Source organism: Apium graveolens, chromosome 1 (assembly GCF_009905375.1).
Source record: "Apium graveolens cultivar Ventura chromosome 1, ASM990537v1, whole genome shotgun sequence".
Lineage (NCBI taxonomy): Eukaryota > Viridiplantae > Streptophyta > Magnoliopsida > Apiales > Apiaceae > Apium > Apium graveolens.
The window spans coordinates 89,328,288-89,400,376 of NC_133647.1; the positions used below are offsets into that span (position 1 = coordinate 89,328,288).

At 35.9% G+C, this 72,089-nt stretch overlaps 2 protein-coding genes across 2 annotated transcripts; both read right to left on the reverse strand.

Annotated features, from left to right (window-relative positions):
- Positions 1-13,982: 13,982 nt before the first annotated feature.
- On the reverse strand, positions 13,983-17,117 carry LOC141685324 (uncharacterized). The gene is made up of 4 exons (XM_074490453.1): positions 16,249-17,117; positions 14,939-16,099; positions 14,748-14,853; positions 13,983-14,621 (listed from the first exon to the last, which is right to left on the reverse strand). Exons 1-4 carry the CDS (start codon positions 17,115-17,117, stop codon positions 13,983-13,985), a joined length of 2,775 nt encoding a protein of 924 aa, XP_074346554.1.
- A 52,152-nt stretch (positions 17,118-69,269) lies between these two features.
- Positions 69,270-69,605, reverse strand: LOC141685392 (uncharacterized). Its single transcript, XM_074490515.1, has one exon. It carries the CDS (start codon positions 69,603-69,605, stop codon positions 69,270-69,272), a length of 336 nt encoding a protein of 111 aa, XP_074346616.1.
- Between the last annotated feature and the right edge of the window lie 2,484 nt (positions 69,606-72,089).

Here is a 72,089-nt window from a genome sequence, read left to right on the forward strand (position 1 = left end):
GGAAGAGCATGGGTCCATAGAATGATGGACGGAATAGAAATATTTAGGCATGGGAAATGCGATGCTATAATACTTGATGTTGATATAAATACATATATGTTTTGTTCTTCTATGACAAACCTCTATAGTTCAGAGGTAGATTCCAAGTCAGATATTTTATGGCAATAAAATTTTTTATGAATATACAATTCTCTTCAGTTCGTTCTTTTCTCTTCTTTTCATTTCATGTAAGCTGAGAAGAACAACCCTTCCAGAAGGGGAGGTATTACCGAATGACTATCTATCTGTGTGATAGAAGCCGAGTAGGATACCAGCTATTGTTTAATTGCTTGTCAAGTACTAAAGGCTGGCCACCTTCTGTACTAACTATGCGATATAACAAGTGTTCATGATCATAGTGATCTCTCAACAAATTCCTTTACACTTATTTGATTGATCAAATTTTGGAAAATAGAAACAACTGAAAAAGGAGTAATAAAGTGGTGGTAGTATGCGGAATGGGAACACATTCGTGATACTAAGGTTGACGTGGTTATTAAAAGGTTATAGAACGCTAACGAGCAAAAGTATAACCAGTATAATATTAGGAACGGAAGGTAGTAGCGATTTCGAACTCGAAAAGAATGGGTATTGAGAAGCAAAAGCTCTAATGCTAAAAGCTATAATGAGAGTCTGTGCAATAGACTTGAAAGAAATTGGAATGATCACTTAACACGGATTGAGTTTTCTTACGACAATAGATCATATGTCAGTATTGAGATATCGCCTTATGAGATCCTTGAGGGAAGACAATATCGATCTCCCTTATGTTAGGATGAAGTTGTAGAGCGCAAGATGCTCGGACCAGCAGTGGTCTAAAGGACCAAGGATATGATAGATCTAATCAGAGGACGGCTGGTAGTAGCCCAAGATGGACATGATAAGTATGTTGACATGACACGAAAGGACAAAGAGTATGAAATAGGGGACCTAGTAATGTTATAGGTATCCCTTGGAAAGGATTGATGAAGTTCGGAAAGAAAGGAAAGCTAAGACTACAATTTGTTGGACCCTTGGATATATTAAGACGTTTGGGAAGTTAGCATATGAGCTAGCCCTAACCCCGAACATGTAGCAGGTCGTAACGTGTTTCACGTATCAATGTTAAGGAAGTGTAATTCAGATGCCAGATAAATAGAGGCATATGAGCGCATAGATATGCAACCCGACGTAACCAATATGGAGCAACCAGGAAGGGTTATAGAGTGAAAAGGAGCAAGTGCTTAGGAGAAGGATTATCAAACTAGGCAGAGTTGGTGGTAGGACCACAATGTCGAAAATTGACTAGAGAGTTAGAAGGCACAATGCTAGAAAAGCATCCCCAACTATTTTCTATCTGATTCCGGGACGGAATCCTTTTAAGGAGGGGAGACTGTAATGACCCCAATTTTTGGAAATTTTTGAAACCCTTATGAATAGTGTTTTTGCTGAATGAGAAAAATTTTCATGCCACGCTATGTAGGGGTTCTGTTATTGATCTTATGGAATATTATTAGTACTCTATGTGGTATATAAGTGTATGTAAAGATCGTCAGAATCCAATTCCGAACACTTTGATTTTTCCTGGAAATCCAATAGATACGGAAAGAATTGAGTATAAGGTAACAGGATAAAAAGGATTTAAATTAAAGGATTATAAGAGAGGATCATAAAAGGAATAAAATATATTGAGAAAGGTTAAGGGAACCTAAGTAATAAGATCCCGGGTATGATCCCTCAAACGATAAACGAAAACGAAAGGTAAGCGAACCGTATAACAGATCAGCGGTCATTAGGCAAACGATTAGGAAGTTAATCAAGGGGATTAGTGGGGATGATGTCATCCAACCAATAGAAAGAGGACAAGAAGGGGAGGATGACATCATGAGGATGACACAAGCATGACATGGGAAGGAAGGAGGTGTGGTTGAATGAGAACCACACAAATTCAAGGGCAACAAGGTAATTGACTAAATCAAACACAAAAAAACAAAGCAACCAAGCCATGTAAAATCATTTTCATCAAAATCAAAAAGAACCAAGGCTTGTTCTTGAAGAAGCTCTCGGCTTTTTACTATTCAAAAGAGCAAGAAATTCAAAATCAAAGATCCAAGCTTCCTAAATTGGTGAGTAAATTCCCTAATCATCTTCATGCTTAGTTAGGGCTATATCATGAGTTTAAGCCATTAATTCCTTCTCAATCTTCTTCATTTAATCAAAGAAGAAGACTATGAATAGTGTTTTCAAGTTTTTAACTTGAAGTTTTTCTTGTTTTCCTTGAAGATCCAAGCTTTCCTAAGACTTCTCAAAGCTTCTTAAGGCTTCCTAGCTCCTCCCACCACTTCAAGGAAGGTATACCATCTCCAAACCCTAGATTCCTATATATTATAAGATGATTTTGATTAGTAGGATGATATTGTAGCTTGATGTTGTGATTTAGAGTTTGGGATTTGAAATGGTAGTGAAATGGAATGGTAAATGTTGAGGTTTTGATGAAAAGAACTTAAGTATGATTAAAGTTAAGCTTAGGCATAAGTATGAATGATTAAATTGAATTGGTTGGGGTTGTTATGATGTGATAAGGATGGATGTTGGTTGTATGTTGGATTTGAGGTTGAATCGGGTTGTGATTATGGGTTGATTGTGAGATGATTTGGAGTTGTTTAAAATTGGGTAATCGCGTAAACATAGCCGTCGTAACGTCCGATTTTCTTTGGACTGTTTTTGTGCATAGCATTAGGACCCGAGAACCCCCTGCTAGATTATAATCACTGCCATGTTTAGATAGCTCATGTTACGAGCTTCATTTTGATATGTAGTTCGTTCGATTCCGATGCACGGTTTAGGAGAAACGACCGTTTCAAGTAACGGCGTTTCGCGAACGAAACTTTTCCCCTCGCCTTACTTTGAAACATAGGTTAAAGACCAAAAAGGGTTAATTAATGTATGAAACATTTACGGTAAGTGTGTTAGGCAGTTGATAAGACACTCGCGAAGGAATCGCCTTAAAACTCGTAAAGGTTAAATTATTAAAAATGGTGGAGCCGAGGGTACCCGGGTGACTTAAGCAAATCAGTAAGCGCAAAACGAGCGTTAGAGTCTGAGTTGGTTAGAGTATAGATTTATAAGTGACTTTGGTTTAATTCCAACTTACTTGTTGCTTATAGGTTACCAGACTCGTCCCGAGCCATTCGTAAACCCCAGTCGCTCAGACAAGTTTTCTACCCATTATACTGTTGTTGTGATGAATATGTGTATATGCATGATCTTGCGATAAATGCATATTGGTTATTAGCAAATTCTTGCGTTATATTGTAGCATGTGATATGGTATATATGCATGCCTGTTTCATATTCTTGATTTATATATCTGTTGGTTCAAATGCTTATAGTTGCATAATACCTATGCTAGAGGATAGTGGTAACTTGCATATACCCTTAGTATAGGGACCCAAAGGTGAAAATATTTTCTAAAACCAGGAGTCGAGGATCCCGAGTAGATTTTGTATATATGGATATGGATATATATATATATTTATATATATATATGGTTATAGTTTTCCAAACTATTAATCGAATAAGGGTTATTCGATAACTTTATATTAATTATTGAATATTATTTCGAATATTATTCGAGGGCTTATGACTCCTTTATATTATTATTGAATATTACTTGGATATTCAATCGAGGATGTATGACTCCTTTATTTTTTGAATATTATTTATAATATTCATTCGAGGTATTATGACTCCGCTTATTACTAAAATATATTCTTTATTTTATTAAAGAATAAGGTGTCAATAATCAAACTTATTTTCGATTATTCAAATAAAGATAATACTTTCATATAAGTGTATCTTTGGTTATTTAATACTCGTTTCAAGTATAAGTTTTAATACTTCTACTTCAATTATTTTCATAAAGATAATTCTTTATGAGAATATTATTTAAATAATAATATTCAGATATTTTCTAATATATCGGGACTGATTTATTTTGTTAAATCAGCATCACTCCAAACATTCTTAAAAATGTTTTGCGAGTCTTCAAAATGATTTTTAAAAGTTAGAGCGGATCCCAAAACTCATTTTTATATTTAAGATCCTCCTTTCGAAGGGGATTTAAATACTCGCTCAAAACCTGAGGGATCCGGCTCTATGGTGTATTATATATTCGCAACAAGGTTGCTGTTTTGATAAATGAATTGATTACTTGCCCAATGTTCGGGAAGTAAGCCCATCTAATTGAGTCAGCATAAGCGACAGGCCGGGGTACGGTCTATCAAAGTGTAAGTGGCTGGGTGGCAGTCCATCAACGCGTAAGAGGCTGGGTGGCGGTCCAGCACAAGGTCCTTATGTGGCCAGGGTGATGACCGGTGGGGGATTCATCCATCTACTAGTAGAAAAGGTTACTTATTGGTATCTTTGCCTGATCAGCAAGATATCTGGTTTATGCCAAAATTCTTTTCCTTTCCAAAATTCATTGGATGTTTCAAACTCTGTTCATGCTTTACATAACAGAGGTTCCAGGAAATGTTTAAGAGATATATATGTGGATATATATATATCGGGACTAAATAAAGTATCTCGTAACTTTATTTCATTCAATAATATTTCAAAGATTGAATCTATTCAAGTCTTAACTTGTGGTCTCATCTATGGGATGTTTTTTTTAAAGCTTATAATACTTTGAACGGTGGTAGTTCAAGTAGCTTTATAAATGATATAAGTGTAGTGAAGTATTGGTAACTTCATTCCTTGTTTTTACTTATATCTAGTAAGTAATTATCTTACGCATGATGAAGATTCTAGTAAGTATCCATTTCGATACTTATATTATTGTTATCACTAGGTATTATCTTGCGAGCTGTAAGGCTCACTCTTGCTTTATTTCTTCATCACACAACAACAGTTAGGAGAGATGGCCAGACTCCAGCAGACCCAGCGCAAGCGCGTGGGAAGCGTCCCGCGTCTTCCCGATGATGTTGTAGCTGCTATAGCTGCAGAGGTAGATCTATTGTAGTTCAGACCATCTACTTTTGAGAATCAAATTATGTATAATTATAACTTGTGGCAGATAATGGCAATTAACTATAAATTTATCAAGTAATCATTTTGGGTTGTAATAACTGTTAAATGGTGGATTCAAAGACTTGTACTTATTTCAATTTCATCTCTGAGACTATAACGGGTTGTGGTGTGTGTTAGTGTGGGGTCACAGCATAAGGTTATTTATTATTAATTAAGTGAAGTGATATTATGGAAAGAAAGACCGTGATGACCCGGATCCCCGACCCCGGATCTGGGGGTGTTACAAGAAGGGCGGAAATTTTCAAAAGAAGGGAAATTTGGGCAAAAGGCAAGAATCAAAAGGGAACAACCAGGCAAGCCAAGGGCAAGTTGGATAAAACAGGTTCCAGAGACCGGAATGCAAGCACTTTGGAAGAAGGAACCCCGGAGTATGCAATAAGTTGAGCATGACCTGTTATAGGTGCAATCAGAAGGGACATTTGGCGAATGAGTGCAAGATGCCGAAGCCAGGAGTTACGTCCTACAAGTGTGGGAAGACTGGACACATGGCTAGGGAGTGTAAGGCAACAGGACCAGTCAAAGCTCTGATGAATGTGGCAAGTACCAGTGCAAGCGTGCCAACTGAGGTATTGGCATTACCTCCACCACCTGCACCAACCCCACAAGCAACAACAAGGACATTTGATTTGAAGATGAAGGATGCTGTACAGAATTCGGAAGTGATAGCAGGTACACTTTTACTCAATAATGTCAAAGCTAAAGTATTGATTGATTCGGGAGCAACAAGATTTTTCATATCAGAATCTTTTGTTGATAAGCTCCAATGTGATAAAATGGTTATGAGTGAGGTAGTAAATGTGGTAATTGCGAACCAAGAGAAGATTCCTGTGAATCAATTTTGTCCAAAGTGTGAGATTGATATTTAAGGGTATAAGTTCTCAGCCGACTTGATACTCTTCAAGTTGGGAGAGTTTGATATAATTTTAGGAATGGATTGGTTAGGAGAGAATAGCGCTCAGATAAATTGTAAGACCAAGAGAGTGTATTTAAAGACGAAGAGTGGAGAGAAGGTAGTATTTAAGGGGCAGAGGCAAGAGCAACTATTTCTTACAGTTGTTCAGGCTAAGAAGTTACTTAGAAAAGGTTGTGAGTCGTTCCTAGTATATGTAGTGGATTCAGAGAGAGGCAGCCTCAGAATGGAAGATATTCCTGTAGTTAACGAGTTCCCCGATGTGTTTCCCGACGAACTACCAGGCTTACCACCAGATCGACAAATTGAGTTCGAGATCAACCTTGCTCCAGGCACGGAACCAGTTTCAAAGGCCCCATATAGGATGGCACCAGCAGAAATGAAAGAGTTGGCGAGCCAGCTACAAGAATTATTGGATAAAGGAGTGATACGACCAAGTACGTCGCCATGGAGAGCGCCTGTTCTGTTTGTAAGAAAGAAAGATGGGAGTATGCGTCTATGCATAGATTACCGGGAGTTGAATAAGGTGACGATCAAGAACCGCTACCCGCTACCAAGGATAGATGACCTTTTTGATCAGTGGAAAGGAGCAAAGTGCTTTTCGAAGATTGATTTGAGATCGGGATACCATCAATTAAAGATCAAAGAAGAAGATATTCCTAAGACCGCATTCAGGACCAGATATGGGCATTATGAATTCCTAGTAATGCCGTTTGGATTGACCAAGTTAACCAGAAAGAATCAAAAGTTTGAATGGAGTGCAGAATGTGAAGATAGCTTTCAAGAGTTAAAGCAGAAGTTGGTAACAACTCCGGTGTTGGTACTTCCAGATGATCAAGGGAACTTTGTAATATTCAGCCACGCTTCGCTTAAGGGTTTGGGTTGTGTGTTGATGCAACATAGTAAAGTGATCGCATATGCGTCAAGACAGTTGAAGTCGCATGAGTTAAAGTACCCGACGCATGACTTGGAACTAGTCGCCATAGTGTTCGCACTCAAGATTTGGAGACATTACCTCTACGGAGAGAAGTGTGAAATCTACACGGATCACAAGAGTTTAAAGTACATTTTTACTCAGAAAGAGCTCAATATGAGGCAGAGGAGATGGCTGGAATTGATCAAAGACTATGACTGTTCGATAAATTACCATCCTGAAAAGGCGAACATAGTGGCCGATGCTCTGAGTAGGAAGGAGAGATTGAATATGATGATAACATCAAAAGAGTTATCTGAAGAAATTGAAAGATTGGAATTGGAACTTTGTGCTTATGGAAAAGTCGAGGAAGCTTGTCGTGCAATGACCTTTCAGCCAACACTAGTGGAAAAGATAAAGAAGTGTCGAGAGGAAGTAATGGAAAAAGAGAAGAATCAGTTATCTGGAGAGGAGATTAATACTCAAAGGGATGAGCAAGGGATACTAAGGTTTTCATCCAGAATATGGATTCCCCATGTACCTGAATTAAAGAATAAGATCCTCCATGAAGCCCATAATTCGAAATTTTCAATCCACCCGGGAAGCACCAAGATGTATCGAGACTTAAAGAAGAACTTTTGGTGGCCAAATATGAAGCGAGACGTGGCAGAATGGGTTGCGAAGTGCTATACTTGTCAGAAAGTAAAGGCAGAACATCAACGACCAAGCGGATTAATTCAGCCCCTGAAGATTCCAGAGTGGAAATGGGAAAATATCGCTATGGACTTTATAGTAGGACTACCGCGAACGAAATCCGGGCATGACGCAATATGGGTTATAATTGATCGTCTTACGAAGTCGGCGCATTTCCTTCCAATAAACGAGAAGTCGTCATTGGACAAGTTGGTTCATCTTTATGTGCGCGAAATCGTACTAAGGCATGGAGTACCCGTATCAATAGTTTCAGACAGAGATTCCCGATTTAACTCGAGATTCTGTAAGCAATTTCAGGAATGTCTTGGCACAAAGTTGAATATGAGCACGGCGTACCACCCGCAGACTGATGGCCAGAGTGAAAGGACAATTCAAACAATTGAAGACATGTTACGCAGTTGCGCAATCGATTTTGCAGGAAGTTGGGACGATCACTTGCCGTTGATTGAATTCTCTTACAACAACAACTATCATTCCAGTATCGGCATGCCACCATACGAAGCTTTGTACGGGCGAAAGTGTAGATCACCAACAAGTTGGGATGAAGTAGGAGAATGAAGAATTCTCGGCTCGGAATTGGTACAACAGTTGCATGACTCGGTCAAGTTAATTCAGAAAAGGTTGCTTGCTACTCAAGATAGACAGAGGAAGTATGTGGATCCAGCGCGTAAGGACGTTCAATTCCAAATTGGCGAAGCTGTGTTGCTGAAGGTGTCACCTAAAAAAAGGGTTGATGAGATTTGGCAAGAAAGGGAAGTTAGCACCTAGATACATAGGTCCTTTTGAGATTTTGAGTGAAGTGGGAAATGTGGCCTACGAGTTGGCCTTACCACCTCAGTATCAGCATGTGCATAATGTGTTCCATGTGTCGTTGCTTAAGAAGTACAATCCTGATGCTAGCCATGTGATATAATATGAACCTGTAGAAATTCAGGCAGACCTGTCATTTGTGGAGCAACCGGTTAAAATACTCGACTGGCAAGTGAAGAGTCTTAGAAATAAGTCGGTAAAGTTAGTAAAAGTACTTTGGAGGAACCCTAAGGTCGAAGAGTCGACTTGGGAGTTAGAGTCTGATATGCGTTCCTGGCATCCTCATCTTTTCTCTTAGATTCTGGGGACAGAATCCCTTAAGGGGGAGAGGATGTTACGACCGGCATTTTATGTAATATTATTTATGCATTTGGTATAATATTAAAGTCAAATGAAAATATATTCAATGATTGTACGCTAGTGTGAGTGAAAATTTCTGCATTATAAATTTGCTTTGTGTAGTATATGATTTTTCAAAGCAAGAGTTTATTTAATTTCTTTATTTTTGATTTATAAGGAATATTCTAAGCTTTGGAAAAATTTTCTTTTAAAAGGTATTTTGTTCACAAATTTTGAAAATGATTTTATAAAGTCTCTAAAAATCCAAGTTAATTTATGGTATAAATTTTATAATTTTTGAACTTGTATTTTCTTTTATAAAAATAAATCATTATAAATTTTAGTTGTTATATTTATCGAATTACATGAATAACCTTGCATGCAAACTCTCTTCTATTCAACTAAAGGGCTAAAAAGGATAATTACAACCCCACTAACTCTCATCTTGCTAACCAAATTACTCCTTTGTCCTTGCATGCAAAATGGTCTTAGTATGTGGGAAGGTTAATCTTGTCAATTCTCATTTCCACTAACTTATTTCAATCAATCAAAATCATAAAAACCCAAAGTACAAAGTGTTGTGATCATTCACCCCACTCCACACTCCACCCTCACTCTCTCCTCCCTCCCTCCTCCCTCACCTCTCGGTTTTTCCTCCCTCTCGGCAATCACCATAGCCGAAGCCCCCATCCCCTTTCTTTTCTCCATTCTTTCACTCAAACATCCATCTTATATTCAAGTAATCTTGCTCCCTACATGTTGTCTATATATATTTCAAAGAGTTTTGAGTAGAAAGTTTAAGTTTAAGGGTTGCATGTAAAGGTTTTAGTGAAACTCAAAATACAATCTTGATTCTTATGGATTTAAGGTTGTTTTTGAGAGGACTACAAGGAATGGATAAATGCCAAGTCTTGAGAAGGAAACTCTTGATGGTTTAATGGCCATTTCCATCCATTTCATTCGGCCATGACCATATGGGAGCCGAATGAATGATCCTTGAAATTATTCTTATTGTTTTGATCAATTCTTGCATGTTTATGTGATAATGACTTGAATTTTGTGGTGAAAATTTGATAAAACTCTTTGCATGCTAAGTGATCATCTAGGTATATCTTATGCTAGGCTTGCATGTCAATTTTATGAAAGAACATATGTAGAAAATGTGTTGTTTTGGTTTGAAAAACCCGAAGGCATGCTTGCATAAGGATTTCTCTTAGAATGTTGTAAGATTTTGATCATTTGGAAAGATTTTGTTAGTGAGCCTTAATTTCAGTAGGTATAATGTGTTAATATTGATTTATGCTTCTTGTTGCATGGTAATAATTCGTGATTATCTTTTATAAAAAATGCATACCTTGTTGTTTCAAAAGCTTGAAGATTTGTGATTTGTGAAGTGTAGATTCTCTTGTTTTGCCATAATTGTACCTTAGGTAAGGATGATCACACCAAGGTTATTTTGAGAATAAGGGAGTTAGTTCAGTAGAATACCATGTTTAGGTCTTGGTTTGAGTATTGGGTTGTTGGTAGTTGCGTTTATCAAGTCAAAACCTTGGAGAAATGAGAATTATAGTTTCTGCAGAAAATCAGTTTAGTACCCTGAGGTTTAGAGTGAGTTTTGACCATGTCATTGGTGTGTACTTTGAGGCCCAAGCTACCAGAAGTTATTATTGGGAGTATATAAAAGGTTTTAGGAGTTGGTTAGAGGTTTGCATGTCATTTGGTTAGGTGCACAAGTAGAATAACAAAATCTGTCCAGCAGGGGACAGTTTTGTTGCAACTTAGAAATAGGGAGATTTGACCATGTCATGGGTAGGCCCTCATTAGTCCCAATTGGGCCTTAGTTAGAGGGAGTGTCAGAGAAGTTTTTCCAACCATAGTTCATAGGATATGAGTTAGAACCATGTGTCACAAGTTAATTCAAGTCAGGGCATTTTCTGTCCAGAAAAACAGGGGAACCTTGGACTTTTAGCTTAGGCCCAAGAAGGCCCAAGCCAGGCCCTTGAGCCACATCAAGTTTGTGAGAAGCCCTTAGGTCAGGAGAGTCTTATGTAAAAGTTTTGAAGGAAAACTTGTAGTTTAAGAGTGTCTAATGTACTCAAGAAACCATAGTTATCATTCTGAAATTTGCACCAGTGAGCACTTTCACTTATCACATAGTTTTAGAACACTTAGAAGTGAGTATTAGGTCGACCACCATAGTTTTAAGATAGTATAAGGTCATTAGAGCAAAAGGCACAAGTGAGGGTCAATAGGTTTTGGATAATTTAGGAAAGGCACATCGAGTTAGGAAGCCAAAATTACAAGACTATGTTTAGTTTAGCGACCAAGTGACTTAAGTGGTGAGTCGAGATCATCCAAGCCTAGTGTTGCATTATGGTGTTATTTGGTATTAATATACGATATGTGATTATGTGGCTACGTGTGTACATTTGAAATATAAAGGTGAATATAAATTAAGTGCCTATAGGCCTAAGTGCCATCCGTGTTTAATTTCAAGTTATAAATAGGTTAAGTTAGTGAGAATATATTATAATGAGGATTATTATTATTTATGTAGGATCTCGAGACGAGGGAAAACTTGCCATAAAGGTCGAGTGAAGCTCCAGTTGTTGCTCCTACCAGTCAGACCAGACCAGCCTATCTCAAGGCAAGTGATTCAACTTGACCTTCATATTTACTATAAACAGTTCATATTTATCGATACAATTATCCTGAGTCATTTTGATATGTCTAAATCAAGCGTATCTCTCGCTTATCTTCGAATTATATAGAAATGCCATGAACCCTCAAGTATGTATTGCAAGTAGTTCAAAAGTCTTTTTCATGATAGTTAAATGTGATGATAAAATAAAGAGTTGTTATATTACTTGATTGATCCTCTTGATTAGCATGCTGTTGATTCCTAAGTATTGATATCTCATCCTGATACTTGAACCCCTATAGAATCTTACCTTGAACTCTGATAGTCAGAAACTTACCAACATGATTCCTCATTGATTGATACCCTTTTTCCTATCCTAAAGCTTGTCAATTCTGATACATATACATTCATCCTGAGCTAGAGATCATTACCTTAACACCCATAGTATTCGTGAAGCTTATCTTCTTAATGATCCAACACCTGTACCTTGATGAGAAACCATTGCTTTGAGCCCAGTTTGGCATTACCCTTTCATATTATCCATTAGTCTCACCATACTTTCCTGTCCAAGTTCTGACATATGAAAACCTTTTGGTTACCCTAATAGAGTAAAGTTTTGTGAATCATGGCCCTGAGATTTAGTACCATATTTCCCGTGATTTGAGTTAAACTATAATCCCTTAATAAAAATATTTACTGTTAAAAGAGATTTTGTTACAATTCGGCATCAGCTTTTGAAATACATAAAAGGTGGGTTTTTAGTCTCAAAGGGGGATAAATGTTTTCTTGAATAGTGGATCTGGACTGAGACGCGAGTCCTTTCCACACTTATATTAGGCTTAAAAGTTGCCTAAGGGATTCCCGTTAATGTTTTAGAACCCAGTGAGGTTCGGGATTACTTCGCGGCTGATCACCGGCTGTAATCCGTAGCGTCATAAAATGATTTTGATTAAGACATGATTTTAAAATTATTTTGATACAAGCAAAATGATGCCATCTCTCATAGTTTATCTCTCGTTATCATTAGTTATGTCTTTCCATTGACATTCTTAAAAGTATATATCGATTTATGCTTTGTGTCGTACTGTTAGCACTTGTTGAGCATTTGGCTCACTTCTTGCTTTACCCTGATATTACAGCTAGCAGCTATGGTTAGATTCAAGCAGACTGCCCGTAAGACCTGTGATGCTGATGCTTATGTTTGAGCTCAGGTAGAATAAGTAATAATAGATGTGTGAGGACTCGGTATTTGTAATCAGATGTAATAGTTGGTAGTGTTGGGCTGTTCCAAACCCTAAACTGTAAGATCTTGGATTTGGTTGTGTATTCTTCTTTTAAAATATTGTAATAGCTATATTTATTTTGCTGTTTAAGTTGGGGGTGTGACATGTAAGCTTACTTATCACACCCAACAAATAATTACTTATTGCAGAATTTCACTCGTCAAAGCAAGTTCACTTATGGAATTGTGATGGAAGAGATAACAACACAAGATGAAAGCAGTAATATATGTCCAGCTGGGCAAAGGGTGTTGCCAAGTGGAGGCGTAAGTGCTGATGGACCTACGACAACCCTCAGTGGCACTGGCATTGACCAAATGGCATTCTTACAGGCTAATATAACAAGAGACAACACAAAGTTTGTCAATGGAGCAATTGTGGGTGAAAGAAATGTATTCCAGGTAAGCAAATTGATAAAAGTTCATAAATAAGTAAAATATCAAGAGTATTTTTTGAAGAAACTTGATGAGTTGATGTTAGATGATTATTGAGTATTTTCTTCCTCACTGTGTCTTTCTAATACCCGTGTTCTTGACTTTTTCTGCAGCTAGACCAGGGTCTTTTCATTGGCAGTAAGTTCCCGTTTTTTAATCGTCACCAGCTGACTTGGACCAAATTCCTCCAGCTGAAGACAGTGGAAGAAGGTGCTGGTAACCCTCCACCCCCAGTAACAAGTTGTTGGCAGAGAAGAAGCAGGGTATCATTTATTGAACACCTTATGCGATCAGAATTCCAACCAAAACCTTGACAAGCGACCAACTGTTTTAATTAGGCATGTCCATAAAACCAATAATGCAATCAAACAGGCTTTTCCACGAAAATGGGCAAAAACGGGCAACAATGAAATCCGGCTCAATAATCACATTGGTCACTGAAAGAAAAATAAAAAAACTGAACATGGTTACAAATTTAAGATTAACAGGGTTTATGGCCCATCAACACTACTGTCCAATAATTAGATGACACTGAATCCAACATATAAATGCCAGGCAGTCCAAACAATCAAGAAAAAGGGAGCGATAAATTAAAAAATGACAAATTCCAGTATGATAAATCATTTATAAAAATTTAAAAACTGCTAACTTCATATATATTAAAACAGTAATCGTAATTGACACTGATTAATTAAAATTATCAAATTTTGGCAAATAATAATTCGAGAAATAAAAAAAGATTTACGAATAAATAAATTATAGAAGGAAGAGAGGTAACTCATGCTGGGGTAATTTTCTAGACAATTTAACTTAAAAGAAGGTAATTTTTACCATCATGGGAGTTGAATCCATTCATCTTCGTCCCGCATATAACTAGCTTTTTCCTCATCAAGTTCGTCAACATTGGGAAACATTGGCAAGTGCAGCTCATTCTCAAGTTCTATTTCTACTGATCCATCATTTTCATCGTCACATTGTTTATAACAGTTCTTTTCTGGTAATTTCAACACGACATACCAATGTTTTTCAAGAGGATCATCAATGTAACAAACCTGCTTAACATGTTTCCCTAGTACGAACGGATCATTTATGAAACCTAATTTGTTCAAATTAACAATTGTATATCCCAAGTCATCTACCTTAACCCCCTGGTTCATATCTACCCAATTACAATGAAATATTGGGACTCTAAATTTGTTATAGTCCAACGCCCATATACTTGTTATAACTCCATAGTAGGTCTGTGAAGTATGTTCAATATTCTTCTCCTTACCCTGTACAAGCATTGTATCTGCAAAGACACAGACACCACTACACTGAACTTGTCGAGTGTCATCACGCTCCTTGGTGCTAAACGTAACACCGTTGATTCTATATCTGCTAAATGTAGGGACATTCTTGTTGGGCCCTTCAGCAATCCACCTTATCTCCTCAGGTATGTTGTTATGGGCATCCAACAATTCTGATTCAATCTATTTAAAACAAATTGATAAATATTAATTATGAGGTTTGCTTGAATAAACAAATAACAAATACATTTACCAGAAAAATATAAACTAGGCCTATTTATGATGTTTTTATTCAAATAACAATTATACCTTTTTCCTGAACCATTTGTGAAATTCTGCATTTTGCTTGTTTTTAAGCCAGACTTCATCATTTTCATGTTGTTGGTATCTTGTCATCAAAGATGCCATATGTTCGCTGCGAGAAAAATCACTTTCTTTAGTATATTAATCAAAGTGCAGAAAATAATGAAATAACACACACTTAAATATCACTAACTTACTCAAAATATGGTCTAATGTTAGTTGTATTTTGGAGAAAACACAAATGTGCTAGATTCAAGTCCTCATCGCTCAGCTTTATCAATGTTGCACCAGATAGAGGTCTTGCATTCTGCTCATACTTTGCATTTTGAGACACTCCTACGGTAGATTTTTCAAAATTCACCAAACACTCCACCGCCTCTTCGGCAACGTATGCCTCAGCAATACACCCTTCGGGATGAGCCGGGTTCCGTACATATCCTTTAAATGCTTTTAGATATCTCTCGAAGGGATACATCCAATGAAGGAATATTGGCCCACAAAGTTTAACCTCTCTCACGAGATGAACTGAGAGATGGATCATCACATCAAAGAACGAAGGGGGAAAGTGCTTTTCAAGCTGGCACAATGTTTCCACTAACTCACTCTGCATTTTTTCCAACTTGTCTACATCGATCACTTTACTGCAAATTGCCTTGAAGAAAAGGCAAAACCTAATAATTGTGCACCTGACTTGTTTTTGTAATACTGATCGAATTGAGATTGGAAGCAAATGATGCAATATCGTGTGACAATCATGAGATTTCATTCCAACAAGCCGAAGATTTTCCATGTTTACAAGATTCTTAATATTTGAACAAAATCCATCTGCCAACTTCATTTTAAGAAATGATGAGCGAACTGTTTTTTTTTCTGCATGCGTTAAGTTCCATGATGCCAACGGTACCTTTTCTTTCTTTCCAGGAATCTTTGGTCTCAGCTCCGTTCTTATTCCCATTTCAGCCATATCAAGACGGACAGATTCCCTATCTTTTATCTTCCCCGATATATTTAGTAAAGTTCCAAGCAGGGTTTCGCATATATTTTTCTCGATGTGCATCACATCGAGAACATGCCTAACTGGCAAAAATTCCCAATACTCAAGTTGGAAGAATATTGAAACCTTTTTCCAAACAGGTCGAGGTTCACCTTTCTTCCATCGTGGTTGCTGTTGTTTCTTTCCAAATACATGGGACCTTAAATGTTGTACTCTTTGAAAAACCTCTTCTCCAGTTAATGAAACAGGGGTGACCCCCTTCTCCATAGTGTTATCAAAAGCTGATTTCTGCCTTCTATAAGGATGATTACGGGGCAACCATCTTCGATGCCTCATAATCACCGTCTTACGGTAATTAACCAACCTAGTAGCTTTTGTTTCATCAATACAAATAGTACATGCATTATACCCTTTAATAACATTTCTTGACAAGTTCCCTAAGGCAGGATTTAACTTATTATCCATAATAAAATGCCCCTAAGCATGAAAGACTCTTTCTTATAAGCGTCGTACATTTGTTTCCCACGCCACAACTCTTGCAGATCTTCTATTAGTGGTTGAAGGAATACGTCGATATCATTTCCAGGCTCAGTCGGTCCAGATATTAACAAGCAGAGCATAATATACCTTCTCTTCATACAAAGCCAATGAGGAAGGTTATAAATTGATAGCAAAACAGGCCAGCTTGAGTAATCAGTACGGTTTCCATGAAAAGGATTGAAACCATCGGAAGATAAAGCTAATCGAAGTTTCCTAGTCTCTGATACAAAATTAGGCCATTTTTGGTCGACATCCTTCCATGTTATTGAATTAGCTGGATGCCTCATTTTACCATCCTTTTGTCGATCGGTGTCATGCCACGTCATGTCCTTTGCAATGTGAGGTGTATTGAATAAATTTCGTAATCTTGGTATCAGCGGGAAATACCATAGAACTTTAGCAGGGACCCCTTCAAGTTCATCTCCTTTTTTGTTCAATTTCCATCTAGAGGCCTTACATACGCGACAAGTAGTCTGTTCTTCATCTAAATCGCCACGGTATAAGAGACAATTATTCGGACATGCGTGTATCTTTTCATACCCCATTCCTAATGCACAAAAGGGTTTTTTTGCTTTATTGAAGGAAGAAGGGATGTTGTTACCTTCCGGAAGTAAAGAGCCAAGTAATAACAGAATATCACTAAAGCATGAATCAGACATACCATGCTTCACTTTCAAGTTGTATAACTGGACCATAGCTTTCATCTTGGTGTACCTCTCACATCCAGGATAATGAGGTTGATGTTCACCTTTAACATGGTTGATCAAATCAGAAGTGTCGGTTTCGTCAGAACTTTCATCAGAAGACATATCATCGTCGTCGTCCTCGTCACGTTCACCCATTCTTGAGGTGCCTTGATTGATAGATTCTGAAGTGTCGGTTTCATTAGAACTTTCTACAGAATTATTCTCCCCGTGCCATATCCAACGTGTATAAGTTTGATCAATACCATTTTGAAAAAGATGGTTTTTAACTATCTGCGCTCTCCATGATTTACTATGTGCGCAGTTTACACATGGACAACTGATTTTTTCTGCATTATAACCATTCTCAAATGCAAATATTAACAAATCTTCCACTCCTTTTTGAACTCTTTTGTTCTTCTATGCGCTTTTAACCATGACCTATCCATCTTTTAAAAGTCTGAATAGAACCTCAAATTCAGACTAAATTATGAAATCTATATATTTCCCCAAAATCTTTATAACTGAACCCTAATTGAAGTAAAAAAAGCATCAAAATGAATTCAAAACAGAGGACTTATATAACCCAAATTCATAAATTAGAGTACTTACCTATCCTTATAGCTTCTTAAAAATGAATTGTGAAGTCTTTATATTTCCCCCAAATCAATATGAACCCTAGTTCAGAATCACAAAAAAATGAATTCATCAAAATGAATTCAAAAGAGAGTACATATAAACCCGACTTCATAAAAGACTGTACTTACCTGTTCAAGTGTGAAAAGAAATTTAAAACCCGAGTTCTTGATGTCTTGGAATCTTGATGTGACATGGATTTGATATCTAGATTTGAGGACTTGAGGGTATGAGCACGATTTTGAGCATAGATTTGAGAGTATTAGCACGAATTTGAGCATAGATTTGAGAGTATTATGGATTTGAGAGCACAGGGACATGGATGAACGACCTAACTACCAAGTAAATAAATATGTTCTTGTTCCGACAGATACATATGTCTGAACAAATATATGTCTGAAATAAAAAGTAATTAATAATATGTTTAAGTCTCAACTAAATTGTTATATAAGAATTACATGGCTCATAAATTAAAATATTTTAAATAATATTAATTCATTTATTTTCTAGGACCACAATAATTTGGATTTTATGTATTTGAATAAATTAATATAGAGGAATAAATTATATAATTTATTAAAAAATAAATGATCACAAATTATTTTAACAAAATAGTATGTCGGTAATAAGAATATCAAATTTATATTAAAAATTGTGAAGTTGTTCTTTAATAGATATTAGTGTCGTTTGAATCGTTTAGAATGTCTTTATTATCATTTTCAATTTCAATATTTTTTATATTATTAGTGTTAAACGATCGGTAAATAAATCATCTAATTATCTTTAGTTTGTTATTTGTTTTTACAACTTGATCGTATCGACAATTGGGAGTTCCGAACTATATATTATTTTACACAATGGTGTTTTTGAAAAACTATTGCCCAACACTAGATTAAATAGTTGTTTTGTAAACTGTTACATATAACTCACTAGCGATAAGTTCGACTTTTTGGAGTTGATATCCCCTGTTTATCGATATTTTGTAAATTTGTAAATATTTTCGACGATTCAATTGTACGGATGTTTAAATCACCCTTTCAATGATCTAAACATATGGATGTGCTTCGAATATGAATATGATTATCATATATAATATTGATACCTTTTCTAGAAAAGATGTTCCGATGTGTTTTTATATTAATCGAATCTTTCTTATTAAGCATATTCATCAATTATTCTAAACATTATACTTTAAACCCTACCTTAACCTCGAATAATTTTTTTTTATTGTAGGTAACCCGCAGCCGCTACCCTTCAGGTGCGTACTGGGTAAACCCTACGGGCTCACGCAATATCCTGCAAACCACTTGAACCAAGGTAAACCGCATTTAGCGACAGACTCTAACTCAGGAGGCATAATCATAAATTCTCCTCCCGTGGGATTCGAACCTGTGACCAAGAGGATAGTTATCCCCTCTTTAACCAGCTGAGCCAACCCTTGCGGGCAACCCCGAACAATTTAGAAAATTACTCTTTCAATTTAGAAAATTATAATTGGATCCTAGCAAGGATGGACGAAGATGGTAATTTTTTAAATGATAAAGTTGCAGAAAAAGCTAAGGAAATTGTAAGTTATTAATATAATTGTCCATTCTATTTGATGCACATGTTTGTGTATTTTTTAATAAAGAACTGAAGTTTCAAAAGTTAAATTTTAATAAATTATATACACATGAAGCCTTTCTATAGTTTATTTTTTTCTATTACAATGTATAATTCGAATTAGTGGTCTCTAGTTTAACTTATGATTTGTTTGTATGCCTTTACTGCTAGTAGCATGTTGATTGTATCATATTTAATATTAGTAATTAATTATATATTTTAATAATCCCCTGTTCACTAAGAGAGTCAAATACACATGTTTACATTGAAAATTAGTTCATAATATTAAATGTCTAGATTTTGTATTCTGTGTTGGTTAATATTTTATTTTAATATTTTTTTATCCTTGGATTAGTTTGTCAATGAATGTACTTACTAGGTCCCCTGTACCACCAAGTAAACTAAGTTGTCTCTTGTGCTTGCAATTGAATCTATTAAATTAAATATATTAAAGGATGAATGTGCTTATAACTAGTAAAAACAAATTGGTGTTAGTTGTGTAATATTTTAATTAAAGGATGAATGTGCTTAAAGGATGTATGTGTTTATGGTAAAAAATGTTACTGAATTTTTTGTAGAAAAAGATGAAGGAGGAGGTTAAGGAAGGAAAACTTAAGGTTGAAGGTATTAATGATGTGTTAACAATGGCGCTCGGTAAGCCTGAGCACGGAGGCATAGTACGTGGTCAGGGAATTCATGTGAAGCAGTCGGTTTATTTTGATCTTCCGAGGGAAAAAAAGCAAGGATAGTGGAAGAAAGGGTACGTGAGGCAATTCAAAAGTACATGGCAGAGGAGACTCCAAAAATTATGAAAGAGAGAGATGCATTTTGGGCTGCTGAATTTGAAAAATACAATGCACATTCATCGAAAAATGGTGTACAACATGATGGTAGTCCGAAACCAAATTCCCAGTAGGCAAGCTGTCACTCTAAGGGTGGGGTTGATATGGATGTGGATGTGGATGTAGGTGTTCATAAAAATGTGGCATTGATAGATAATTTGTTTATGGATTTAGCGGTGGAGCTTGAGGATAATAAAAAGGTGGCGGGTGAGGATGATAATGGAAGGGCTGTTGAGGAAATGAAAGTGGATTCTTCGGGTGGTTCTGTATGCTGATTGGCTGTTGGATCGTTGAGCAACATTGTTGCTTGTGCAACAATTGATGAAGTACGCGTTCCCGAAGGACATGAGAAGACTATCCATGGAGTAAGTCTTGGAGAAAAGAACGCAAGGGTGTCTATCACTAAAGTCATTCAAGGAGATGCTAAGATTTCCTTCCCTATCGGGGATGAAATTTTGACTGTTGAAGAAGCCATAGGAACTTTTATTGCATGGCCGAGAAACATGATAATTGCAGGAAATAATAGCAGTACTTCTCATGTTTTGGCCGCCAAGGTCAGAATGCCTTTTTAGTATGGTTAATATATGTACTATGTGTTTGTTTAGTCTGTTTTTTTAATTATTTTTGTTTGCAATTGTTTTAGAAAACCAAGAAAGCCCATGCTAAGAAAATGAAGAAGACGTATAAAGTAATTGAAGATGTTGAACCAGAGCTTGTTGTTCAGATTGGTCCGAATTATCCTTCTGCAATGAAACGTTTGTGGACATGGGCAAAGGAAGCCTTGAGTGGTGGCCGAACAATTTCTTTTGAGCTAAGCAAAGAAGCATTTGGCTTTACAAAGAAGCAAATCATGTTCTTATCTGATATACATGCAGTGTGCTCTGGAGGTGAAAAGACCGGCTCTATCATTTGCCTTTTTATTCAGTAAGCTTTTCATTCAAAGTTTTTTTTTCCGGAGTATATAGCCTTGGAATAAATATGACAATCTTTACTAAGGACGACTTAATTTAATTTGTAGCTTTTTGAATGAATATGTGAAGAAGCATAAGATGGTCAACATGATTAGCTTTGTAGATCCGGGCACAATCGGTGTCTTTGGATGTGGCAGTGCAGTGCAGAGGTCGCGTGAATTGTGTACAAGATTTAAAGATTCTAGGAAAGGGCAGCATTTTCTCCTGCCGTACAATGATGTGTAAGTATTTTTACTATCCCAAGCTATTAAGCTGTTAAGCCTTGCCAGCTTTTTATTAATTTTTTTCAAGAATTTAGCTTTTATTTTTAAGGAATGGGTTCAATTGTATAGTTAAACTCGATAATATTTGTTGTTGAAATTTATATTAATTGCATTGGTTCAGTATAAACGTAATCAAATGCCTTGACAGTTTTGAAGTTAATATAAAAGTAATCAAATGCCTTACAGTATTTAATTAATTTTGTTACTAGATGTTAGGTTTGTTTCTAAGATGGGGGAAATTGTATAGTTCAACCTCATAATATTTAAAGTTCAAATTTGATGATAATTGTATAGGTTCAGTTTTAAAGTTGATTTATTTACCGGAATTTAAATTTTATCAGTATGAGCCTTCAATTTTTGATGTTATACCTGATCATGTTTATTATAGTAAATTACACTCTACTAGTATCACATTTTGGATTATTTTTCACAATTAGTGAGTTTAAATAATTTTTAGGTTGATTTTAATTCAATAGAAATGTAATTTTTTTGATGATATTTAAGTTGTTTGGGTGACAAAAAAGCATCAAATTTAGGCTTTACTATTTAACAAGCACCTCTGTTTATTTTTCGTAGCAACCACTGGACCTTGACAGTTGTCAATGCAGATGCAGAGGTAGTCTACTATATGGACCCTCTTAAACGCCGAATTGCAAATGGAGAATGGGTGGATGTTGTCGACAAGTAAGAGTTCACGTTATAAAATTTGATTATTAAGTCTTGACTTATAAATCTTGTCCAACCGTATTTTGTAGTGGTTATTTTATGTTTTGATATATCTCGTTTTGGTTGCAGTTGAAAGGAATATGTCCTAAGTCCAATCGTGTATTAGGATTTAGGAATAACTTTTATGTAATCTGTTTTAATTTCATTGATATTAATAAAAGACTTGTTTTGTTTTTATTACGGGCTCTATCTATTTAAGTGTTTAAATAAGATATACCATAGTTTAGAGTAAAGCTTTTTATGGATTATGGTGAGATCATAATAGTGAGACCTAAAAAGATGATAACTCTAAACTTAAATAGTTCCTGGTCATAGGATTACTAACTGGTAATTAATAATCCGCAAAGATCGGTACATACTATGCTTGCTTCATTATGAAGGATGTCTGTTCTCATAGACATTTGTGTGGTGACACTATAGCCAGTATGTAGGTGCTTATTATAGAATAAGTTCACTGAACATGACTCGCACAGCTGAACAACTGATGGAGTTCACTCACGTGTCAGCGGTTGTTCGCAGAGTGATAGTTGTACAAGTATCCTTAGACTTGAGGTCATCATAGTCATCTTGTGTACACTGAACTATGCTTTGGTTTAGTTCTTAGTCTCCAGGGACAATTATTAGGGCTCTTCTGGGTATAGGAATTTGTACACGAAGATAGTGTATGATCAATAAAGGATCTACCCCTTCCAGTGAAGGAAGCGAATGTTCAAGGCTGATCCACTTATGCTAGTTCAGGAATCTCTGGCCAGAGTGAATGAAATTAGAAAGGAGTTTCTAATTTGCATAGAACTACGCATAGTAAATGGTAAGCAAGTGATTGAATTAGATAGGCTTGACATGAGATCCATGCCTTGTATTTAATCGGGACATTGTAGGGTAGAAGGAGTTTATTGTACGGTAACTATTCACTGACAGGTTCTTGGTATTTAAGCAGTGAATTCATATTATCCGGATAGTCGCGATATCTTGAGAAGCATCACTCACGATGTAGAATAAATGTGATTAATTAATTAATCATATTTAATAAATTAGAGAATATATATAAATAATGATAAAATAGTTTTATTATTATTTATTTCTACTACTGGCTTAATATTGAACCTACAGGGTCACACCATAAAAAGAGAATGATTTAATGGTGGAGGAATTAATTAATAATGGCTAATAATTATTTATTTGTGAAATAAATAATTAATTGGCAAATTTAATAATTGATTAAATGAGATTTAATTGATTATAAATTAATTAAGAAAAGTTCTTAATATTATTAATTAAAGGATTTAATTTTTGGAAATTAAATCAAGAGAGAATTATTTCTAAAGTGTTTAGAAAAAGGATTAATAATTTAAAGGTATTTTAATTATTAATGAGAATAATAAATGGGATAATAATAATATTATTTATGGGAAAATTTCAGCTGAAAATTTTGCCTATAAATACACTATTATAGACCCTATTTTATTCTAACCCACATCAAACCCGAAAACCCAAAAAGTTTGGAAAACCCAATTCTCTCCACCTCCTTCCTCCTCCTTAACATCGTTTTCTTGGTGGATACCGGTGGAGTGCTTCACACTTGAGGAGCAACTGCTAAGGATCTCTGATCGTTGTCTCCGAATTATTTTAAAAGGTTAGATTCGATCCCTCGAATTTTTATTCACGATTCATATGCTTTTATTCGGATTTTATATGTGTAAAAGTATTTTGCCATGCCCCCGCTGCGATTAAAATCCAACAGTAGTGCCATTAAAATGTACAAGGAGGATTTGAAAAAGGTTCCGAAGAAGAAAGTATTGTGGGAGAACATGGCGGTATTTATTTATTTTTGTGATCATATATTAATTATGTTATTAAAGGAGACTAGATATTTTAAATGAATTTTTGTTTGATATTTTAGGGAGTTCCAGTGCAGACCGGGAACAAGGATTGTGGTCTGTTTGTGATGCGATACATGATGGAAATCATTCTTGATAAGGAGCTGGACTTTGCTAATAAGGTGACGATTGACTATCTGTGGGCCTTTTCATCCACTTTGTATTTACTCTTATAAGGGCAGAACATTTTACTTATACAAAATTTTGGATGATTTTTCAGTGGCTGCGTAGATCAAACCTGGTTTACACTGAGGATGACATCAACGAGATCAGGGTTGAGTTTGCAAAATATTTTATGAAACATTGTGCAAGCTAGGTCCTCGCCTTTCTTTTCTTTTGAACTTATCGTAAACTGGATGTTTTATGTATGTAGTTGGTGACAAGTAGACTCGTTTGAACTTATCGTATGTTGACAAGTAGACTCGTTTGAACTTATCGTATGTTGACAAGTAGACTCGTTTGAACTTATCGTAAAGTGGATGTTTTATGTATGTAGTTGGTGATAAGTAGACTTGCGATAATGTATTTTGTGTTCGGTGGATTGCTGGTAGTTTGGTAGGTAGATCTGGTTGTTTTGGATTTTTGAACGGATGGATTATGGTATGGCATGGATTATGGTATGGTAGTGAATTGGTTTTGTTTTGGCGGGGCCCTAGATTATGGTATGATTTTGTTTTAGATTATGGTATGGATTATGGTATTTTTATTTTGGCAGGGGCCTATTTTTTATGGTTTTTTATGCAGCTGGTTTTAATTAAATATGAAATTGATATGCAAAATGCATATACCTAATAAGATAATGGTTTTTAAAACAAAAGTAAGCATTGTATCATTTTTGGATAACGGTTACCTCAAGTACATAATTTTGTCAAAATATAAGTCGTTGTCTAAACAACAATTCAATAACACCAGTTAGTTATTAACTGTTGTTTGAACTATGAAGACATGACTTAGAACACAATATAAAAAGAATTGGTTTAAAAGGTTTTACACAACTGTTGCTTTAAACAAACCATTGCTTGAATAATAAGGAATTGGTTTTGAACTTTTTCTTGCCATTGACTCCCTGTTGTCTATTACTTAGTAAACTGTTGTGTTACAAATGTTTCTTCAATGGTTCCCGAAAAGTAATCCGTTATCTCTTTTGCATTATAACACCACCCTAAAACTGTTGTCTAAAAGATACTTATATTACTACCTCTGAAAATAACTGTTGTTGTTCTGTTATATAAATAATAGATGGATAAAATAACTTTTGTTTGGAAAAGATATTTAAAATTGGAAAGAAAATTTAGAACTTTCTCTTGACGTAAATAAACCGTTGTTTATTACTAAGAAAACGGTCATGTTAAAAATGTTCCAACAATAGTTTTTCAAAAACAACCGTTGTGTCATCCAGATTATAACCAGAGTTAAACATTGTTGTTGAATCTCCCTTATTACAACTGTATTAACAACCGTTGTCCAACCTTCGATCACACGAGTGTTGGATAGACAACGGAAAAACTACCTTTCAGACAACAAAAAAAAACAGTTGTATGATTGCAAAAATGTTGTAGTGACATCATATTATAACCCTGCTTTAAAACATAGTTTTGTTAATTGTTTTATTATTATTTTTTAAAAAGTTGGTAGTTAAAGTTGAATAAAAAAATTTAAAATGAAATTGAAAGGATATCTTCGATATATTATTTATTTTGGTATTTGTACGATTAAACATAAAATTAAGAACACGTAGATCCTATCCATTAGGACATGAATTTAATTTATCCAAATCAAAGTCAAAAAGTCAAACTAGTAAAATCATGTCTTTTAAATAGATAAAAGAGATATTCCATTCTTACAAATTATCAAAACTATATCTTTATGAAATATATCTCTAAGGCAATATGATCAAAGAAGAAACAGCAAGATATGATATTTCTTAGATCTGTGTTGCAACAGGAATATGGGTAACAAGCTCGAATAAAGAATATATCAGAAATATTTAAACTCTTCGCTCCAAAATATATCTTGTTAGATATATTTGATAATGTCATGGCTAATATAATTTATGTTTAGTTTTTCACATCTTACTTAAACAGGATAAATCAGTACTTACCGGAATTCAGGACTTAAGGATATCAGTACTTATATTATCATGAGATAATTATCAGAAGATGGATATCAGAACTTAAGTGCTGAAGGACGTTCAGATAAGGACAGCAGCTGATTAAAGGAAAGAAGACCGAGATAAACATAAGAAGAGATATGCATGAAGAAGGAGTTCTATGAAGAACAGAATACTTGGAAGAAAAGATATCTGATTGATATATTTTAGGAAGCAGAATTATATTCCATATCAATTAGCGATTATCTTGTAACTGTGTAGTATATAAACACAAACATAGGGTTTATACTATAAGTGTTATCATATTCGAGAAGATTATTCAATATAACCCTAGCAGCTCTCGTGATATTTGTTCATCACTGAGAGGTAACAGTTCCATACTGTAACAAAGTTTATTGTTTTAATAAAGTTTGTTTTCTGTTACTTGAGATATTAAAGTTCGATTTGATTGTACTTTACACTATATTCACCTCCTCTACAGTGTGTGTGACCTAACAAGTGGTATCAGAGCCTATCTGTTAACGCACATACAGTTTAAGATCCAAACACAATCATGCCTGACACAGAAACTCCAACTAAGCCTACCAAAACTGAAGAACCTCCAAAGACACAAATTCAAAGTCGGTATGAGACCATCAGAGTTCCCATACTGAGACCATATGAATATGCCATATGGAAGGTGAGGATGACCATGTTTCTGGAAGCTACAGATCCAGAATATCTTGATAGAATCAAGGAAGGACCTCACAAACCAACCGAGCTCGCAGTTGCAGGTGAAGCAGCAAAGACTGTACCAAAGGAGAAGAGTGATTATACTGCTGAAGATATCGCATCAATTGCTAAGGATGCTAAGGTACGACACTTATTGCATAGTGCCATTGATAATATAATGTCAAACAGGGTAATTAACTGCAAGACTGCAAAGGAGATATGGGATGCTCTGGAAATAAGGTGTCAGGGAACTGATACAATTAAGAAGAACAGGAAGACAATACTCACTCAAGAGTATGAACACTTTGACTCAAAGGCTAATGAGTCATTGACTGATTTATATGATAGATTTGTCAAACTCTTGAATGATCTGTCACTGGTTAATAAGGAGTATGATCTTGAAGATTCAAACCTTAAATTCCTGTTAGCTATGTTGGGATTTGAAGGCAACAACAATAAGAGACAACTACAGTCTTGATGAAATAACTCTTGATGAAATTTATGGAATGCTCAAGACTCATGAACTTGAGATGGAACAAAGAAGCAAGGGGAAAGGAGGAAAGTTAAGGATAGTTGCTCTTAAAATTGAAGAAGAATCCCCCAAGGCAGCTACCTCAAGGAAAGACAAGGGTAAAGCTCTTTTCACAAAGTCTGATACTGAGTCATCAAGTTCTGAAAGTGATGATGACTCAGATTCTGAAAGCTTGCCTGAGAATGACGCTGATGAGGAGATGATGAAGCTGTGTGCTCTTATGGTGAAAGGGATCACAAAGATTGCATACAGGAAGTTCAGGAAGGGAAAGAAGTTTTCCAGGAAAGGCACAAGTTCTGATAAGAAGAATTTTAGAAGATCTGAGGGCAGAGAAGGAAAGTCTGATAGAGGAGATTATACCAATGTCAAATGCTATAACTGTGGTGAGAAAGGCCACATATCTCCTGATTGCAAGAAAGTGAAGGGTAACAAAGGTAAGACTCTTGTCACAAAGAAGAAAAGCTGGACAGACACCTCAGACTCTGAAAGTGAAGAGAACTATGCTTTGATGGCAAATGCTGATAAAGCATGTGCTGAGAGCAGTTTTGAAGCTGCTGAAACAAAGGTACCTCAGACTACTTATGCTTTTCATACTGATGATATTAATGAGTTGAGAAGATATCTTAAAACCGTGTTTGTTAGTTATAGAGATCAAACTTTAACATGTGAAAGATTAACTTCTGAAAATCTTGCTTTTAAGAAAAGAAATGATTTCTTAGAAAAAGAGTTAGTTATGTTCCATCAAACTCAGAAGGATAGAGATGATGCTTTTTATGTTAGGGATGAAGTGCTAAAAATGAATGAATCTCTAAAAACTGAGTTAGAAAAGGAAAGAGAGATTATCAGGACTTGGACTAACTCTGGCAGATCAACTCAAAATTTGCTAAGTAGTGAAAATTGGAAAGAGGGCTTAGGTTATGGAGAGGATAAGAATGATAAAGGAACTGAAGAAATTAAGCCTGTTGTTAAGCAAAAGCCAAAGTTAAAACCTGTTAAGTTTGTAACTGTAAAGTCTGATAATGAGAAATCAGAAGTTAAAGAGGGATTAACTTCTGACAAACTAGAACAGGAAAAGACAGCTGAAGTTAACATAGGCTTAATGACTAAGAAGCAGCTTAAGCATAAGCTGAAAGATGTTAAGAATGCAAACAAGGTAAAATCACCTAGGAAAAATAGGAATGGAAAGGAAGGTGTGAATAAAAGCAATGATTATAAGCCTGTTCCTGAACTCCTAGGAAAACGTGTCATAATTATGGAAGTTCTAACCATCTGGCTTCTTTTTGCAGGAAGAATAAGAACATAAACTCCTTACCTTCAAAGTCAGGAGTTAAGAGTCAGTCTGTTAGATATAAGCCACAAAATCCTTGTTTTCATTATGGTAGTTTATGGCATTCCATTTATACTTGTAAGGAATATCTTAGTTTGTACTATGATTATTATCAAATAAAACCTTCTTTAAAGAAAATTTCTATTGTTCATTCTAGTGTAAATTCTGATTCAAAGTCTGATAGTGTAAATTCTGATAAGAAAAATGTTAACATAAACGCCGATGCTAAATCCGCTGCAAATATTAACAAACTTGATAAGGCCAAAGGATCCAAGTAAGTCTGGGTCCTTAAAACTAATCATTAGTGGTCTTTGTAATTGCAGGGCAACAGGAAAAATATCCTAGTTCTGGACAGTGGATGTTCAGGACATATGACTGGAAATAAAGCCCTACTATCAGACTTTGTGGAGAAAGCTGGCCCAAGTGTTTCTTATGGAGATGGCAACATTGGAAAAACATTGGGATATGGTAATATCAATCTTGGGAATGTCATCATTAAAGAAGTAGCTCTAGTCTCAGGACTTAAACACAATCTGCTGAGTATAAGTCAAATCTGTGACAGAGGTTATCATGTTGATTTCTTTGAAGAACACTGTGAAGTTGTGAGTAAATCTAAAGGAAAAGTTGTTCTGAAAGGATACAGGCGTGGTAACATTTATGAAGCCAAGCTTTCAACAAGTACTGATGGTTCTGCGATCTGTCTGATGAGTAGGGCATCAATTCAAGAAAGCTGGAATTGGCACAAGAAACTCTCTCATTTAAATTTCAACAATATAAATGAATTAGTCAAGAAAGATCTTGTGAGAGGACTGCCAAAGTAAGTATTTGTTCCTGATGGCCTTTGTGATTCTTGTCAGAAGGCCAAATGAAGAAAATCTTCATTTAAGAGCAAGACTGAATCATCAATTCTTGAGCCTTATCATCGACTACATGTTGATCTATTTGGTCCAGTGAATGTCATGTCTATTGCAAAGAAGAAATATGCCTTGGTCATAGTAGATGAGTTCACTAGATACACATGGGTGTATTTCTTGCACACAAAATGTGAAACTGCATCTATCTTGATTGATCATGTCAAACAACTGGATAAATTGGTCAAAGACTCTGTGAAAACCATAAGGAGTGATAATGGCACTGAGTTCAAGAATTTGATAATGGAAGAGTTCTGCAAAAACCATGGAGTTAAGCAGGAATTCTCTGCTCTTGGAACTCCACAGCAAAATGGATTTGTTGAAAGAAAGAATAGAACTCTCATTGAAGCTGCACGTACAATGCTTGAAGAAGCAAAGCTTCCAACCTAATTCTGGGCTGAAGCTGTGCAGACTGCTTGTTTTACTCAAAATGCAACACTCATTAACAAGCAAGGAAAGACACCATATGATATGGTGAAGAAAAAGAAGCCAAATCTGAAGTATTTTCATGTATTTGGATGCAAGTGTTTTGTTCTCAAGACTCATCCTGAACAGCTATCCAAATTTGATCTAAAAGCTGATGAAGGAATCTTTGTTGGATATCCACTTTCCACAAAAGCCTTTAGAGTCTATAATCTGAGAACAAGAGTGGTCATGGAATCTATCAATATCTCTTTTGATGACAAGAAGATTACTGGACTTGAAGATTTTATTGATCATGATCAGCTGAGATTTGCAAATGAAGACTCAAATTATGATACTAAAAAATCCTGACAATCTAAGTCCTGATACTGTAAACTCTGATGGATTAAACACTTATGTTGTTGAAACTGTGGTAACTACGCCAAAGGAAGATGCATCTATGCAGGGGGAGCGTACTCAAGATCTTACCACATCTCAAGAAGCATCAGAACATACATCTGGCTCTTCAAGTTCTGATTCGTCAAGTTTTGATAAGCCAAGTTCTGATAGTTCTGAAAATCTAAATTCTGAAGAATCCAACTCAGAGAGCATAGTTTCAGGGGGAGCATCAGAAAATGAAAATGAAGACAGCATGGATCATGGGGGAGCATCCAGTTCTAGAGAAAACATTCCATCTGCAAGGAAGTGGACTAAATCACATACACCTGATTTGATAATTGGAAATCCTGATGCAGCTGTCAGAACTAGAACAGGTACTTCAAATGAATGTCTTTACAATTCTTTTCTTTCTCAGACTGAGCCAAAGAAAGTGGAAGAAGCTCTTCAAGATGCTGATTGGGTGCAAGCAATGCAGGAACACTACTAGAAAAAAGACCTTAGACATCGGTTAAAAAGCGATGTCTATGTAAAAAATGTATGATGTCTTCGCGACTGATGTTAAATATATTTTCTCATAGACATCGGTTAAAAACCGATGTCTATGTAATATTACACATCATTTCTGGAAAATTTCTGATGTCTAATTCACATTCTTGTTATATAATTGTGTAATGTCAAGTTCAGAAATGTAATATTAGGACGATTAGGCCTATTTAAAACTATAACACACAAGCAATATTTATAAATTAACATCGATTAAAAATAAAAAACCGATGTCTTTAACCTATTAGACATCGATTATTTTTAAAGAACCGATGTTAATTTGAACAATAGACATCAATTTTTTTATAAATAACCGATGTCAATTTGAACAATAGACATTGATTGTTTTTTAAATAACTTATGTTAATATCATAAATAGACATCGGGTGTTTATTTTTGAATCGATGTTATTACCTTGTTTATATGTGCTAATATCCCTATATTAACATCGAATATTAGACAATGCATTAACCACAATACTGAAAAAATTTAATTCTCAAAACTCAATTAATACATATATATTATTACTCAATTGAATTCAAGATCAACAAATTCTCAATGTGTATAACTAATCTCAAATATGTCTATAATTCTAAACAAACTATTCTATAATTCAAGATCATCTTCGATATGTGTTCAATATCTTCTATAGAAGATCGTCCAGAGACCCAGCTACCCTGCAGCAGACCTGTGTTCAGCAGCAAAGTACATGTTTCTGTTGAAATCAACATCAAGACTATACAAGAAGCTGACATAATTCTGACCACTCCTGAGGTTAATGTAGATAAATTTATGCAAAAATATTCCCAGTTTCTAACTAATAATTTGAATATTGGACATCGACTAAATCGCGGTATCTCGTTTTTCAGAAGTTTGATGCAGTAACTCGGTATCGCATAAAAGATGGTGGTCTCAGTTTCTTCAGTGATATAGCACTGGTACTCATTGATGAAGTTCATCTACTGAATGATCCTCGTGGAGCAGCTTTAGAGGCAATTGTCAGCAGATTGAAAATGATTTCTTGTAATCCTGAAATGAAATCTAGTGTGTTAGCGCATGTCCGTTTTCTTTCTGTTTCTGCCACTATTCCAAATATTGAGGATGTTGGTAAAGTACAGTTCTGTGATATTGGTATTCATTTATCCGTTTTCATTTCAACAGAAACATGTACTTAGCATGTAAGAAATTCAGATATAAACGAAAAATTAAAATTATACCAGAGTTTAGCTTGGTCTACTCACCGTTGCACGCATTTGGTTAAGACCTCCATTCTATGAAATCATCAAATAACCATTGTTCTTATACACCACTGTATTAGTGGCATCACATGGAATCAGAATGAAATCATCCAAATCGAACTCCAAAGTATATTTCATCTAAGTTAAAATTAAAAGAAAACAAATAAACCAAATCATATAAAGTAGTGGAAAAAGTTCAAGGTAAGACCAGAAAATCCTCGAGACATTCAAATTAGGTAGCAACAAACGATATTAGGAAAGATTCTACATATCACAAGCAACTGAAAAACTATAATATTATATCAACAAAGCTCATTACTCTGTAACTCTTGACTGAATTCATGCCTTATTACTCAAACTTCTGTTGCAACCCCGAGCATCTTTGAATAAACTTTAATTTAGTTGTACTGCCATCTATATTATATATAGTTGAAAACAGAAAAGATAAATAAAACAAGCACTAAAATAAAAAACTACACATCGCTAAAAAACTAGATATTGAAATTGCCATCCTCATGCAGCAGTCATAATAAATTACTACGAGCAAAATTTCAAAGATCATCATCACTTAAACAATTAGAGTCATATAAACCTAACAAGTACAAGAAAACGAAAACAACCTGCAATTTCATCCACCCGAAAAAGTCCCTCACTTGTCTCCACCGCTTCTGTTCCTTCAAAACAGTACACATTTCCCTGAAACTCAAAACACTAACAAACCCTCCCATCACAAGTAGCAACTTTATGAGCTTCTTCTTGAACAGAAATTGCAGCTTCCGAAGGGATAGGCAATGACAGGACATAACATAATAGTTTGACCTTTGGCTGTAATATAAATTTGAAGGTAAAAATTAGTTCCTCTAATCCATATTTCGATAGAGAAACAGAATAATCTGAGTCCTCTCCATCCTCCCCTTCAATCAAACTATAACCTCCATCAGGGTTTAGGGGTTGAAATCTCATCTAAGTCGTGCCACCCTGATTTTCCAAACAACAGGAAAGATCAGTAAACACATGAACCAGGATGCCTCACTTCTCCAGCAAGCATAATAACAGTGCATAATAACAGTTGATACTGTAAAATCATCTTGAAAGAACAATTTGCAGAAAAAACAACTTACTCATAGCCACTATATATATATATATCTTGAAACATTGTACCATAACAAATTCCTTTAAACTGATACTTATGTAGTTTTATATGAACACAATTAAGAAAAAGAGGTCAGCATATATAGAGAGTTGTTGTAACTGTACACTGCCTGTAAATTTAGTCTATCCCAGTCACATGAGCAACTTCTTGTGCCTGACTTGTAGTAAAAAAAACCTTATACAGTTTAGTACCAAAAGTGAACAGCGTCTACAAATAAACTCAAAATAACCATAGTTACCAAAGCCATTGAAACAATCGGATTTTATACCATAAACAGAAAACGATGAAACTCACAATTATAGTGAAACTACTATCTCATACACAAATTAAACAAATCAAATTCAACAAAAGAAGCACAGAACTCCTCACCGAAGCAACACTAACACCACTCTCTTTCTCCTTCACTTTCTCGTAAATGTCATCCACAAGCTTTGAAAGCTCCAATTTGAGATGGGTACTGATGTTTCATAACCTGTTAAAAACACCAATAAAAAGTATGAACACAGAAAACCCAATCTTGATAAAGAAAAAAAACCCAATTATACAAACTAATCCAAGCCGGGTCGAGAAATTAAGGTTTCTTATAGCAGGAGTTTGATTAATTGAAGATCTATAATTTGGTGTTTAATTCGAACCCTAATTACTTGCAATGTGAGATGGTCATATAAATTAGGGTTTTAATTATGAAAATATGGTTAGAGATAGAGAGATAAGAAAGAACGAGAAAGAGAGAGAGAGCGAGAAAGATAGAGAGAGAGAGGGATGAAAGAGAATGAAAGAGAGATAGGGGGAGGAAGAGAGCTGAGAGGAGAGAGATACTAGAGAGACGGGTTCATTTTTTGGTTAAGGGGGGGAATAATTGGGAAATAAAAGGGGGGAAACTTTTTGCATTTTTTTTAATTTTTTTTAGTTAACCATTGACAACGGTCGTAAACTCAAACTGATGTCTATAAAACAAAGACATCGGTTACATAAAAAACCGATGTCTAACTAACATTTTTCATTTTTAAAAAATAACTATAGACAACTGTTATTTTGTGGACCGATGTCTAAAATAAGCAGTAACATCGGTTTTAAAATAACCGATGTCTAAATATAACTTTAACATCGGTCGTCTCAGCAACCGATGTCTAAGGACCGATGTCTATTGACAGAATTCTAGTAGTGGAAGAGTTAAATGAATTTGAAAGAAACAAAGTCTGGACCCTAGTGCCAAGACCAAAGAATAGATCTGTTGTTGGTACAAAGTGGGTATTCAGAAACAAAACTGACAGTGATGGCATAATTACAAGAAATAAAGCAAGGCTGGTTGCAAAAGGATATTCTCAACAGGAGAGAATTAATTATGATGAAACATTTGCACCAGTTGCTAGGTTAGAAGCCATAAGGATATTTTTGGCTTATGCTGCTCACAAAAAGTTTACTGTCTTTCAAATGGATGTGAAAAGTGCTTTTCTCAATGGAGAATTGGAAGAGGAAGTATGTGTTGAACAACCTCCAGGCTTTGTAGATTCCAAATATCTAAATTATGTCTACAGACTAGATAAAGCACTTTATGGACTTAAGCAAGCTCCTAGAGCATGGTATGAGACTTTAGCTCAATTTCTTCTGGAAAGTGGATTTAACAGAGGAACAATAGACAAAACACTGTTCTACCTCAACCATGGAAAGGACTTACTTCTGGTCCAGATCTATGTTGATGATATCATTTTTGGATCTACAAATGACAGACTTTGCAAGAAGTTTGCCAAACTGATGCAGTCAAGGTATCAGATGAGTATGATGGGGGAACTAGCTACTTTCTGGGCCTTCAAGTCAAGCAGAATGAAGAAGACACTTTTATTTGTCAAACTAAGTACACCAGAAACTTGCTGAAGAAATTTGGAATGCAAGATTGTTCAAGTGCATCCACTCCCATGGCCAATGCAATAAAACTGGATAAGGATACTGGTAAATCAGTAGATATTACTGATTACAGAGGTATGATTGGCTCTCTACTCTATCTAACTGCTAGTAGACCTGATATCATGTATGCTACCTGTCTTTGTGCAAGATTTCAAGCAGATCCAAGAGAACCTCACTTAACAGCTGTGAAAAGAATTTTCAAGTATCTTAAAGGAACAACTGATTTGGGATAGTGGTATCCCAGAGAATCAGATTTTAAACTAATAGGTTACTCAGATGCAGATTTTGTAGGTTGCAAAATTGACAGGAAAAGCATAAGTGAAAGCTGCCAATTTCTTGGAGGCAGATTAGTTTCTTGGTTTAGCAAGAAACAAAAGTCAATTTCCACATCAACTGCAGAAGCAGAGTATATTGCTGCAGGAAGCTGTTGTGCACAGATTCTTTGGATGAAGAATCAGTTACTGGACTATGGGTTAACATATTTCAAAATCCCTATTTATTGTGATAATCAAAGTGCTATTGCTATGACAGGTAATCCAGTTCAACACTCTATGACAAAGCACATCAGCATCAGGTACCACTTCATCAGGGAACATGTGGATGAAGGTACAGTGGAATTGCACTTTGTTCCAACAGATCAACAACTAGCAGATATCTTCACAAAACCATTGTGTGAAGCTACTTTTACAAGATTGGTAAATGAACTTGGAATGGTTTCAGGTTCTTTCTCTAAATCTGCTTAGTTTTGTTCTGATGCATCAGACTTTATGATCAATATTTACAGAATTTACTCTCCTTGTGTATTATGTGCTTAATTGAAAAATGTGCTTAAGTACTGACTGTTGTCTGATATATGTTTCTGAACTCTAAAAATGATATGTCTGTTTGTGTAACTATTCAATCCTATGAGGATAATTGTGCTAGATGCTGACCTAGTAGTCTTCAATAAACAAGGGATCCCATGTTAGAAGTAATTATTTATATGGAAATTCATTGACACAAGCAAATTCTGTTATTGAGCTTAGTTGAGTTTACTTTGTCTATCTTATTACTAAGTCACAAACTAGAATATTGCTTCTCATCTATTGAGTTCTGATGCTAGTAAATCTGTTTGGATGTACTAAGTGCTGATAAACCTCACTTATCAAAAAAAAAAGAATCAAGGATTAAAATTCAGGTACTCCTTTGAGATCTAGAGTACAAATGTGGAAGGAACGACCCAAGTGCATTGTTGGTATAAAGTAAATATGCATCAAAAAAGCAAAATATTTTTCTTGGTGACTTTTCACACTCTATGATTACTGGAGAAATACTCTGATAATAGTATAAATTCTGATAAGCAGTCGTGACTCACTTACACTGAGAAGCCACTGTAAAATGGAATTTAAAAAGATGCACAAAATTAGCACAAAATAGTTGAGGTGGACTCCAGCATGAACTCATTCAACTGTAGGTTTCAGAATAATGACAGGTTTTTAGTAAAGTTTTATTATGCCTTATTTCTAAGATGTACTGAAGTGAATCAGACTTTACTCTTTGTCTGATATTTGGCTTAATGCACACACTAAACACTCCATATGAATGATGAAAATTACTGTGGTGATTTATGTTATTTTAGACGAACAGTTATTGTGTCACATTGCACAAATTCTGAGGACAAGTTCTGATTGCATGTTCTGATGATTAAGTTCTGAAGAATCTAAATCAGAATTTGTGTGAGGACTTATTAATATAGGCATTCATTTTTCGAGTTAAGAAATTATGTTCTGATGACTGTTAATTCTGATATAAGTCTAACTTCTGATATTAAATTCTGATTCTTTACTTGACTTATTTGTGGATATAATTTAAAAACAGTCTCAGTTTAAACCAGAATATGTTAAAGTGGAAGATTAATAGTCACTATATTTGGGGATAGTGGTACTCGTACATGCACAGTCAATTTTTACTTGCTACTTGTGCGCATTAAACCATGTTTTACATTTCCAATGACTATTTTTCTTTTTCCAAGTCTGGGGAGACGAGGTAGAATTAATTCTACCTGTCAACATTAAATTTCTTTACGTCTCCTGGCATTCTCTTGCCTATATAAACAACCACTTCACATCAGCCTTCCCATCAAATCTTTTATCACAAACTCACCTTCATAATCTTTCTATCAAAAACAACATGGTCAATTACAATATGTTTTTGAACTATGAAACATTTAACATGGAGCTAAGTTATGCCGATTAGCAGCAGGAATGGCACGTAACTGCCAATCCTGATGAGATATGGGACTCCATTCCCCAGGAGGTACTTACCCACCTACTGTTCTTCTACATGGACTACCATTGCCATCTGGAGCGATTGAAGGAGGAAAGGCTGAAAGCTCTCCGCCAGCAAGAGCGAATCATACGACTCACTATTCTGTTTGTCGAGAGTAGGAAGAAGAAATGATTTGTTTTCTTCTTCCTATTTTTCTTCATCATCAGCCTTGCCCTGCTTCTTGAGCTAGGACAAAGGCTGTTGACGTTAGGTTTAGCAGCTTAGGGCAATCTTGTAAAAGTTCTGATGTAATTTAAATTTCATGAATATATTCTCTTGATATATTAATGAAATTTGTTTTTTTCAAGATCTTGTCTCTGAGATATTTTGTAATGCATTGATAAATCCTGATAAATATTCATATTCTGTTGACCTTATAATTTTTTTTTAAATTAAGTTCTGATTTTACTTTATCAGTACTTGCTCATCTGATTTATTTTGGTCATTTTCACACGAATTTTTTTCAGAATATTGGTGTTGAAATTGATTAAGTGGGAACAGTTTCAATTTTGAATTAAAACTGATTTACCTTGATTAATAGAATAACTGGGTAAGTGGAACGGTTTTTTCTTGAAAAACTGCAAGTGGGTAAGTAATGATTACTGTTTTCTCGTGCCCATTAACTATTCGTTTTTACTGCATGTTTGACAGGTGTCCAACAGTTACATTTTTTTTCAAAAGTATAAGTAAGACAGAGAGAGGATTTTTTAATCTTTTATTCCCTTTTATACTTTTTCTCTCTATTTGATTTTACTCTCTTTCTTCTTCTAACGTTGGTTTTTCATATAGACATTCTATCAAACACCTAACAGGCACTTATAAATCTCGATTAATTTCATGGCACCTAAGGATTTAATCATTGATGGAGCTAAATTTGTTCCAAACAACTATGCTGCAATTCTTGATAATGCTGAAGCTCCGTCTGAGTTGCATTTTGTGCAAGATCTTCTTGCACACAGTGAAATCGGGTATGCATTGACCCAACCTTCAGTCTTCTCAAGCCAATAAGTTCTAACATTTTGGAGGACTGGAAACTTTGATAATGGTGGTCAAAATGGTACTGCTAGTATTGTTTTCGAAGTTGGTGATTCTCCATATGCAGTCACTCCTGGTACAATACGCAAGGCTCTACATCTACCAGAAGGATGTACTTTTTCAACTCCAGAGGAATCAGCTCTTCAGGAGTTAATGGCCAGTTTGGCGTATGAGCAGAGTTTGGCTAAGCTTGGACAGTTGAAACAGGCTCATATCAGGAGGGAATGGAGCTTCTTCTTCGACTGCATCACTAAAGCTTTTGGGAACAAGTGTTCAAATTTTGATGCCATCCCCATAATGAGTCAGCACATCGGGTATGCCATTATAAACCAAACTCATTTTGATTTTGCAACTGCTATAATAGGTTTTGTTGGGGATAGGATGACAGAGGATAGGAATGTTGTTTACTTTTCTAGATTCTGTCAACTTATATATACTTTTTATACTGATGAACCTCGACTAGCCAGTACCTTAACTCCACCTTTTAAAGTTGCAAAATGTTACTTTAATGACCTGGTAAATGCTGACACTAAGAAATAAGTGGTTAGACCTTTACAGATTCCTCAGTCTGTAAAACAGATCTTAGTAAATGCTGATCCTGATTCCTATAGATCTGTTTATCCTGATGTCCAACCAACAACCACCTCCCAACCACAACAACAACCATCAGAACATACCACCCATACTACTCAACCAACTCTCAGGCATTATCTCAAATCATATCTCACCACTTCACAGAAAGTTCAATCTTCATCCTCAGAACCTCCTGTGAAGCCTTCATCTTCCAAGCCAAAGAGGACAAAGACTGTTCCTCAAACACCTCAAAAGAGAAGGAGGATTGCTTTGAGAGATGAATCTGATAGTGAGGAACAGGTTCCTACTTCAGAACCTGATGTTAAAGAAGCTGAGAAAGTGACTTCTCAGAAGGATTCTGGAATTGGGGGATCTAAGCTTCTCAAAAGGCTTAGAAGAATGACTGTTGCTGAAACTCCCAAGGAATCCGTATCTTTAAAGAGATACAAGAAACAGAGGGCAAAAAGGCCAGTTTCAGATGATGAAGAAGCAGCAGCTAAGGAAGGAGATCAGGAATCTCTGATCTCACAAGAAAAGGATTCTGCTACAGTCACTACTTCTCCATCAACTCCAACTCAGGAAGTTGTTACTGAAAAGGCCAACACACCATCTGTGTCTCCTGTTCAAAAGTCTGTATCTCCTGTTAATACAGGCACAAATGCTGATATAGATATCCAGACCTTGGTTGTGCCTGAAGTAATTTGTTTAGAAGCTCCAACAGCAACTAATCCATCAACAACACCTGTTACTGATGCTGCTCAAACTCCAGAATTATCTATTACACCTTCTCTGCATCTAGATGCTGATGATCAGAATATAGGTGAGCATCAGGATATGGCTGTTGATCAGAACTTGGAACCAGATCAGCAATTAGAAGATGCTGCTGAAGCCTCCATTGCTACTCACACTGTTGTTTTATCAGCAGATACTGATTTTGTAAGTTCTGATGCTGCAAATGCTGGAGATACTGGTGATGCTGCTCCAAATGCAGATGCTGATGAAGCAGGTCCTTCAGGACATGCCCCTCAACAAACTGTTCTTAAAACTGAACTTGTTAAGAAGTTTGTTACAAGAGAAGCACCAGTGCCTTGGAGTGAAACTCCTGCAGGACAGAAGTGGACTAAGGAATGGAATTCAGTCACCTGTGCTCCATCTGCAAAGCATCTGGCTGAGCACTTGACAAAAGCTGATGAAATGTTACATACTGATGACTTCAAAACACAGCTTAGAGTCACTACATTGAGTACTAAACATTTACAAGGTCTCCATTCAACTACTCATGCAGAGCTACACAAGATTCAGGAAGAATTCATCAAACAAGGACAAGTTCAAAAGATTGATAAGAAAAAGTTCTTCCAACCTACCTTTGACAGGATTGCTTATATTGAGAAGACTCAAGAGACTCAACAAGCTCAGATTGATGATATTCTGACAAATCAAGCTTCTCAGCAATCATAACTTAATGAAATCCAAGCTTCAGTGGAATTGCTTGTCTCTCTTCTATTACCTGATGATGCCAAAAAGGGGGAGAAATTAATTAAGTCCAAATGTAAGACTAATAAGACACTGAAAAGGAAGGATGATGAAAAGGATGATCAAGGAAACTCGGGAATGGGTAGAGGTCATAGTCAAGGTAGAGGTTTCTCATCAAGAAAAGCTGAAATAACAAGTCGCAGGACAAGTTCTGATACTGGGAAACGAATTAGTTCTACTACTGGTAAAAGGATAAGTTCTGATGAACTTTTAGATCTTGATGAAGAAATGTCAAGACAGTTATTTCTTCAGGAAAATCCAGGAATGGACTTGGAGAGTTTAATGGAAGAAGAAGCCAGACTTAAAACAGAGAAAGTCACATCTAAATCTGAAGCTTCTGGTAAAAAGACACTTCCAAAACTCAAAGGCATTGTGATAAAAGAAAGGACAAATAGTGAAGCAACATTGGCTAAATCACAACTACAGATAGATCCAAGATCCAAGGGTAAAGAAAAGGTTGGTGAACCTATCAAGGTTTATGTGCCTCCCGAGAATAAAGAAATCACTGATGAAAAGGATGATCTTGCTCTGACTTCAAGAAAAGTTCTTAAAACAACCTCTGACATGGCTCAAGTTGTTCAGAGTCAAGAGACTATAAGTTCTGATATTTTAAAGAAGCAAGTAACCTCTGACACAGCTCAAGTTAACTTGATATCAGAAGATAGATCAAAGAAACTCCTACCAGGATTCACTAAAGCAAAACAGACTCAACCTTTGAAGACTGCTGCAAGTGGTTTTGAAGCAAGAGTAGTTACTGGAAAGGAAGCAAGAGATAAAACTGGATTGGGAAGTGTGATAAAAGAAGAATACATAACACTACCAATGATCCAACTTCCTTGAGTGAACCAGGTATTGGAGCAACTCCTGAAAGATTGAATCAACTGGAATCTGTACAAATGGTTTACCATACCTACTTGAAAGAACACATCTTGTTGTAATTCATGACAGATGGTAGGGTTTATCATATAAGGCAAAATGCCATTCCATTGAAGTATTTTGAAGAATTAGAGCATGTACTATTCTTACTTCAAGTGGATGACAGATTGACAGGAAGTGCTGCAAACTATTTGAAGGATCAGATTCAGAGACAGAAAAGGCTTTATTTTGTTAAGTCTGACAGCACATATGTTCCAAAGTACAGAGATCACAAGGGTGATATAGTTGAAATGAAGCCCAACACTGCTAAGATTAAAACTACCTTTCTGGGTTACAGGGCTGTGGAATTCAATCTTGAGTCTGATAAGGAATATTTGATCAGACTAGATCAGGATATAAGAAAAGCTAAGATTAATGATCTCAGGGCTGCAATCTTTCAAATTGGTGAAGATACTGCAGAGCTTAAAGATGCTAAAAGGAGGATGATTGATGAACTTAGATATGCTGAGAGATGTTTGTTGAAGAACTATCTCAGAACAACTCCTGACATCAGAGAGATCAGAAGATGAAGCCAAGTCAAGATCTACAACTGATTAAATTCTGATATTTGTACAAACTGAAGCTGTTATCAGAAGTTATATATTGGTAAAGCTTTAAGGACTGTAAGTTGTAGTTATCTAGTCTAATTCTCATGCATTTGTACTTAATGTTTTTGACATCATCAAATATCTATTTAACTTGTACATTATTCTAATTTACAAGTTGGGGGAGATTGTTAGATATATTTGATAATGTCATGGCTAATATGATTTATGTTTAGTTTTTTAGATCTTACTTAAACAGGATAAATCAGTACTTACTAGAAGTCAGGACTTAAGGATATCAGTACTTATATTATCAGGAGATAATCATCAGAAGATGGATATCAGAACTTAAGTGCTGAATGACGTTCAGATAAGGACAACAGCTGATTAAAGGAAAGAAGATCGAGATAAACATAAGAAGAGATATGCATGAAGAAGGAGTTCTATGAAGAATAGAATACTTGGAAGAAAAGATATCTGATTGATATATTTTAGGAAGCAGAATTATATTCCATATCAATTAGCGATTATCTTGTAACTGTGTAGTATATAAACACAGACATAGGGTTTACACTATAAGTGTTATCATATTCGAGAAGATTATTCAATATAACCCTAGCAGCTCTCATGATATTTGTTCATCACTGAGAGGTAACAGTTCCATACTGTAACAGAGTTTATTGTTTTAATAAAGTTTGTTTTCTGTTACTTGAGATATTAAAGTTCGATTTGATTGTACTTTACAATGTATTCACCCCCTCTACAGTGTGTCTGACCTAACATATCTCTACATATAATCAAAAGAGTTTTTATTCAAAGATTATTAATATTCATGATTGGAATATTAATATCCAGTTCTGTAACTCAATTATGTATACTTACAGTATTTTTCTCCCGTTTCGTAAAATCAGCATTTCTCGGAGAAAATTATTCAAAAAATACTCAAACACATTTCCTATCACCCAAATATATCACATATATTAGGAAATATATTTTAAGTATTTATACAAGTCAAAACTTTGGTCAAAAGATCAATCTCCTTTAATTCAAGACCAATGGTATTTTTACTCGGAAGAAAGGCTGACAGAACAGTTCCAATTTTAGATAAAATACTTCCACATTCTAGAATGACTTAAAATTTGGTATGGATCATTTAAATGGTATTTTCTAAGTATGGTAAAAATTTCGTAGCTTTCAGAGATTTTTTGTTCGGGCACAAAAATCGAGGCAGTTGGTCCCACAGTTGACCAAGTTTGACCTAGCTACCATTGACTAAAGTTGACCAAAACTTGCAGGACATCATTTTATATTATTTAAGTAATTATCATATTTTTTATGGTATTTATTTAAGAGTTTTTGGGGTGGTCATAATTTATGGTGCTTAATCCTTAATTAAAGTAATTAAGGGATGATTAAAAGAAAAGAAAAATATATATTTAATATATATATATATATATATATATATATATATATATATCAGCTGAGATTTGAATGAGTACTAGCTTGTGCTTCCTTCCCACTTGCAAAGAAACACAACCTACTTGCCATGTCATCAATCCATGTGATACACTTCATCCACCATCCATTCCTTCTCAACTCACCATTCATTCCACCCAACTTCTCCTATAAATAAACCCCCACCCCAACCCTTTTTCTTCAAGCTATAGAGCCAAATACTTGCTGGGATTTTTTCAATAAGTGCCTCTCTTCATCTCTTTCAAATTCTATACACACACTTCTTCTCAAAAACCCTCTCTCTCTTCTATATACTTACATATATACAAGGTTTTTGAAACCCAAGCTTAGCTTCACCCAACCAAGCTTTATCCCACCAAGTGAGCTCATCCATTATCACTTCCCGGCCACCCGAAGGGCTGCCCAAGTTCGGTCAATAGCCAAAATCCGGCCGAACCTCCGGCGAATTTTTCCGGCGAACTTTTTCGACCGTTTGTCAAAAGTGGTTAGTTTTAGCTTCTTATTTGAGTTCTTTGTATTTAAGCTTTGTACCTAACTTCTCTACTTCATCTTAAGCTCTAATACAAGCTCTCTTATAAAGGAAGTTCTCAGGGAGAACTTAGGTTCGAACTCGGAATTCGAATAAGTACTTGATCTTCGTAAAAAATCATTCCAACGAGAAGATCTAAAAAGAAAAGTACTTTGTCTCCAAGGGGAGATTATATTTGACACAAATACTAGTTAGCCAATTATTTCTTGCACTTTAATTGGATCTTGGCTAACATTCATTCGTGCTCATAAAATAATTACGAAGTAAAAGTGTAATCCCTTCTATCATCTCTAGTGTTCCGGGGGATTATTACTTGTCTCATATAAACACTTCGTAATTTGTCAAATCTTAAAATGGATCGTACGAGTTAGACAATTACTTAACGCTCTTTAACTGGATCTTGTCTAACTAATAACGTACATATAAAATATTACGAAGTAAAAGTGTAATCCCTTCTATCACCTTTAGTATTTCGGGGGATTATAGCTTGTTCCATATAAACTACTTCGTAATCATCCGTTAAAATTAAGGACGAATCAAATCCACGAGTTAGCCAATTAATTTACGCTATTTAATTGGATCTTGGCCAACACATATCGTGTATATAAACAATTACGAGTCAGATCGTATAAGCCCCTTCTAACATATTTAGTGTTCTGTGGGGTTATACTACAATATCTATAAAATACTCGTAATTACTCGTCCAAACTTCGAAAGCACAATCTTAAGCCAATTACTTGTACTTATTTAATTGGATCTTGGCTAAGACTCATAAATCTTATAAACGTGCTTGAAGTTAAAAGAGTATACTTTGACCGTATAATCGTCAATATACAAGTATATCTTAAAACCTTAAGTTAATATACTTAAAGGTAAAATTACAACTCCGAGGTTGTAATTAAAGTATTCTTCGATCCATAAATACTTAATCGAAAGAAGAAGAATACTAAAGAAGTCATAAGCCATAAGTGCTTAATATAAAAAGGGACTTCTCATATTAATCCACAACTTTATTAAATCTATAAAGGAGTAATTATAAATATACTTGACCATCTTGTTGTATTTTAAGTCAAGTATAACTAATTAGTTTTAATATTCTGATTTGGATATTATACTACTTGTGGGCTAGTACAGTATCATACTAGTTCAAAACAAATCTTTTCCTACTTGTTTTGTTTCGTGGATTGTCTTGTTAGTTTTGTAGTGAGGTGAAGTAACGTGAGGTGATTCTCGTTCTAAGACCCAAGTCCTAGACGTACTAACGGGGAGTTAGTAGTCTTCGCACCGTGAAGAAGAGGAAAGACCCAAGACCGGATCACTAAGATCCAAGACCGGCAAAAGCTAAGGAAGCCAAGTCCACACAAAGGCTCTACAACAACTTTGAAGAAATAGCGGGGAGTTATTGTCTAAGATAAGTTGTGTAGGTAATACATTTATTTTGAGGTGGTGACCCTTATGTTACGCACCAAGATAAATACTTGTAAAGGGTGTAAAGGCTTCTCCGCCTATTAAAGGAGCGAGTTTATTATAAGGGAAAATCCTGAGTCTGGGAGAGGAGCTCGGGGACTGGAGTAGGGGTGAGCGAATCTATTAGAGGTTGCGCCATCGCGAACTAGGATAAAATCACCGTGTGGTATTTTCTTTCCTTGCACTTTATCTTCCGCACATATAAACTGCATAACCACTCGGTAAAGTTTTAAAAAGGGATAAAATATTTTTAAAACGCCACAACAATTTTTAAATTAGTAATTAAGCTATTCAACCCCCTTCTAGCTTAAAATAGCCCTCAGACGGGACCTTACAGAAATTATAAAAAATATATTTTATATTCACCTTAAAATATAAATACTTGTCATTAATTTACATCCTTCCAAATTATAAAGTCACTAATTTTACATTATTTCAAATTTTGCTATCTAATTTGATAAGTATATTTTTAATAAAAAACCTACACCTAAAAAAGATGGCAAGTTTTGGTCTGTTATTCAGTTCCAGTTTCATTTTAGAATGTACCGCCTACTTGGGTAATCATTAAGAACAAGTATAATAATTCGTGCGAGTTACGAGTAATTTTTTAGCAATATTTTGTAATGCGGAAGCTATGATTTTTGAATATAAGTTTGTACGAGTTTTTTTAAATAAAATGTATATTCTTTCATAATTTGTTTTAAATATAAGAAAATTGTCACTTGAAACAATTTATACACAATAATGGTTTAGACTGTGAGTGATGAAATATTTATGCAGTGTTTAAGCTTTTTTCTTTTCAGATTTTGATGATTCTGGTCAGGATAGATATTTGGGGTATATGTGACATTTGAGTTAAAGATATATCGATACTAATTGTTATTAACTAACAATACAATAACAGAATTACAGAAAGGGGTTGAATGTAATTCTGATTACTTTTTACTTTTCTGAAAAACAATATACAACCGTGTTTGTGAATATGTAAGAGAGCAAATAAGACTTTAAAAATATTTAACTAACACAAAATAAATAAACACAATTTTAAAAACTTTCTGATAGATTTGTCTTTCCACCAGATATGTATATATTGAAGAAATCTTTGTGATGCAAAATGCACACAGCTGCTTACTAGTGTTTCTTACAACTTAGAACTTGAGAGTACTAAATATACAACTTTCTTGTTCTACTTATTGTTCTAGTTAAGTTCTAAGATACTTGCTACACTTGGTTTATATATCACCAAGTTACATGTGCAATAAGACAAGAGTAATATTTCTATCAGCTAGGTCCAAGCACATGTTCCTTCATTTCTCTATCCAATGCAATCCAAGTTAGATACAAAATCTTTGAACGAGCTTGTTTTGCATGGAAATGAAAATGCTTTATTTTCTTCTAACACTTGCAATCAGGCTGCCATATTCCTATTGTGCACTATCAACCCATGTGATTCTGTCAGCTTTTGTCAAGTCCCTATCAACTACTATCTTGTTGATTATCAGTTGAAACTTCTTAGATATTATCCGGTGACACTACACTGGTGTCATTCGTTAAAGCTTTCTTGATAGCATCCATTGACAGCTTTAACTGATATCCGTTGAAGGCTGGACTTATCTGTTGAAGACATATTTAGTTATCCGTTAAAGCTTGTAGAGTCATCCTTTGAAACTTTGTAGATTAGCAGTTGAAGTTGTTTCTTTAGCAGTTGATACTCTTTCACTTATACAAAATTTAAAGACATTTTATATTTACACTTAACCCACCTATTTTGCATATCTTGCTAATAGTCAACATGACTTAGAAACTACTAAAACTATCAAATCCCCCAGCTATTTCAGCTGTACATAATATGTTACATAATTATTAATATGTTAAACTAACTGAGGTTATCCGTTGAAGGCTACAAAAGATACTAAATAAATCTACTTAAGGTGTTTTGGTGAATTATCATCATGACTACAACATATTCTTAAAAATCTCCCTCAATTTATATCTAATGGAATTATAGGTATAAATTCATGTTGACTTGATGATAACAAAACACCCTATAAAGATAAAAACATTAAATACGTTGATAAATTGCAAAGTGCTGCTTTATAATTGAAATGTACAAAGAATGTTAAAGAAAGTTTACACGTCATTACCAAGGTACTCCTCTAGACTGAGCAAATCATTTTCCTTGATTCCCTTTTTTTCTCATTGTTTTCCTTAATCTGAAGTTGGAGTTGTCTGTAGAATTCAGCTTCATTTTCTTCATTGATGTCCAGCAGCTCCCGCATCTCTTTGAGAGTTTCATTACTAGAAATTTTAAACTGGTCTTCAAGTCTGAAAAATCTTCTAACATACTTCTCATCTCTAAACTCCATAATCCAGTAGGGTTTCATGTGCACTCTATCTCCAGTATTTGGGATAGTTAGAACCCTTGGTAGTGCACTAGGATCTCTCCAGCTTTGTCTTATTTGGCTTATCTTTTTGAGTACTCTTGATTTGGCAACCTTGGTGAATCCAAAGTCTTTTTTCATTGCAGAAAATACCTTGACTAGGACATTGTAACTTTCATTGAGAATCCTGTAAAGAGGCCATATTATCTCATTACCACCCTTGTATCCAAACACCAATCTCTCTGGAAGTCTGTAAGTAACATCAATTCCTCTCACTTTTTCCAATTCATCCGGATAGAGTTCAATGTTAGAAAATTCTTTGATGTCACGGATGTAGAGTTGATCATCCTTGTTGACAATAGGCTTTGGTTTTGAGATGTCTTTGGTTGGAGGTAGAGTTGGTTTGGTTCCCTTGTTTTTCCTTTTTGAAGTTCTCTTTTTGGTTGGTAGAGGTATGTTTAGATTAGGAATTTGTAAACTCTCCCAATCTATAGGTTCATCCTTTGGCACTATAGGTTCACCATGAAAGTTGATCTCAGGATTCACCTTGATTTCAGCTGTTTTTATAGTGGGCACAATCGGTTGACTTGTAGGCATAGACTAAGATGGTTCACTTTCCTTTTCTTCAGAAATTCTACTTTCCCATCTACCAGGTCTCATATTTATTCTTTTTCCTATTTTCCACTCAGGCTTTTTTTCTTTTTCTTCAACGTCCAGTTTCTTCTTTGTTGTAGTAGCAGGCTTACCAATTTTCTTTTGAGCCCCCTTAGCAGACTACTTTTTCTTTGGCTGTGGCCTTACCCTTAAAGCTTCTTCTTTCTTTGCTTCTTTAAAGCTTAGATGTCCACTCATTACACGGATCATTTCTCCATATCCATAAATTCTTACTATTCTATCTCTCAAAGTTGCATCCTTGGTGGTCTTGTAGCCAGAAATTGTTTTGCCCATTAGTTTCTAGTCATAAGGCCTGAGAGGTGAATAATCAAGCTGCATTGGATATTTGCTTGTGAATCTGAAAGTTGATGGCTTTGGCTTGAGCACCACAACAGGCTTAAGTTCATCTACAAGTGATGTCCCTCCCTTGTCACCTTTTCCCAGCTTCATTTCTTCTACAGTAAAAGGCTTCAACTGTGTGAAGTGCTTCACAGATTTTGATAGATTTGCAGTTGAGCTAAATACTTGAGCAATCCTTACATCTATCTTCTTTTTCTTCTCTTTGAGCTCTAACTCAGCTGCAGCTAGATTGATGAGGTCCATACCGTCCAACTTCCTCTTTTCTAGTGGCTTTGGCATGGTAATAGATGGAACTATTACTTAAAGACTTGAACATGTACATCCTTCTCCCCCTATTTGTTATCATTAAGTTGAAGTGTAGGAGTTGAAGTTTGTACAACCACCAGATGTTGGAACAATTGAGTTTGAGTTTCTTGATTTTGAAGTATCTTGGTCACTGAATTTTTAACATTAGATAGTCTTGAACCCATGACCTCAACCTTTCTAGATATATAACTCTCCTTCCTGAGGTTTTGTTGAATTTTTCTCATTGTGGCTACAAGTAGCTTTTCATCTAGCCTTGTGTACATATCCTTCTTCACTTCATCAATTGAGAGTTTGAGATCATCCAAATCTAGATCCTGTTTGAAATTTTGAATTCTGTGAAGTTGGAGGGACTATAGATGGGCTTGAAGAAGTGGCCTTGTGCCAACATTGGCAGTGGCTTTTAGAGTTGTTTGACTTTGATTGATTATCTTAAAAAGTGTGGAGGTGAAGTGATGAGAGCTGCACTCTTTGCTAAACATCCAGTCAGGATTATCTATTGTAGAACTAAGGCCTGCATCTCCCCCTATGTTCATATCAGCTTCTTCATTAAAATCTTTATCAAACTCATCATCAGCAGCTCCAAAATCAGAATTCACATCAGTTGTAGGAGGAAGTGTAGATATTGCATCTTTTTCCCTTTACATTGATTCATTTATGTGTACTAAATTCAATGTTCTTTCTTCCTCCTCATTTCCCTGAACACCGAAAGTTTGATAGGCTGTAACAGGATGAGTAAACGTCTCAGCATCCAAGGAAATAGAATCTATAACTGCTCTGTATTCTTGCTGATATAGTCTTTTCTTTTAAGCATCACTGACATCCATTGACTCACTAGCAATGGATGCCACCCTTATTCCTCCTGTACCTGCATTTTTCTCAATTTCTCTCTTTTCTTGCAGCAGGGGCTCCCCCTGGTTCACCACCCTCACACCCTCACCTTCACCTACTAAGGTGGAACTCCCCTCACTCAATTTTGCCACACAGGACAAAATAGTATACATTGTTGAACTCTCAGCCTCTGCTTCTGTCTGGGAGCAACTCAGCCTCTCACTCAGTTCACTCCCTTCCTTCAATCCTATAAGTGATTGAACAACTACTAAGTCATCTGCACTTGTAGTAGAATCAAAAATATCAAGTTTTTGTACAATGACTGTCAACGGATGTGAAATAGCCGTTGAAGGTGTAGTTGTGACTATCAACGGAAAACTGCTATGAAGCATATCCGTTGAAGAACAATCACTTATCAACGGATGATAAATATCCTTTGATGAAGAAGACATAAGATTAATAGAAGTTGAAACTAATGTTGAGTCTGTAGAGATTGATATAAGTTTTAGTGCACAGACCCCTCAACATATTGAGAAAGAAATGACAAGTGATCCAACAAATCATTAATTAGATGATGATCACTTGTTTGAGTGTTCGGCTCCTCCATGAGTTTAAGAGATGGAGAATGAGGAATTGATGTAGAAATCACGTCTACATCCAGAGAGATAGTTGGAGAGCTGTGTCTTTGAAGTGTTTCTATTTTAAGGAGTGGGACTATGACTCCATATTTACTGGAGCCACATCAAGCTGAATTTGAGAAGGTACTGATACCAAGTCTGTGACTTGAGATTACACAGTATGTACACCCTGTGACTCCCCCATGGTTTTAGTTTTCTTTTTTCTAATGTAAGTTTGGGCTAGGTCTTTAGTGTACCTTCCCCTTTTGTTCTGTGCTCCTGGTTGGAAGCTTATTTCAATAGTCATATCCTTTTGGGAGGATGCAACTAGGTATGTGCTAATTTCCTTTTTATACAACTACATTCTGTTGGGAGACTGTAGTATGGCTAGCTTGGGTTACACTGACCTCACCCTTTTCATCCTTGGGGCTTCTTTGATTCTCACTCCTTCTCTCACATTTCTCACCACCATGTTCACTCCCCTCAAGTGCTTTGGTGATTTTTACAACTAGTTTCTTTTGAGGGACAATAGTGGTTGGTTTCATTGCTTTCGATTTGGAAACTTTAGGTTTAGTGGCTTGGATAAGAATCTGTTTGGTCACTGTCACAGATTTCATAGTCACTGTTGAAGGCAAAGAAATTTGAGGTTGAGAAGATATGGGAATAGAAGTATTTACCCCACTTAACTGAGGTGCATCAATGATGGGAAGATAGTTGAGGGGAACCTCACTATTAAGATTGTTCCTCATCAAATCTGCAAGACCTCTCTTTTCTTGAACCCAACAATCCAACTTGTTGTTTGGGTTCTTAATTGGCAAATCATTGGAAACATGGTTAGCTAGCATCATAAAAAATCTAGCATAGTACACATTTTTAGGACTTTTCTGAATATCCCCTAGTTTATACCCTATTTCTAGCATGACATACTTGCTGAAATTAAAGTATTTATCAGATAGGAGAATATAAAGCATGTCAAGCAGTTGTTTGAGTGTTGGGCTCCTCAATGAGTTTAAGAGATGGAGAATGAGGAATTGATGTAGAAATCATGTCTACATCCAGAGAGATAGTTGGAGAGCTGTGTATTTGAAGTGTTTTTATTGTTAAGGAGTGGGACTATGACTCATGTTAGGTCCAATATGTTTGTAGAAGGGGGGTTGAATACAAACTATACCGTTTAATCGAATTTAGTGCGGAATAAAAAAATTGAAATAAAATTCAAGTTTAATAAAAATATATTAAACTTGAAAGGTGTTACAACAATGGTATCGATTACAAGAGATTAATCTCAAATTAATTATCATAAATCTAGAATAAATTCGACATGAACTTTTTCTATTTTTGCAATAAAAAGAATCAAATGCTAAACGCAATTTGAGATTAAGTTCTAGGGATTTTGATCCGCTAGATAGTTACACAAGAACAAGAGAATGATTTCTAGTTGTTTGGATTTAACTTTAAAACTAGAAATGAATGATCTTGAATTCAGCAGAGAGATGAAATATTTGTTCTGCGGCTGCTGTTCTTGGTTGGTTGATTTCTGTTGTTAAGTATCTATGAATGTCTGTTGCTTCTGTCTTTTAAATAATAATCAACAGAACTGAAATGAACTGGCATGACAATCCTACAGCTGGTAGAACTTTCGGTGAGACAATCTACTGTACTACCATGACAATCGGCATGACAATCTGTTGAACTAGCAAGACAATCGGTGAGACAATCATTTGTACTAGGAAGATAATCGGTATGACTATCTCCTGAACTAGCATGACTTTCGGTAAGACTATTGAATGAACTGGTATGACTTTCGGTATGACAATTGATTGTCATACCAGTTCAAATGATTGTCTTGCTGAATTAATATTGAATTTAAATTCAAAATCAATCCTGAAAAATCATGATATTAATTCAGAATTAATTAATCAAGTAATTCAATTAATCAAGAAATTAATCTTTGCAGATATAATTTATTTTCTTAATTAAACTATATGACTTAATTAATTAATAGAGAATTAATTCTACTCTTCAACATCAACCATTCTTCTGATAATCTTCTTGAAATCACTGACAATTATGAATCAATTCCACCACTTCAATGTTGACACTCGATGTACTGTCTGGTTCATGAGTCACTAACTTCCGTGACGTTTCTTCATGTCTTGACTTTGATAATCTTGATTTTCTTCAGATTAAATCCCTGTAATTATCTGATACCCTGACAAGATCTCTGTCACTTGATTAAATCCACAATCTTGATTTATATCACTGAGACTTGATCAATTTCTTGAACTTCTTCCAGTGAAGTAATTCCTCAAGTGTGTAGATGAACATTATTTCTGAATCCTTTGACAGATGTTACTTTGAGAGATCTCTTTGACGTTATATCCATTATTTACTTGTTACATTCTTATTTGAGTTGAGTTAAATCCTCGAATAAACAAATAGGCTATAACATATGCCTTTCAATCTCCCCCTATTTGTTTGTTATACAATAACAACAAATACCTAGAGGATAACTCAACTAACAAATAAGAAAAATATATAACAGTAATGCAAAGTAAATAACAGAAAAGTTCTGGATAATATTTAACATTTTCCAGATTCCAAATAGATGTTCCTCTAGACTGAACATATCTTCAAGTAGTTTCATCTTCTTTTGTACAACCACATTTCTTTTTGAGAAGCGCATATCTCTCTTGCTTCTCCCCCTATGAGAATCAACTGCTTAAAGGAGATCACCTTTGTTTACCACCTCTCCCGTACAATAGGATCCGCAGATAAAAACCAATGGTACTTTCCTTTTGGAAAACAGCTTCTTCCCTTGCTAGGAAATCACCTTGTGTTTATCACCTCTCCCTACAATAGGATCCGTAGTTACAAACAACAATGGTGTGGTGTAGTGTACATATGTAGGATCTTTTTCTTCCTCCCTGCTATTTCTCCCCCTTAGTTGAGGAATCCTCCAAACTATTACTTAAGCTTTTATCTCCCCCTTAGAGAAGGAACGTATGCCGTTGTCTGAAGGAGTTCTCATATTCCACTTGGTTGGAAAATAAATAACAAGTAGTTTCCCTTTCTTCCTCACTGTGAGTGTGTGATTCTGTTTAGTGTACCTCATATGTGTTTCACTCTTTTCTCCACTCGTGTTTACACTCATTCTCACAAGTGTATCACTCCTCTCATAGCTCCAAAATCCAGTTGTACCTGCAAGGAAAATTACCTTAGCCATCCTTAAGGAGGTCACAGGTGGTGCAATGGGAGTTCGTAAATCCCCATCCTTGTTAAACTCGTCAGATGAATCTGAGTCATGATATTCAAGTTGCTAGTTTCCCTTTTAGGGTTCCAGATTTGAATTTTGGCAAGGTAAACAATGATCCAACGAATTTAGCATAAAGATCAAAGTTCCCTTCTAATGTCTGTGAAGACATTTCCTTGTGACTCATCAGGTAATATCTGAATCATTGTCAACAAGTTGCCGATCTGCGCCTATGTCAGATCCACTATCCGCAGATGCATCCAGGGGATTTAAGCCTGGGGAGGTAGACACTGACCACTGACATATGGCTTTTGGATTAGTATCCTCTCCTAACACCTGTAAAGGCAATTGGTCCATTAAAGAACCTTGAACAATCGAATCTGACCTTAAAATGGTCGAAACTCTTATTTTCGTCAACTCATCCTTTGTGTGTGTAACATTTCCTTGTGCATCAAGAATTGTTTATGTGTGAAGTGGTGACACTACATCGGATACCCTGGCTGACAGGCAAATTTTAATAGACGCAACTTGTTGAGAGGATGAATCTAGTAACTATTTTTGTGCCTTTTCAGCCATTACATCTTTTTGAGGAGATATATGGGGCTAGCAGTTGTCTCGGTTTAAATACTACTTATCTTTGTAGGAGACAGAGCTGCTGGTTGACTTCAGAACCTTCCTTATGTGGTGCACTAAGGCACTATCTCCCTCACGCTCATTCATACTTTATTTAGTGGTAAGAGAGTGTTGGTTGGTTCTATTTCTGTGTTTGTCTTTACAATCTGGGATAGAAGTTGTGGGTTTTCAACCTCATGACTGTCAATAAAAGAAAGCCATTGGAGACTGAACCTGTATCACAGAACATATGGCAATATAGAGATAAAATGTACTTAAGATCTGTAATGAATGAAAATTATACATTTTAATCTTTTGAGAGAAATGATGTACAATAGTGATTTCAAAAGATTTTAAATGAAATAAGAAATCACTAATGTTGAAAGAAGTTTGAGTTCAATGATAACATTACCAGCTTGCAAACAGCCATATCCCTCAGTTAAACCTTTGCTGTTATCTCCAAAGGTAACCACTAGGCCAGCTTTCTCAACCACATTTGATAGCAGGGCTCTATCTCCGGTCATATGTCTTGACGATCCACTGTCAAGAATCCACACTGCCGGTTCCACCTATTTAATGCCCTGCAATACAAATGGATTAAACCTTCTTCAGAACCCAAACTTGGTTGGGCCCGACATACTTGTAGAATTGACCTTTGTCAGGAAAAATAACATTCTTAACTTTAATGTTCTCAACTTTCTCAATGACTGGACATTTGACCTTGTAAACAGCCTTAACAAATTTCTTTTTAGGCTTAGGCACAAATGTCTCCTTTCTAGCCTTAGAAGGACTAGCAGTCTTAGACCTATCATGCTTCTCATTATTCACATGCTGATGAGGAGTAGTCTTATCACTAGAAACATGCTTACCATTAAAATAAGCATACATCAAATTAACAGCACAAGACATACAATTAGAAACACCACATACCTTATAAGAGGAATTAATAACAGGCAAATTATGCATGGTAGACATGGCATTTTTGTTATCCAACTCATGTGTGTCTGAGTTAGTCTCAGTTGCTTTCACAACTTTGACTGGAACTTTCGACACACTTGGCTTGGAAATAACCTTCTCATTAGCACGATCTTCAGCACGTATTTCTTCTTGAATAATAAAGGAGGTCTCATCAAATGGTTCAGCAATTAATCCTTTATAGAGGGGTTTATTAACACCGTTAAGCACATGTGGTACTTCCCTACCTTTAGCACAAACATGAGGAGGGGAGTTTATGCCTAATTCTCCAATAGCAGCATTGTAATCAAAACCTATTCCAGATGTTTGATTAACAACTTGCTTACTGTAGAACTCTTTAGCCTTCGAACAAGAATTAAAGTAAGCTTTAACCTTAGTCTCAAGACCGGTGATCTTGTCTTTGAGAATAGTTTCGAGTTGTCTATAACAGTTAACTCTATTCTTTAGAAAAGATACTTGTTCTTTTAATTTGTCTTGATTAATGTGCACAAGTCTTAATTCATTGACCTCTTTCTCAAGGTCTTTGATCTGGTGACTTAACAGTTCATTATCACGACGAGCACAATCTAAGGAACCTCATAGATGATAAACTAATTCTGCATCAGTAAATTTTACCTCTTTTCTTGATGATGAAGTATTTCCATCAATAGCCATAAGAGCAAGATTCCCTTCTTCTTCATCTTCACTATCAGTATCATCCCAGCTTCTTTCCTTTGCCAGATAAGCCCTTTCAAAGTTACTCTTCTGATTTGAATCATAAGAGTTCTTCCTTACTTGCTTTGGCTTCCTGCATTATGTGGCAAAGTGTCCCAACTCATTGCAGTTATAGCATCTAATGGTGCTCCGATCAACCATCCCTGTTTTGTATCCACCACTACTGGTGTTAGAGGATGAAGATCCACCTGTCTGGAATCTGTTGTAGTTGGACTTGTACTTGAACTTGGGATTTCTCTTGAATCTGACATTGGAGAATCTCTTGACAATCTGGGCCATTGACTCATCTTCCAATTGCTCCAGCTCTTCCAAGGAGTAAAAATCATCACCGGATTGATTTGTAGTAGGAGGATCATATTTTGCTACTAACACATTTTCCTCAGCCTTGGAAGACTGTACTATTCTCTCTGACTGTTGAGATTGTTGTTGTTGTTGTTGACCTTCAGCTACTAGAGCAGTAGATGTGCTGACCACTCCATCTTTCTCGTAGACTTCCTTCTGTTGAATCTGCTCCAACTCATAGGTTTTTAACACACTATAGAGTTTATCCAAAGAAATCTCACTCAGATCTCTAGCTTCTCTTATGGCAGTGATTCTATGTTCAAGATGAGTTGGCAGTGTTAAAAGGAACTTTTTGTTGACCTCCCTGATTGAATAATATTTTCCATTTATGTTCAGGCTGTTGATCAATGCATTGTACCTCTCAAACACTTCAGTAATTCCTTCTCCTGGATTGGATTTAAAATGTTCATACTCAGAGGTTAGGATATCTAACTTGTTCTCCGTAACTTCCTCTATGCCTTCATTAATCACCTCAATAGTTTCTCACATGTGTTTGGAATTTTTATAGTTCATCACATGTCTGTTCATCAAGGGATCAAGGGAATCAACTAAAATTAATTGAAGGCTGGCATCCAAGGAGGCTTCTTCTTTTTCAGCAGGAGAAAAATCCTCAAGCTCTTTTGCATAGGTTCTAGCCTTGGTAATTACAACATAATCTTCTATCACCTTTGGTTCAATAACCATCGAAATTTTTGGACCCTTCTTTAACAAGTTCAGAAATTCGGGATTTGCAACTTGTAAAAACAAGAGCATCTTCTTCGTCCACATAATATAATTCTCTTTATCAAATAGTGGAATTTTAACGGTTCCAACTTTGATTTGTTCGTTAATCAGAAGGCTCTGATACCAATTGTTAGGTCCCAATATGTTTGTAACTATACCGTTTAATCGAATTTATTGCGGAATAAAAAAATTGAAACAAAGTTCAAGTTAAATAAAAATATTATTAAACTTGAAAAGTGTTACAACAATGTTATCAATTACAAGGGATTAATCTCAAATTAATTATCACAAATCTAGAATAAATTCGACATGAACTTTTTCTATTTTTGCAATAAAAAGAATCAAATACTAAACGCAATTTGAGATTAAGTTCTAGGGATTTTGATCCGCTAGATAGTTACACAAGAACAAGAGAATGATTTCTAGTTGTTTGGATTTAACTTTAAAACTAGAAATGAATGGTCTTGAATTCAGCTGAGAGATGAAATATTTGTTCTGCGGCTGCTGTTCTTGGTTGGTTGATTTCTGTTGTTAAGTATCTATGAATGTCTGTTGCTTCTGTCTTTTAAATAATAATCAACAGAATTGAAATGAACTGGCATGACAATCCCACAGCTGGTAGAACTTTCGGTGAGACAATCTGTTGTACTACCATGACAATCGGCATGACAATCTGTTGAACTAGCAAGACAATCGGTGAGACAATCATTTGTACTAGGAAGATAATCGGTATGACTATCTCCTGAACTAGCATGACTTTCGGCAAGACTATTGAATGAACTGGTATGACTTTCGGTATGACAATTGATTGTCATACCAGTTCAAATGATTGTCTTGCTGAATTAATATTGAATTTAAATTCAAAATCAATCCTGAAAAATCATGATATTAATTCAGAATTAATTAATCAATTAATTCAATTAATCAATAAATTAATCTTTGCAGATATAATTTATTTTCTTAATTAAACTATATGACTTAATTAATTAATTGAGAATTAATACTACTCTTCAACATCAACCATTCTTCTGATAATCTTCTTGAAATCACTGACAATTATGAATCAATTCCACCACTTCAATGTTGACACTCGATGTACTGTCTGGTTCACGAGTGACTAACTTCTGTGACATTTCTTCATGTCTTGACTTTGATAATCTTGATTTTCTTCAGATTAAATCCCTGTAATTATCTGATACCCTGACAAGATCTCTGTCACTTGATTAAATCCACAATCATGATTTATATCACTGAGGCTTGATCAATTTCTTGAACTTCTTCCAGTGAAGTAATTCCTCAAGTCTGTAGATGAACATTGTTTCTGAATCCTTTGGCAGATGTTACTTTGAGAGATCTCTTTGATGATAGATCCACTATTTACTTGTTACATTCTTATTTGAGTTGAGTTAAGTCCTTGAATGAACAAATAGGCTATAACATATGCCTTTCAACTCCATATTTACTGGAGCCACATCGAGCTGAATTTGAGAAGGTACAGATACCAAGTCTGTGACTTGAGATTGCATAGTGTGTGCACCCTGTGACTCCCCCACGGTTTTAGTTTTCTTTTTTCTAATGTAAGTTTGGGCTAGATCTTTAGTGTAACTTCCCCTTTTATTTTGTGTTCCTGGTTGGGAGCTTATTTCAATAGTCATATCCTTTTTGGAGGATGCAATTAGGTATGTGCTAATTTCCTTTTTATACAACTACATTCTGTTGGGAGACTACAGTATGGCTAGCTTGGGTTACACTGACCTCACCCTTTTTATCCTTGGGGCTTCTTTGATTCTCACTCCTTCTCTCACGTTTCTCACCACTATGTTCACTCCCCTAAAGTGCTTTGGTGATTTTTACAACTAGTTTCTTTTGGGGGACACTAGTGGTTAGTTTCTTTGCTTTTGATTTGGAAACTTTAGGTTTAGTGGCTTGGGTAGGAATCTGTTTGGTCACTGTCACAGATTTCATAGTCACTGTTGAAGGCAAAGAAATTTGAGGTTGGGAAGATATGGGAATAGAAGTATTTACCTCACTTACCTGAGGTGCATCAATGATGGGAAGATAGTTGAGGGGCACCTCACTATTAAGATTGTTCGTCATCAAATCTGCAAGAACTCTCTTTTCTTGAACCCAACAATCCAACTTGTTGTTTGCGTTCTTAATCGGCAAATCATTGGAAACATGGTTAGCTAGCATCATAAAAAATCTAGCATAGTACACATTTTTAGGACTTTTCTGAATATCCCCTAGTTTATACCCTATTTCTAGCATGAAATACTTGCTGAAATTAAAGTATTTATCAGATAGAAGAATATAAAGCAAGTTAAGCTGTGCAGAAGTAATAACATCAAAGTTGCTAATTTTACCAGAAAATACTTTAATAAAAGCTTCATACAAATAAATCTGCTCTTTTCTAAGTCTTTTTCTCTTAATACTACCTAGACCAGTAGTATCTAGAGGAAAACCCATGGAATTAGGCATGTTAATCACATTAGTGTCAGTGTGTGGAGAAGTTGTGTTATTTTCAGGCAATTTGAAACAAGATTGGACATCATCTGAATTAATAGAGTAATTGTTACCTTTGAGAGTAAAGGTAAGAGTCATGTCCTTTGAATCAAAGATAGAATTAGACCAAATATCTTCTACTACTTCACAATAGATGACTGGTGCTTCGAGCATGGAATACTTGAGCTTGCAGTTGCTAATGAACTCCATCATTTTGTGATATTCTTCATGAGCAACACTCTTATCCACCAGTGCAATGAAATCGTTCTTCTCATATACATACCATGTCTGAGACATAATCTTCACAACTAGTGCCATTTTTTCTAGGTTTACAGTTATAGAGAGAAAGAGGGTTTTAGAGACGAAGGAGAGTAAATTTGCCTTGTAAATTTAGCGAAAGATAAAAGTGAGATCTGAAAATGAAATTGGCGTTTATACTTTCCCAAAATAAAACAAAAAAATGATTAAAAATAAAAGTAAATACCCAATGATAAATGCCAAAAATAACCGTTTAAAAATAAAGTAAACTGTAGAGATTCTAAAATTATCCATCGACGTATACACACAGACTGTAAGTATATATCAACGGATAAAGTTTTAGAATCAACGATTATGATTTATCAACTGATATCAAATACACCATTATCCGTTGAAGGACAATGTACCCAGAAATATTTTTAACTTTCAACGGATAAGTATCCGTAGTAGGAGTAATTTTGACTTAGCCAAAATTTCACTTCTTCAAGAAAATCAAATTTATTTCTGGCTATATTTCAAATTACATAGACATCAAAAATGGTAAATTAGGAATAGTTTAGCATACATAACTCACTTACCAACCTAGTGAAAGTTGATTCATCAAATGGCTTGGTAAAGATGTCCGCAAGTAGCTGCTCACTTGGAACAAAATGAAGTTCCACAGTACTATTCATCACATGATCTCTTATGAAATGATACTTGATGTCAATGTGCTTTTTCCTTGAATACTGCACAGGATTTTTAGTAATGGTAATGGTACTTGCGTTGTCAAAGAAGATTGGAATCATGTCCCCATGTAGACCACAATCCAATAATTGATTTCTCATCCATAAAATTTGTGCACAGCAGCTACCAGTAGCAATGTATTCAACCTTAACTGTAAAAGTAGAAACCGAGTGTTGTTTCTTACTAAACCAGGATACCAGCTTATTTCCTAGGAATTGACATGTTCCTGTTGTACTTTTTCTTTCAATCTTGTAACCTGCATAATCTGCATCCGAATATCTAATTAGATCAAAACCAGAATCTCTAGGGTACCAAATGCCAAGTTTTTGTGTACCCTTGAGATATCTGAAAATCCTCTTAATAGCTATTAAATAAGATTCCCTAGGATCAGCTTGGAATCTAGCACAAAGATATGTAGCAAACATTATATCTGGCCTACTAGTTGTCAAATATAAAAGTGAGCCAACCATACCTCTATAACTTGAAATATCCACAAACTTTTTAGTTGTGTTTAATTCAAGTTTGGTGGCAGTGGCCATGGGAATTTTTGTAGATGTCCAATCCATTAAGTTAAACTTCTTTAAAAAGATCATGAACGTATTTAATTTGACTAATGAATATTCCATCACTAACTTGTTTAACTTGTAAACCAAGAAAATAAGTTAGTTCTCCCATCATGCTCATTTGGTATTTGCTTTGCATCAATTTGGCAAACTTTTTGTAAACTTTATCATCTGTAGAGCCAAATATTATATCATCTACATAAATTTGAACAAATATCCTAGAGCCATTTAAATTTCTAAAGAAATGAGTTTTGTCAATAGTACCTCTAGTGACGTGATTTTCGAAAAGGAACTTTGACAAGGTTTCATACCAGGCTCTGGGTGCTTGCTTCAATCCATAAAGTGCCTTCAATAGATAATATACAAAGTCTGAAAAGTTGGGGTCTTCAAAACCTGGAGGTTGACTGACATAGACTTCCCCCTCCAATTCTCCATTCAGAAAGGAAATTTTCACATCCATTTGATAGACTTTGAAATTGGCATCGGCTACATAGGATGAAAAGGTTCTGATAGCTTCAAGTCTTGCAACTGGAGAAAATGTCTCATCAAAATCTATTTCCTCTTGTTGTGATTACCCTTTGGCAACCAATCCAGCTTTGTTCCTTATGACTTTGCCATTTTCATCCATTTTGTTTCTGAATACCCACTTAGTGTCAATGAATTTCTTATTTTTAGTTTTGGGTGTCAGCTTCCATACTTTGTTTCTTTCAAATTGGTTTAGCTCTTCTTGCATTGCTAAACCCCAATATGGATCCATTAGAGCCTCTTCTACCCTCTTTGGTTCTTCCTATGATAGAAAGCTACTGTGCATACATTCATCTTGAGTTTCTCTCCTTGTTTGCACTCTAGATGTTGCATCACCAATGATTAGTTCAAATGGGTGATCCTTAGTCAATTTTCTTTGAGGTGGTAGATTTGCTCTAGATGAAGTGGCCTCATTGGTGTCTTGATGTGTGACTGAGTGTTGACTAGATGAAACTTCCCCTGAGTTTGTGGATCTTTTATTTAAAGATGGGGTTTTGTCAAACAATGATCTAGAATTACCTTCAACACTTATTGAGAATGATCATCAACGGATGTTGTATTCTGTCTTTCAACAGATGATGTACTTTGTCTTTCAATAGATGCAATACCTTGTCTTTCAACGGATGTTGTGCTTTGTCTTTCAACAGATGTTGCACTCTGTGCATTAACTGTTGTTGCTTCATTTGAATATCCTTTTTCCATTCCTTCCAGATCATTTTCATCATCACTATCATCACAATACATCTCAACATTATCAAATTTGAGGCTTTCATGGAAACCTTCATCTTTCAGTCCATCAATCTTTTTATCATCAAACACAACATGTACAGATTCCATAACAATATTGGTTCTTAGATTGTAGACTATATATGCTTTTCTAATAACATATCCAATAAAGACACCTTCATCAGCTTTTGCATCAAACTTTCCATGTTGGTTAGCTTGATTCCTTAGAATATAACACTTGCATCCAAAAACGTGAAAAAAGTTCAGTGTTGGCTTCCTTTTCTTGAACAATTGATAAGGAGTCATGCCATTGGCATGATTGATCAAAGAAATATTCTGAGTGTAACATGTAGTGTTGACAGCCCCAACCCATAAATAAGTTGGTAACTTTGATTCTTCTAGCATAGTTCTTGCAGCTTCAATTCATGATCTGTTCTTTCTCTCAACCACTCCATTTTGCTGTGGTTTCCTTGGAGCTTAGAACACATGCATGATTCTATTTTCTTCATAAAATAACTTTATTGTAGAATTTTTGAACTTAGTTCCATTCTCACTCATGATTCTTCTAACTTTGAGATCAGGATGATTGTTGACTTGCTTGATGTGATTGATGATGATTTCACTTGCTTCATTCTTTGATCCAAGAAAATATGTCCATGAGAATTTAAAAAAATCATCTACCATCACTAGGCAGTATCTCTTCTTGGAAACTGACAATACATTGAATGGTCCAAATAAATCCATATGTAACAGTTGTAATGGTTCATCAATTGTTATTTCAAGCATCCTTTTGAATGATGCTTTCATTCTCTTCCCTTTCTGACAAGCACAACACAGTCCATCCTTTGAAAATTCAACTTGAGGAATGCCTCTAACAAGGTCTTTTCTGGCCAATTCATTCATTGTCTTGAAATTCAAATAAGATAGCTTCTTGTGCCATAGCCAACTTTCATCTTGACTTGCTTTGCTGAAAAGATAAGTAATTGAGCCTGCATTTATGGAGTTGAAGTCAGCTAAGTACACATTCCCTTTTCTTACTCCAGTAAGAACCACTTTGTTGTCCTTTTTGCAAGTGACAACATAGGCTTCAGAATTAAAGATAACCCAGTTGCCTTTATCAGATAGTTGGCTGAAACTCAATAGATTATGTTTGAGTCCATCAACTAGTGCAACTTCATCAGTGATGGAATTCCCTTTTGAAATCAAGCATATCCCATAGTATATCATTTGCTGTCATCTCCAAAGGTAATGCTAGGGCCAGCTCTTTCCCTAAACTCTGTGAGCATGGTAGAATCTCCAGTTATATGCCTTGAACATCCATTTTCCAAATACCATAAATTTATTTGGTTTCCCTGCACACATCAAAACCAAATTAAGTTGATTTTGGTACCCAAGTTTTCTTGGGTCCTACCTTGTTAGCTTTCTTCTTAATTTTCTTAGACTTTTCATCACTAGACTCAGGTAATTCAAGATTAACCTTTATCTTGGGGGTAGGTCTTTGAAACCCATGATTAGGTTAAGATTCATCAAGCACATTGTTATTAACATGATATGACATAGGTTGTGCAAACATGTTATTCCATACAGGCAAGCTATATAGAATTTGAGGCATATTAAATGCAGCATAATAAGGATTTTGTGCAAATGGCATATTAGCAAAATGTGCAAGTGAATCATGTGGAGGCATAACAGGTATGACATGCATAGGTGATATAGGCATGATAGGAAAAGAGTGAGGTGTAGATATGGGTGCATTCATAACAGACTTGCAGTTAGTAGACAAATGATTAATACTACCACACTTCACACATATTTTTCTAGGTGCATACTTATCAGGTGTATATATAGTTGTTGTGTTTGTTAATCCCTACTTTACCATTCCTGTCTGTTTTTCTTTTAGATTCTCTTTTGACCTCAATCTTTTCCAACCTGTCATTCAATTGCTTTATTGACAGATGTCCTACATTCAATTTCCTTACATCCTTGGTTTTGCTTGATTCTCCAATGCTAGACTAAATGTAATTGATTTTCGGTTGAAAATAATCCTTCAATGCTTTTGTTTTTGCTGCTGGTTCTCCCATTGCAATGATCACTTCCGTTTCCACTTCATTTAGTGTGTCCTTACGAGATTGAGACCGTGTTCGCATACACGCTCGATCGAATACCTGAAACACACAAGCAAAGTAAAATTGGTCAGAGAAATAATCCGAGTTAGTGAACTTTAATGACCACTGATGATAAGCACATAAAATAAATTTAACACCGATCCCCAACAGCGGCGCCAAAAACTTGTTCGCACAAAAATACGCAAGCATACGCGGTCACAAGTAGTATAAGATTAAGTTTAGTTCGTTCCCACAGAGATTGGTGTAATTCAGAATGTACACTTATGCAACAATGTATGATTATTATTCACTGCTAAGACAAGTATCAAATTGAGTTTAATTATCTAAAAGTAATTATGCCAGAATGAATTTACTAAGAGATTAAAATCAAGTTACTTATATGAAATAAAGCATGGGATTCTAACTTCATTAAATACTTCGTTTAGAGTTTATACCTTTAATCATAGTATGTGACAGTTATGATAACTAATCGAACAACATGAAATTAGTACACACTATCTTTCAATATACGTGTACCCTACTACTCAGCATCCACAAATTAGATAGAAGATGGGCAGACACCAATTATGTTTAGATCCTATATGTCTATAGATTTGAAAACATAACGGTTTAAGAGCAAGTTATCCATTGAGATCACATAGGGCAGCGTAAGATGGTTAAGATTACACTACGAATTATACATGTTAAAACATCTATAAACTTATGCTAGCATGGAAAGTTCTAAACCCCTATATCCACTTTCGCATTCAATAGAGATTAACAATACAACTTAGATGTTAGCTACGCATCCAAGAAGATTAAGCACAACCATACTAGGAAATCAATAATTCATCACACACTGAAAACTTTAGGCAATCAACTACTAAACTCCATAAATAAATGCGTTAGAATCCCATGATAACGATTAGTTCATAATCGAATAGCTCATCATCATGGGTTATAATGAAAACATGATAGTAAAAAGGTTCTGAACACTACAAGAGAATATTAAAGTATTAAGGTTTAGAAAACAAATTTAAAACAAGCATCCAAAGTATCGCCTAATTAAAAGAATACAAAAGAACGATGTAGAACTAAATCTTCTTTTTCTTAGCCATCTTGTGTGCTTTTGGTTTTCCATAGTTCTCTCTTTTGCTCCTCATTGTTTAATTCGTCTCCTTTTCTTTATTTATAATCTACAGGTTGACTTGGCCTCTCAGAATATCCAAAACGTACTAAAATCAGGATTTTGTCTGCCCGACCTAGCGCGGGCGCGCTCTGCTATTGGAAAAGGGGCGTGGGGGCGCCTAGGTCAAGCGCGGGCGTGCTTGGCTTCTGGAAAAAATTCTGCAGTTTTCTTGTTTCCCGTTTTGATCTTCTCGCAAGCGCTCTCACTTCATTTCCTGATCTCTTATCACCATAAAAGCATATAGAAGTCCATTCCTACCTATAACTAAAGCCTTGCACATACTCCGCACAAAATGCATTAAAAACACCACATACTTGAGGTCAAATCATCAACTTAAGCTGATATGAAACATTTGAAATGGATATAAAATCCACTTATCACACCCCCAAACTTAAATCGATGTTTGTCCTCAAGCATAATCAGACTCTACAATTCATGAATGAATGCAACTAAATGAATGAGTGCAAATACATGACAATGCAAAGATCCCCTCGAAATAACCATTATCAAATCAATAAGCCAATATCTCTAAGAATGCAATAACTCTAAACAGAGCTCGACTAAATCTAATGCACTAACTTACAAGCACAGAAGCGTGAGTGTGTACTTTTCTTATCAGATATACTCCTAACACTAGACCAAAACCATATCCTATTTTTTTCCAAAACAATCACAAGCCTATAAGTTGAATGAACGTTAAACATATCACGACTCCAAAACACCCCCATCATCACTGGAGTTAGACAAGGATTCATGCTACAACACTTAACACATCAACACAAATGCTTATTTGTCCGTGCAATGGATGAGGCCCCGAAAGACTTATGCAATAATATCCATATAGCGAGCGTTAGGTTAGCGGATCCTAGACTGAACAAGCCTTAGGTCACTAGGCACAAAATCCCCTAGAACTTAATTGCTCGGGTATTAAAGAGCTCACCCGAGGTCAATTCTGCACAATCAGATATTAACACAATTTTTTTTTCTTTTTCTTTTCTTTTTTTCTTTTTTTTTCATTTATGGAATCAGTGCGTTTTGCTCCATCTCATCCAACCCTAGACTACTCATAAATATGAGCGACTACTAGTCTTTTGACGCCTAACTTTTATTAACAACTAGAAATAAAATCCCTGGTTTTTCCCAATTTATATTTTAGTGTTCCTTAGTCATCAAGGGAATAGCAAACATTCTAAATGTAAACAAGTAATTAAATTTCAACAACCAAACAAGTTTGGCCCTGATCTAGCCCAAAAGTACCCGATGAGACTTGTGAATAGGCTTTGCTTCTGGATATGCAAGTCAATTCATACAAACTTAATCATCCCTCTATTCATCATCACTACACCCAAATCAACACCGACCTACCAACCGAAAATAGCTCATCCTACGGGATCATGCTATATGCTATACAAATGCAACTAAATGGACTCACATAATAAGCATGAAAAATTATGCTAACAATTATGGTCTATATGAACAATTATGCAAAATTATGAATGAACTACCACTACACATGCAATATGATTCTAATATAAACATGACTCTACTACTACTAATCCTTAAATTACCATCCCCAAACTTAAAACATTCAATGACTCCATTGAAGGCAATAATAAGGATAGCAAGAGCATACCTAGCTGTCGGCAGGATCACCCTCCTCGGGTGGAGAATCATGAGGCGGATACACTTTGCTAGCTCTAAAAACTGGCCAATCAACATCCACACCAGTGGCTCGAAAAGTAGTACCTAGAGCCTGTGTCAAGTCCTCTACAAAATGGTGGTGAATGTCATGCATGGCATCCATACGCCGAGTCAACCGTCTATACTGAGCATCACCAAGACTAGACCTATCAACTATCTGCTGCGCACGAGAGGACCTAACAGCTGCCTGCTGCGCACGAGAAGAACCCTCAACAGGCCTGGGAGGATCCGGCCGGCCACCCTCTGAATCATCAAAACTATACCCTAACCCCTTGTCATTGGGCACAATACCGTCCCATTCCTCCATCCGAGAAATTGTAGAGTGATCAATAGGGGCACTCGGCATCTACAACTGATCATCCTCAGACCACCTAATACCCACAACTGTGCACAATTTAGTAAAAATAGAGCCATGAGGAATCACCCCTATCGTCCCAACTAGTAGAAATTGAAGCATGCTCTGATGAATGACATAACCAATATCAATGTACTCCTCATTCAGAATCCCCTACAAGAGTATGGCGCGGTCCAGAGTGACCTCATGCGAAGGCGAAGAAGGCAGAATATTAGCACACAGAAACAAATTCCATGCCCACCTTAAATTTCCATTCCGTGCCTAGAACACATAGCTCCGCCAAGATATAGTCCAAATCCAAATTAGCCCGGGTCTTGCGCACCCAATCATCAGCACCCCTAGTCTTCGCAGGTTGATGCAGATCCCGACGAATAGCAGAAGGTCGGTAATCCACAGTCAAACCCCGAACCACAAAAAATCCATTCTTCTCAGCCTTAGCATTGGCATAAAACTCCCGTACAATGCTTAATGGAACCGCAAATGGCGCCCCACAAAAGCTCTCCCAACCTATATCCGCAATCATCTCCACTAACTGCCCATCCAGAGCCTTAGGCAATAATTCCCTCTCCTTAGCCACTGGTTTAGACATCAATCGAGCAAATTCCGCTTGTGCCTCCGATGAAGTGATTTTTTTATCACTACCACCCATACTAGAGTCCTCTTCAGAAGAGGGATGAGTGTTAGTACTACCACTAAATCTTGCTGCCATAATCAAGCAAGTGAATGTGAATTGGGTGTAAGTAGTGTATGTAGAGCTAGGGTTTGTATGTATATAAGATGAGTGTGTATATAGTGATTTAAATATGTAGGAGGGATATATGAAGGTGCTGAGTTATAAAGGCTGCAGAATAATGGGTAGGGTTATGGTAGAATTCGGGTACGAGTGGGTTGTTTTGTTTTTGAATTTTCTTGTTTTTTTCCAGAGAGCAAGCGCGGGCACGCTTGGTATAGGACGCGGGCGCGCACAGCTTCTGTAAAAACAACTTCTCATTCTATTTAGTAAGCAAAAATACTTCAAAATGTGTGGGTTGCCTCCCACGAAGCGCTTGTTTTATGTCTTTAGTTTGACGTGAAACTTCGAGTTCTAGTCGTAACAAGAATGGTGGTCACCACCTCGCGGTTCGCCGTATCACCATAGTAATGCTTCAACCTCTGACCATTAATCTTGAATGCTTGGTCCGGATACTTATCAAAAATCTCCACTACACCATATGGAAACACAGTCTTGACTATGAACGGACCTGACCATCTTGACTTAAGCTTTCCTGGAAAAAGTCTGAGACGACAGTTGAAAAGTAGGACTTGCTGACCAGGCATATATGACTTGTGCACTAACCTTCTATCATGCCATCTCATGACCTTCTCCTTCTATAACTTGTTGTTTTTATAAGCCAGTACACAAAACTCATCGAGTTCATTAATTTGAAGCATTCTCTTTCCTCCAGCAACCGATATGTCAAGATTTAGCTTCTTCAAAGCCCAATACGCTTTATGTTCTAACTCAGGGTGCAGATGACATGTCTTACCATACACCAACTGGAAATGCGAAATTCCTAGAGGAGTCTTGAATGTTGTTCTATAGGTCCACACGGATTCTTCTAGCTTCAATGACCAATCCTTCCTTGATGGACTCATAACCTTCTCCAAGATTCGCTTGATCTCTCGATTAGAGACTTCTGCGATTGCAGAAATGCGATCCCTCATCACTGATTATTACCCTTGGAGTATCGAAACGTGTGAATATGTTCTTATGAAGAAAATTTATCACCACCTTAGCATCGTTGGTTGGCAAAGCTTTAACCTCAACCCATTTAGACACATAATCCCTTGCCAAAGAATATATTGATTGTTGCATGATGAGTAAATGGTCCCATGAAGTCTATTCCCCACACATCAAAAATCTCAACTTCCAGAAGCACATTAAGAGACATCTCGTCTCTCTTGGAGATATTTCCAACCTGTTGACAGCGATCACATCTCAACACGAACTGATGAGCATCTTTAAACAGAGTTGGCCAGAAAAATCACGCCTGAAGAATACGGGAAACTGTCTTCTCTCCACCATAATGGCCACCATACGCAGTGACGTGACAATCTCGCAAAATGCCCTATATTTCATTATACGGAATGCACCTCCTGATTATCTGATATGCCCCCTGTTTGAACAAGAACGGCTCATCCCATAGATACCACTTTACTTCATGTAAAAACTTCTTTCATTGAGCATAAGAAAATTCTGAGGGAATAACATTACTCATAAGATAGTTCATAATATCTGCAAACCATAGTTCTTCTTCTTGCACCCCAAAAAGTTGCTCATCAGGAAAAGTTTCATTGATTAACGTGTTACCTTGTGAAGCTTTACTTTGATCTTCCAAACGTGATAGATGATCTGCTACCTGGTTTTATGTACCTTTCCTGTCTTTGATTTCCAACTTGAATTCCTGAAGCAAGAGAATCCATCGAATCAATCGAGGTTTTGAATCTTTCTTCGAGACCAGATATCTAATAGCAGCATGATCAGTGTAAACCGTCACTTTTGCCCCAAGCAAGTAAGATATGAATTTCTCGAACCCATAGAAAATTGCCAAAAGCTCCTTCTCCGTAACAGTGTAATTCAGCCGAGCACCATTAAGGGTTTTACTAGCATAATAAACCACATAGAAATGTTCTTCTTTCAAGAACAGCTCCAACTACAAAGTCCCTAGCAGCACATATCATCTCGAAGGGCTCATCCCAATTAGGTGTGGTAATAACAGGTGTTGTAGTCAAAGTCTTTTTCAAACTCTCGAAAGCAGCTTAACATTCTTCACCAAATTTGAAGAGAACATCCTTCTCCAAAAAATTGCACAAGGGTTTAGAGATTTTGGAGAAGTCTTTAATGAATCTCCGATAAAAACCCGCATGACCAAGAAAACTGCGGATTTCTTTAACTGAGATTGGTGGAGGAAGATTTTCAATAATCCCCACTTTCTCCTTATCTACTTCCAGCCCCTTGATAAATACCTTATGCCCAAGAATGATACCTTGTTATACCATGAAGTGACATTTTTCCCAATTAAGCATCAGATTGGTCTCAATACACCTTTTCAGCACCAAGCCTAGATTATGCAAACACTCATCATAAGAAGACATGAAAATAGAAAAGTCATCCATAAACACCTCCACATTAATACCAATCATGTTAGAGAATATGGCCATCATGCATCTCTGAAAAGTAGTAGGTGCTCCACAGAGCCCGAAAAAAACTCGACGGAAATCGAAAGTGACAAAAGGATAAGTAAAAGCCGTCTTCTCCTGATCTTCTGGGGCAATGCAAATATGATTATAGCCTGAGTAACCATCTAGAAGGTAATAATACTCATGACCAGCCAACCTGTCAAGCATTTGATCGATGAATGGAAGCAGAAAATGATCCTTCCTGGTGTCTTTATTCAGCTTCCGATAATCCATGCATACTCTCCATCCTGTGACTGTCCGAGTAGGGATGAGTTCATTCTTCTCATTAGCCACAACTTTAATGCCTCCTTTCTTGGGCACACACTGCACCAGGCTCACCCATGAACTGTCTAAAATAAGATAAATGATCCCTGCGTCCAACCATTTAAGAATTTATTTCTTCACCTCCTCTTTCATGATAGGATTGAGTCTTCTCTGATGTTCAACGGTAGGTTTACTTCCTTCCTCAAGCAGAATTTTATGCACATAATATGAAGGGTTGATTCTCTTGATATCTGTTATAGTCCACCGGATTGCTGATTTAAACTCTCTTAGAATTCGCAAGAGCTTGTCTTCATCACTACTTGAAAGGTCAGATGCAATAATAACAGGTAAAGTAGATGCATCACCTAAAAAAGCATACCTCAAGTGATCAGGTAGTGCTCCGAGCTCAAGTGTGAGAGCTTCTTCAATAGATGGTTTAAGACGCTCTCGAGAATTTTTCAGCTCTGCTAATCCAAGAGACTCGAATGGCAAATCCAACTTCCTTTTCCACGGAGATGCACTCAAAAACTGAAGTTGCCCTGCCCCTTCTTCGTCTTCACTATCAGATTCCCCTGTTAAGGCTCTTTCTAAGTTATCCGACCTTAGCAATTAATCAAGCTCTGAATTCAATATAGAGTCGACCAACTCTACCTTATAACACTCCTCTTCATCTGTGGGAAATTTTATTGTGTTGAAGACATTAAA

Coding starts and splice junctions, on each gene's coding strand:
- LOC141685324 (XM_074490453.1), bottom strand. CDS start 17,117: ATGGGTGAACGTGACGAGGACGACGACGATGATATGTCTTCTGATGAA. Junction 16,100..16,248: donor TTGTGGCGTGGGAAACAAAT/GTACGACGCTTA, acceptor AAAAGCTACTAG/GTTGGTTAATTACCGTAAGA. Junction 14,854..14,938: donor AACATTAGACCATATTTTGA/GTAAGTTAGTGA, acceptor TTTTTCTCGCAG/CGAACATATGGCATCTTTGA.
- LOC141685392 (XM_074490515.1), bottom strand. CDS start 69,605: ATGAGGGATCGCATTTCTGCAATCGCAGAAGTCTCTAATCGAGAGATC.